General features: G+C 39.1%; 4 protein-coding genes across 4 annotated transcripts; 3 read left to right on the forward strand and 1 right to left on the reverse strand.

Moving 5' to 3' along the window:
- The first annotated feature begins 7,694 nt into the window (after positions 1 to 7,694).
- On the forward strand, positions 7,695 to 14,682 carry LOC141016203 (uncharacterized). The gene is made up of 6 exons (XM_073490440.1): positions 7,695 to 7,770; positions 9,140 to 9,420; positions 10,094 to 12,061; positions 12,160 to 12,261; positions 13,650 to 13,712; positions 14,553 to 14,682. The coding sequence occupies exons 2-6, from the start codon at positions 9,147 to 9,149 to the stop codon at positions 14,585 to 14,587; spliced, it is 2,442 nt and encodes an 813-aa protein (XP_073346541.1). The 5' UTR covers positions 7,695 to 7,770; positions 9,140 to 9,146; the 3' UTR covers positions 14,588 to 14,682.
- A 20-nt stretch (positions 14,683 to 14,702) lies between these two features.
- Positions 14,703 to 30,937, reverse strand: gad3 (glutamate decarboxylase 3). Its single transcript, XM_073490441.1, has 16 exons — positions 30,778 to 30,937; positions 29,795 to 29,902; positions 28,178 to 28,284; positions 27,399 to 27,534; positions 25,131 to 25,221; positions 23,786 to 23,898; positions 23,251 to 23,366; positions 21,775 to 21,854; positions 20,775 to 20,829; positions 18,952 to 19,068; positions 17,399 to 17,463; positions 17,079 to 17,157; positions 16,635 to 16,784; positions 16,341 to 16,448; positions 15,888 to 15,977; positions 14,703 to 15,788 (listed from the first exon to the last, which is right to left on the reverse strand). Exons 1-16 carry the CDS (start codon positions 30,797 to 30,799, stop codon positions 15,615 to 15,617), a joined length of 1,611 nt encoding a protein of 536 aa, XP_073346542.1. The 5' UTR covers positions 30,800 to 30,937; the 3' UTR covers positions 14,703 to 15,614.
- Positions 30,938 to 33,597: 2,660 nt separating this feature from the next.
- Positions 33,598 to 48,611, forward strand: exoc3 (exocyst complex component 3). The gene is made up of 16 exons (XM_073491602.1): positions 33,598 to 33,724; positions 34,846 to 35,050; positions 36,315 to 36,534; positions 36,723 to 36,895; positions 38,279 to 38,491; positions 39,518 to 39,696; positions 39,976 to 40,092; positions 41,299 to 41,416; positions 43,816 to 43,941; positions 44,655 to 44,755; positions 45,074 to 45,184; positions 45,779 to 45,920; positions 46,014 to 46,136; positions 46,347 to 46,508; positions 46,601 to 46,722; positions 48,215 to 48,611. The coding sequence occupies exons 2-16, from the start codon at positions 34,907 to 34,909 to the stop codon at positions 48,417 to 48,419; spliced, it is 2,256 nt and encodes a 751-aa protein (XP_073347703.1). The 5' UTR covers positions 33,598 to 33,724; positions 34,846 to 34,906; the 3' UTR covers positions 48,420 to 48,611.
- Positions 48,612 to 49,596: 985 nt separating this feature from the next.
- On the forward strand, positions 49,597 to 60,671 carry LOC141017464 (dnaJ homolog subfamily B member 6-like). The gene is made up of 8 exons (XM_073492190.1): positions 49,597 to 49,750; positions 53,095 to 53,201; positions 56,329 to 56,438; positions 56,628 to 56,693; positions 57,547 to 57,657; positions 57,833 to 57,979; positions 58,099 to 58,309; positions 59,752 to 60,671. The coding sequence occupies exons 2-8, from the start codon at positions 53,137 to 53,139 to the stop codon at positions 59,855 to 59,857; spliced, it is 816 nt and encodes a 271-aa protein (XP_073348291.1). The 5' UTR covers positions 49,597 to 49,750; positions 53,095 to 53,136; the 3' UTR covers positions 59,858 to 60,671.
- The last annotated feature ends 2,363 nt before the right edge of the window (positions 60,672 to 63,034 follow it).

Here is a 63,034-nt window from a genome sequence, read left to right on the forward strand (position 1 = left end):
AAAGTATTGGCATAAGGTTTATTTCACATGATTCTACAACTGTTGGTTTGGTGAGTCATGGTTGGTTTGTGCATGTCCCAGGACAGGAAGGCTCTACAGTGGGTGATTAAGACCGCCCAGAACATCATCGACACCCAGCTGACAGATATTAGTGACACCAGTGAGGTGAGATGTCTGCACAGAGCCCAAAGGATACAGAAAAACAACACCCACCCCAGCCACAGTCTGTTCACCCTGCTGCCATCTGACAAAAGATACAGAAGTATCCGCTACCATACCACCAAACTATAGAGCAGCTTCATTCCTCAGGCTGTGAGACTCCTCATTTCATCATTTACAATATATAATCGTTCTTTCTTCTGTAGCACAAAGGGACTTCAACTCACATTTTCGTTCTACACCCCGAGTGTTGTAGAATGACTATTGAATGAACCTTTGAACTTCAGGGTGTTCTGTGATGGTCTGTGTGATGTGATGGTCTGTGGGTGCTCTGGTGCTGGTAACGAGGGAGATTTGTACAGAGTTAGAGGGATCTTGAATAAGGAAGGCTATCATTTCATTTTGTAACACCATACCATAGAGTCTCCAGATCTCAACCCTATAGAGCTTTTGTCATTGACAGCTTGACTTTATGATAAATAAGAAGTGCACATCAAGCCAATCCAACCTGTGAGAGGTGCTTTAAGAAGCATGTAGTAGTAAAGTGTCTTCAGATTACCTTAACAAATTGACAGCTAGAATACCAAAGGTCTGCAAGGCTGTAACTGCTGCAAATAGGGAATTCTTTGATGAAAGCAAAGTTTGAAGTCAAGTGAATTTCAAGTAAAACATCAGCATATTCTATTTATTATTTTTTTCTATATAATTTTTTTATTTATTTTTTTAAATACCACCCTCTGTTTGAGTGGTTTAATATAATCTTATTACTATTACTATTATTATTATTATTATTATTATCATTGTTATTATTATTTCTGCATATTCTGAACTTTGAATGGGAGCAGCTGTAACATAAACAATTTCCCCTCGGGGATAATAAAGTATTTCTGATTCTGATAATAAACATTTTTTAGTAATTAATGGGATTACTTTTATTTATCTCACCACTCATCTCCATTAGTCATGTATGATTTTAGAGGTGTAAATTTTGAAAGAATATCCAAATGCAATCTTTTTTTTTGACACATTGTAATTGCTATATAATTCATGATATTTGAGGGAATGATAGTTTTATATTTTTTTCCATTTTCATTGAAAAATATGGTATTATTTCTCAACCATGTACCAATCCAAGTCCAATAAAATCCATGGATGGTATTTTGCCTTGAACAAACATTATAGCCTCCTGTAGTTTGAGTGCTGTACTGGGCCATGATGCAATTTTGAGAAATATTGTTGTTAAAATTGTTGAGTCCTGAGAACACTGACCCCACCCCCATTAAGAGGTGGAAGGAAGCTAGACTTTAGCCCATGGATAATATCCTACGAGTGAACTGCATAAAATCATAGTTCCGTCAAAGATGCCTAAAGACGGAAGACATTATCCAATGTGCTGAATGCAGTATTATGGTTGTGATTGTGACGTACCCCACCCTGAGTCCCAAGCGCTACACAATCAGCATCCAGGATTCATGGCTTCCACAAGCCTGTGCTGCCAACAGTTGTGGTGAAGAATGATGCAGAGGGGCGCTATTCCAGCCCGTCCTCATCAGAAAAACAACAATATACTGTAGGTTGACTGTGAGAGCGACTTATTATGACCCAAATTAATGTTTGTTGTTGGGTGGTGACCTCTAGTGACAAAGCCAGGTGAAAGACAAAGAGCAACTTAGTCTGGGAAGAGGACAGGGTAGACGCTTGAGGTAAGCAAGCACAGGGCTTTCATCCAGGATGAGGGTTACTTTGAGGGTGTGCTTCCCTACAAAGATGATGAGGTTACAGCATTTGTGGAAGGGATCCAAAAGAGGGCCAAGCATAAAAGTGTTTGTGTGTTTTTATTCAAATACAATGTCGTAATACTTTGTATAACTCAAGACTAATTTTAGTTAAGGTAATAACTACCATTGATTATTATTTACCAGTTACATGCAGATCAAAGTATAATACTGCAAAATTACATCAGAAACTGTTAAATTTAACATGTGAGTATGCTTACTCCTTTTATTGTACATGCCAGGAACAGGGGTTTAAGCTGAATGCAGCAAAAGAGATGACAAGTAAGAGTAAGAGCTCCAGACGTGAGCTGAAGTGGGCAGCCATAGTCCTGCGTCTATGGATCAACTCTAGTACAGAAACTAGTAGGGATGGGTCAATACCACTTTTTCATGTCCGACACAGATATACCCATAAGACAACATTGAGTATCCGCTGGTACTGATATCAATCTGATACAGCCTTTCCCCCTCTCTTAAACAGCAAAGCTATACATAATCTCTATGGATGATCTGTCTGGAAGCACTTTGCTTAACCTAGCCTTTTAAAACAAGCTTAAACTGTAGAACAAATAGTCTACTCCTCTAAAGGAAGCATCATGAATCTGTTTCGCCGCTTCTATTTATTTTGACTTCTTTACACACAGAACTTTTAGCATTTTCCCCTCAGTTCTATCGAAGAATCACCACTCACAAAGTGGCTCCGCTAATTCAGTTACAAACACCTTTTCATTTACTATAACTTCTTCACAATAAAAGCCACCATTATTTAGTCATGTAAAAGCTTTTATTATGAAGCAGCATGACAGGAACTGTTGTTTAGAAGTTACAAAAGTACTGAGAGCTGAACACACTGACTTTTTAAAACGTCTTTCTCTCAGGTTTCCTGCACAGACATGAGTTCAGTATCAATTTGCGGGAGGGACAGGGGCTTGTGATGGGTTGGCTGCAGCTGCAAGTCGTCACCGCGGCCTGGCTCGGCTTGGCCCCACTCCGGAGCAGGTCCATCGCCAGCGCAGCTTGGTTTGACTCAGACTTTTATTATTGATTATTGTTTTATTTGTTGAAGTTTCCAGTGGTGCTGCTACCTGTCAAAACACTTGCTGTGCATAAATTGCACTCAGCTGTTTTGCTTTTTTCTTCCGTTAGCTTAAAGTAATTCCACACAGCTGACAGGATGATGTGACACATGCTGCTCATATAGGATCGGCACATCCCTAGATGCTAGTACCTTCATAAAGGGTAATGGCAGGAGTTACCTTGCATGCCTGTCCTTGTGCTGGTGTGGGGGGAACCAGAGCACCCAGAGGAAACTGGTTTGATGGTTGATAAACACTGAGAGAACATGCAAAAGCCACACACAGAGGCCTCCCATCAGGAACCCAGAACCCGCTTGCTGTTACACCTTGCCACCGCTTGTCACAAAGTTGGACAAGCTGGTATGGTAGGTTTGTGCAATTAATAGTAAAATGTTGTCATATTAGCTGTTAAGGACTATAGATTTTCATAAGGAGAAATATAGGCCCCAACCAACACTAAGGGATAATACCTCACAAGGTCTCCTTTATTATTATAGTAATTAACGGACAATGTGGAGGCCAGAACTGTAAGATGTGTAGCCATTTGGTCACAACACAATTTATTTTTGTAATTTCCTGCATTTTATGATCAAAATATACACTTCAATAAAGTACTACAACTTGGCAGCGGGGTCTGCTCAGCTAAAATTAACTTGTTATATTTTTTCATTGTCCTGTACACATTTGTTTTGGCTGTTTAGGATGACATTAAGGTCTACTATAGTATAGTACTACACTATAATATTTAAAGTTTGTCTCTGAAATATGAAATAACATCACGTGTGATAACTTTTTCACCTCATACACCTTGGGTAAAGAACTACTGAAAAGGAAGCTTACCATGTTGGGGACAGTGAGGAAAAACAAACCCGAGCTTCCTGCTGAGCTTCTTGCCATGAAGAACAGGAAGGTAACATCTTCAATGTTTGCCTTCACTGACGTCTCCTATTGCCCCAAGAAAGAGAAAATGATAAAAGGCTGGACTGTGCCTTTGGTGGACTGTGGGAAAAAAGTATATGCTGTTCATGTTCTATTTATGCTGTTCATATTCTGTCAAAGTCATTTGGGTGACTATGCATCTTTGTACTATCTCACACATACATATTTGCATATATAGCACTTACAGTAGCATAGGACAACCTTTGACAATGATCAAATTGTATGTTTTTGTAAAAAAAAAATTTTTAAAAAAGAACTGATGGTGATGATGATCATCATCATAAAGACAAAATCAGATGATCAGTCCCAAATGAGCAGAATCAAATAGTGCGCAGTTCTTGACCAATGACCATTTGTCTTGCACCCCACTTCCACAGAGATTATCTGGCTGGTCAGTTTGTAACGGTGTCGTGATTACCAACCTCGCAAAAGTCAACATCTCAAAATTATATCCCAAAAATTATGTTTAAGTGCAAATATTGTGAGAGTGTATGTGTGTTGAGGAGCCATCATTGCCTGGTAGACTTTCAAAAAGAAGAGGAAAGATAAAATGATGCAGAGAGGAGGCAAGAGGACGAGCAAGTGGGACAGGAGGCAAATGTCAATACAGGGGAAGGTCTCGCACTAAGTGGAGCGTATTTCTTCTTCTCGGCATAGCTTTTTTCAGCGGCAAACTGAGCAAAGCAGAGGGGGTTGAGTGATTGCAGGGTCATGTGTGCACGCTTACTTCTGCCTCTGGGTTGGGTTGCCACAACACATATCCCCCAAGAAACTGAGACACTCATTTTAATTTATATTTCTATGAAAAAGGGATATTAACGGGAGAAATTACCAATTCGGACAACAGCAGGACAAGGGGTTAAAATAGGGAGGACATCTACAGTAACATACGTAGCACTTATATTACATTCTAGTTTTCCACTTTTTGACACATTTGAAAGTAATGAATTAGAGAGTGTTTGACATTGATTGTAGCCTACTTATACAAAGGACATTACATTAAATCTGGACACAGCGTAGGAGGCGGCACACCATTTATTCCTATGAAAGCTGCTCAGTGGCGCCAAAAAAGAGTTGAAAATACCCGCATCTTCTGTGTTGTGTGGCCCACTAGTGACTTCTGCCGACTGAGCCGGCTAACTTCCAGTTTACAACCCAGCTATGGGGATAAAATAATTTAATCCTGCAGCTCTTCTAGACTTTCCAAATTTTATTGGACCGAATGGCTCAAATTATGGCAGTGAATTTAGTGTTTACACAGGGATTCTGTCACAATGTTAGCTTATGGAAAAAAGTTTTTTGGGCCTCAGTGCATCACGTGAAGATGCAATTACACGGTTTGGCCACTATGAAAATTGACTTCAAAGCCTGGCACTCTTCCTGGGGGCTTGATCTATACCAACAGCAGTTGAGCAATTGCTTCTGCTGGGGTACGGCGACACCACCTGGACAAACCACACACAGAACTGCAGTACAACATGATACTAGAAGCGACTAGGTCTACAGCAAAATATTGTTTCCAACCTCCATATATCCATGTTTCACTCATTAGGATTACATTTATCCTGATTACTTGTGGAAACCATTCCAACATAGAGATTAAGACATCTATAATGTAACAGCAGCTGTTATTTAACATGCCTTGACACATTTCTATTAACAAAGCGGTCTAATTACAGTTACTCTACTTAAAGTGCTGAAAACTACTGTGTTACACTCTACCATGGTGTAAAACACTTTGATGCTGTTTCTGTCTTGGCTCAGGCACGGTCCAAAAGTTTAAACTAAAGTTACAATCTTTTTCCTTCTGAACATGTTTACAGTGCCAATATTGACACTTAGATAATATAACAACACAAACATACGAGGCATCATAAGACTCCTAGACTGTACTGTAAATCTCTTCTGGAAAAAAGATTTACCTAGTAGATATGGAGGCTCTCAAAGGCGAGGTGAACACACTATCTTTAACGAACTAACTAACTATGAGTTTTTCTTTTTCCTCTGGACAATATAAAATACAGTTTCTGCCGCATTAGTAACCTATTCTAAGGATGTTAAGGAATGAGAACCCAAAGTCTATAATCTAGATTCATAAAATCAATTTTACACATGAAAGATCCTGTCTCACGTGCTTAGAAAAGAAGTTGCTCTTTAGTCTGGTGGTGCAGTGTAGCACTAACCATTGTCATTTCACAGTTATTAATCTTACACAGCTGCAAGTAGATACATTACCTCAACACCATGCATTCTGAGTTTAAAAAGAAAAATAGTATTAAACATATGTTTTACTTTGCACTAAAATTGCACGTACTAACAGATCAAGAACTTGGGTACAACAAGAACACAAGGCTGCAGGGCTACAGCTTTCGTCCACAGGGTCCCAGAATCAGCAAAAATTGAATATTTCTTGTGGCCGATCAAAAGTTAAATTGATGACATAAGGGAATAGGCTATTGAAGCAGGAAACTATAGTGAATTGGGAGATGGAATGTGATTAGCAGACAGATTAGTTAATGAAATGAATTAGTAAATGCAAAGTGACATTTAAAAGCCTTTTTGAAATGAACTATTTTGAAATGTAATATTAAATTCAGAATTTACAGAATGGGTAAATAGAATTATTCATTGGCAAATGTAATGATGGTTAAATGTACAATAACTTCTGCAGCCAGGGGGTCTTTATTAAAACAAAACTAAGAATTTTTACCCAGTGCTGGAGTCACTTCGTATACCGACAGTTGGAGAGCTCAGAGATTACTTTTAAACTTTTGGGATTAAAAAGTGGATATATATATTTTTGGGTCTTTATGTTGTGTAATGTTGACTGCTGACCAGAGCCGGAGGAGAGGGGAAAATAAGTAAGAGTACCAGAGTCTCTAGTGAGTAGGCTACTGAATTCACTGGGAGTTGTCTGAATTTAACCGCACAGACACACACACTGTCTGTGTGCCATTGCTCACTAATGTTAGCTTACTGCTCGTGTCCAGTAAAGTAACTGGCTGTTTTGGGCAGATAAACTCTGATTGAACAGCACAAATAAATAAATGATCCTGCCGTCAAACTGTCACTGTTGATGTATACACCATCAAACAACCACCGCTCCTGATGAAAATCTATCTGATGTGATTCACAGATGAGGTCATGTAATGTAAAGTTTTATTCACCTTAAATTTCGTCTCGACTGCCAACTTCCCTATCCAAAAAGTAGTAATGGCGACCAAATGAAACGCGCCGTTTGCTTGAGTAAACGTGGATTTCGCTGGGTTTGTACACTGTTAGAAACATTTGGGATAATGTAAATACACAACAATATATAATAAAGGTCATTTTGTTTTTAGACATTTTCATCCAGAATTCTTACATATTATGTTTTTTAAATTATTTTTTGTTTAGTTTTAGTTTTGGTGCAATTACATTACTGCTAAATTGTTTAAATACTTCAGTGGCACTGACTCCATGGAAAGCATGTTAGATTTGATCCTAATATTGTCCTGTGATGTTGGGCCTGAACGCTGTTTAATAGGTGGAGACACAAAGCCAATAAAAGAAACTGTGCAGACAATCCAGACAAATGTCTAACATAAGACTGTTTTAGAGCAGCCAGCTGAAAGCTTTATTGTCTGACTGGAGTCTGTCTCCATCTAGAGTTCTGATGGCACACTCACATTCAGTCCTGCAGGGGGCCTCTAAACTCCACATCAGCTAATGGTGCACACACTTGTCTGATCAGCAGCTACTTAAACCCAGGTGCGCCTGCTCCTCACTTTGAATAACTTTGAGTGTTGCTCTGGTTTTTACTTATTGCAGTTCTCAACAAGGTAAAGTGACCCTACTTTTTTCTTAATACAATATCAAGCAGGAGAGATGCAGACAGAAGATTTGGATGTTTGATTTTTGGGTTGAAGGTTAATGTTTAAAATAAATCCCCCCTTTAGTGATTCAGCTCAGGACTTTTGTTGAAGTGTGTTTCGCGCTTTAATCTTATTCATCATATTGCAGTCGATTTTATGTCATTTACTGCTCCTCACATTTATATCAGTACTTCAAGAGATTAAAATTCATGTTTAGGACTCTCAATCATTTTTAAGTTTCCGTACAGCAAAGCACAGTTTGGCTGTGAAACAAAGTCAAAGGACACAGGAGTCAGAAAGTTGCATTCTTGAAATGCTGTTTAATCCCTATTCAACACTAAGCACATCAATGACTAAACTCATGGTTGGTGTGTGAACATTTCAACTGCTGCTGGAAGCAAAGCCAATTAAAATGTTTGGGTTTTTTTCATGGATGGCTGAGTAATGTCACACTTAACAATCTAAATCAGTTTCTCTATCTGCTGGTCACCTGCAGCTATTGTTTGTAATCCCCCAGTAAATTTCCTGCATGTCTGCTCTGAAAAGTTGTGTAGGCTGGTATGAGAGGTAGTTGTGGCTCCATCCCACATACACCAGCCTGCTGCCAAAAATATTAAGAGGAGCCAGTAAAAGCAAGTGTGGTTTTAACTGACGCTGAAGCTCACCAAAAACTATTTTCTCCTGTTAAACTCTATGGCTGTTTTGGGAAATTATTGAACCTTTTTGTAAGTGTATATATTCGGAAGACTTTTCTTTTTCTAAAGAATCGCATTCAACATAGAAAAGTTAGTCTGACCCAGTGACGGGTGCATGAAGTTGGCCCACATACAACAGTGAATTTCTGTCCAGCAGTTGGTGCTCATGACATGGGGCCAACTATAATCATGCAGTTTGCTGAACCCAGGCCTATGTCATGGGCACCCATATCCAAGCTACCAGATCTGAATTAAGATTTATATCTTCAATATATCTCAATCCTCATGATGGCCCTGGTCTCTTACCTGAATCAACTAAACTAATTGGGGCCACTTCACGAGCTGATATTTAATTATTTGTAGCACTATTGATCCCTGGAACACTTTAAGCTGACCTCAAATGAACATTGTAAAATCATATTTACCACATTTGTTTGGACCAGTGGAGTCCCAAGTTGATTCAAACAGCTAAATATATTCTGCAGTCAAAATGTGTATGGTATGTAATGTATTTCCTTTAGCATGTGTTGAATATGGAATGGTGATCTTGTTGTGCAGGAGTTTACCAGTATTTTTCCTCACTGTGAACACGACAGGAAGCTGGATGCTCAAATGACACTTCTTGTTCCAACTCTGCATAGGTTGAATATGGCAGCAACAGCCTCTGTTAACAGACCTCCACCAGCTCATCCAGGACCAAATGTTGGAAACCTCCCCTCTCACAGTGGCTTGCCAAATCCTGGACAACAGGATCCAGGACTGAATGGCACCAGCCAGGACCCCGGACCTCCCTTCCATCCCCAACACCACGCCCCTGTCCGGCCCGTCTTCTACGTCCCTGCTCCACCTCCACCCCCTTTCCTCCAGTACCAATGGCCCATGCCCTTCCCCTATAATCCCTTTGCTGGCTTCCCAGGCATGGGTGAGTGTTTTCTTTTGTAATTTGGAGAAATTTACTTGGATACCCAAAGTTAAAAGTAGTTTTACTACTTGTAGGGATTTTTCCTTAAAGGAACAGTTCACCCCAAAATGAAAAGACTCGTTTTAAAAAAATTAATAAATTCTTCAGTGTAACTGCTAAGCTAATAGCATTAGCGCGCAGCCTGAACGAAGTGGAAGCACAATCTTGGTGTATAGGGTGTAAATAACATCTTTTCAAAATTGGGCTCTCAGGCCTCCAAAGACTTGGATTACATCAGACGAGCCATGCTTTCCCTTGTAATGTTTTCAAGTCATCTTCTTCAGTTGTTTAGGAGAATGTTGCAATGCTGTTGTGAATCTTGACCTGACTTTCCATCAACATGGGGGTGAATGGATAATGACTGAGTTTTCATATTTTGGTGAACTTTTCCTTTTAAAGCCTATGTTACAAGGGGTAGACACGGTAACATGAACACCTGTTCAAACCTTTTGTCATCCAGTACAGTAGTCATAAAATGTCATATGTGAAACTTTTAGTTGTACACTTTGTATGACAAATCCAATACAACCTCTTGTTATATTCTAAGCTAATACTTAACTTCATTAGATTGCAAATATTTTAAAACTTCATCCATCATATCAGTTCTTTTAATGTCTTCATTTCTGCCTCTCAGGCTATGGTATGGTCATGCCCCCATTCCCTCCTCCCCCTTACATGGAGGCTCCAACTTACATTTTACCCCACCCTCACATCCAACCCGTCGACTACAGACGCTTGCTTCACCCCCAGGTCCAAGCTCCCAGCGTACCCTACCAGAACCCAAACCAGCTGCGCCGAATTCGCCTGCCTACTGTCCCCGTTTACAGAGAAACTGTAAACTCTGCGGTCCAAACGGAACCCACACAGAGAGGTGTGGGTGGTTATAGTGATGGAAGTCCACATATCAGATCAGATTCTGGCCATGGAACTGCCTCGGTTTCTCCATCCTCCTCAGGCTGCAGCTCCCAAAAACGAGGCTCTGTCGAGGTTGAGAACTATACCTTACCCACCTGTAATGCAAAAGATGTACAGGTGAATGGGACCAGCACAAATGGCACAGTCGGACATGAATTGAACAACCCTCATCTTAAAGGAATAAAGGCTGTTCAGTCACGTATCTCAGCACCTGGAGAAACACAGAAGTGCCGCCAAGACAGTGTTGGTCAGGAGAATGTTCCCCATTTCAGAAACGGTCACTGCAACATGTGGTCAGTGAGTTCTCAAGATAGTATGGTCCCTGTGTGCAGCTCTTCGCAACAAGAGGATGAGGTTGCCAAAGAGAGGCGTGCCTCGGTTCCTGACATTCTGATGAGTTGGGGAGGTGGCACGCCACAGGCAGTGGTGCTGAAAATTGCTGCCAAGGGGCTGCATCAGAAAGACCAGCAGCTGCCTTCTTATGAAACCGAAGTTGAGACTGAAAAGTCACTCTACGACAGTCCAACTGAGCCCAAGAATTGTCCAGTTGTTGCTGACAGCACTGAAGTTGGTGTTGATGCTGACAATGTCTTAAGTTCTAAGGACAGTGAAACACTTTTCAAGATCGTGAAACTGCCTTTTGCTCTTCATGATCTTCCCTCATCCAGAAGAGAAAGTGAGCCTGTGGGATCTTTTGGCTCTGTAAGGCAGTGCCTAACCTACAAAGATGAAATGCTGCATTCCCCAAAGACATCCCACATGCTCCCTGACGATGAGCAAGAAAATGGCAATGAGTCAAATCCACATGAAGTCACTACAGAGATCAATCCTTATCAAATGTCTTCAAATAGCAATCCGATGAAGAGAAGAATGAATGAGTCTGTTTGGTCTGTGGAGTCTCTCGCGCCCTTTATCCCCGCTAAGGAGTGGCTGCTGCAGAAAAGCACGTTTGAGCCTGAAATAATCATTGAGATGACAGAGGAAGCTGAAAATGGTGAACTGTCGACCCAAAGTGACAACCTTATTGTCAAGTCTAGTAAAAGGAGGCTGTCTCGCAAGTTTTCCTTTTCTGACGCTGGTGCAACAGACAGCTGGCTCATTTACAATAGCCCAGGTGAGAGTTCACCAAAGAAGCCAGAAATACAGTGTGAAATTGATGTCTATGAAGATGGGGGACCACAGCAATGCCTGAGCACAGCTCCTTCAGAAAAGGATCCCTTAGTTTCTCCAACTGCCCTGCAGAGTAAAATGATTTTATCCTTCCCCACTGAAGAGGACGTGGATGAAAATAGGTCTTCTGAACCTGAGGCTAATCGAAGCCCAAACCAGGAATCTGTAATTGTAATTGAGCAGCAGGAGAAAAGCCCTTGCTCTCCTGAGCAGGAACGTACACTCCTCTTGATCTCTGTGGCAGGAGAGAAAATCTCACCTTCAGATCAGCTGATTCTCCAAAATGGAGTGGACATGGACATGGAGGTGGATGTAGCATGTGCGAGTGAAGAAGTCAGCCAGCTGAGGAACGAGCAGCTATGTGTCCCGATGGCTGACCAGAGGATGGCCAAAGTGTCTCCGTCAAAGGGACATTTGGTGGACTCTGGCATCCAGTGTACTAATTTACAGGACTGTGAGACATGTAAGCAGCCTGCATGCCACATGGAACCAGGCACGAGACCTCTTAAAAAAACAGGTGATCTGATTTTATAATTAACAATGATGAACGCGTGCTGTGGTCTTTGCCTCCTTGAGAAAAATTGTGTTGTGCTGTAACCATTACTTCTCTCATAGATGTAAAGAGAGCAAATGGTGGTAAGGCTGAAGGATATGGCATGAATGGACATGGGCATAAAAACCAAAGGAGGAATGGCCCGTATAGGAACAGAGGTCAAGGTAAGGCGATACAGCACGGCATCATCAGGTCAGAATCTCTACTTAGTTTATTTTCAATGCATGGTCTTTCAGGTCATTTGGTCATAAACTAACTAAAAATTAATTAATAATATCCCGTATGACATTCAAAGTCATGATTTTTAAAGTATTATATTTTAAACTTCTGAAATCAATAGTACTTTAAAGGTCCACTTTGTAAGAGAGGTGATTTTCCAGTCTCATTCCCACCTTGTCAAATACTGATGCTTTGGGAGCATCAGGTCAGCCACTATCCCAGAGCGTCAGCATTTCTTACAAATTGACTTTTTTTTTTTGTCTGAAAATTGATTACAGTACTTGGCCTGTACATTTTATGGAGTAAAGAAAATGGTATGCGTTTTTCAAGGAGAAAAATCAGCATTATAACACCAAGTTTCCACATGAATTTTCATTTTAACAAATATTAAATATGTGTGCCTAAAATAATATACATTTATGTTGTGCAAAGTGAATTGCACTGGAAATGTGGAAATCAATAAGTCTAAACAGAAGAAATCACTGACGGAAAAGATCAATTAAAATCTAAAAAGATTGTCTCCAATATTCAAATATTGTGTTATAATGGATGTCATTATGGGGTACAGACAAGAAAACAGAAGAAAAACCTGTTATCTGGTATGATAAACTCGGTTTGAACTTTAATAGTGCAGTTTTTGGTGCTACCTATAATCTGCAACCTTCACATTCAACTTCCAAATGTATATAAATTCATATTAATATCATATTAACACATTTTGTTTTTTCTTACAATGCGTCTAAACAAAATACCCCATTGAACAGTTTCAGATTGCTTGGTATCCTGGATGATATTGTCAGTTTTGGGACAAAATGCTCCAAAGCAAAACAATGAATGGATGTCATATTTATTTGTAATTTTTCAATATATCAGAATTGGGAACACTCGTACATTATTGCCTGTGGCAGAAAATTTTGATTGGAACACTTTGTCCGTACTTCATGGCCAAATGCAAAGAAGTTACAAAGTTATCAGAATGACATTTTGTGACTACCTCGAATAATGCTTGAATTTTGTAGTGTCAATACATTTTCATATTTATTTGATAAATTCAATAAATGTGAAGTAAAGAGCAATATTTCTAAAATCCACAAGGGGCTTTGCTTTCTAAATATAATAACTTAGCAAAACTGAACACATTTTCTATCCAAAGACGGATTTGTAAAATGCAATAACAAAACAAATTGTTTGACCTGAACACTGACTACTTCAAACCAGTCAGAGTACAGGAAAAAAACCTAATGTTAAATTGTCTAACTGTTCTGACCCAATCACTGATTTTAAGAAACAACATTTTTAAGAACTTTTAACAGCATCATCTGTCTGTCTACAGAGAATCCAAGCGGCCAGCAGGAAGCTTACCATGGATACTACGGCAAACCTGGGAGATCAAGAGGTGAGACTCTCAGCTTTGTTCTCAGGTTGAGTGACGGTGATCAAGTGGTGCAGATTGGTTTTAAAAAGTAAGGGTACATTCAGACCAAATCTGGTGATGCGGATAAATGCCACAGGGTGGTGCAGCGGTGTGAGTGTCACTCATGGTGCGTGATGTGTTGTGAACTTTAACCCACCCCCCAATTTTCTGAGCTCCAACGTCCTTTTGTTCCCAATGAGGAGTGAGCAGCAGCCGGCGGCCCAGAGAAAAGGCACATCACCCAGCCTCTTTCTGAGCACGCCACCTTTTTTGTGTGGTCGGTCTGCATCCAAAATGGAATACCCTCTTTTAAAATGAACGGAAAGACCTGTGTTTTCACTGCACCACCTGACTTGGTCTGAATCCAGCCTAAGGCTTTCCATTCCAACTCAAAGACTTTTTGTTCTTTTTATGGAAGTTGGCTGAGCTTAGATTTTGTGCAGAGCAAACAGCACAGTTCAAACTATCAGAACTTATTTTTTTCTGGCTATAAAGGTACCAAATTTCACTACAGTACACATCATTTGTTTGAAGTAGCTGCCTGTTTGTATCCACTTTGCAGTCTGGAGTGATGGTCACATCCCAGTACTTTCCACCAGAAAGCACAAATGAAGTTTTCATGTGTAGTCTAGTGCACCTTGACTGTCGGTCACCTGATTCTAGTTTTGTGTTCATTGCTGCAAAAGTGTCTTTGGTCTAATCTGATGGCTTCATACACTTTCACAGTGACTTTTAATGAGGAAATCACTTGTTCCTACTGTTCTACTCAATACCGTGCATCATGTTTTAATGATTTAACAAATCAATTGTCTCTTGTTCCAGGTGGAAATGGAAGGAACCACCGGTATGAGCGCTGACTACATGCTACAAGACAGCCTTGTTTTAAAGAATCAATGTAATAATATAAATTAAAAATGTAATCCTATTTTTCAATAAATGTTTGTACAATGAATTAATATTCAGTGTTTTTAACCTTAAACAAATCATGGGTTTACATTTTTTCATTCAATGCACAGAAAAGAATGTACTTCAAGGTTCCCTTTTTCCTGAGAACTCAAGATGAACTCATTAGAGTATAAAACTATATTTATAGATACATTTCAAAGTACACAAACATAACAGCTATGAATGCAAGTGCTCAAAGTATCGACTAAGGAAAAAAATATACACAATCATTTTAACACAGCAGCATTATACATTGATGTCTGATTGGAAAGGTCTTCACTGCTTTACATCCTCTTCTTTCCAAACAGCGAAAGTCCCAATAAAATGATCTTCAATGTCAAAAGGGACGCTAAGACATGCAGTTAAACATTTGTTTAGATATATTTACTTGAATGAGATGACAATGAATGCAAATGATTTATAAAAAGTTCTCTACCTCTTTAAAAAAGGACCCTTTATGCCATTAAATTATCCAAAGGTATAATTTTAAAGGTTTTACATTTGTAAGAAATGGCCAGAATTCAAAGGTAACTTCAAAACTTTAGAGGGCAACATATTTGGTAACTGCAACTTATTATACTCTTTGCTGTAGTGACTAGCAGCTGTTAGCTCCACAGCTAACTGAGCTAATTGTTAGGTGGACCTGTGGGCTGATGGGAGTCTGCGGGATTTATTCCAACCAAACTAGAGGTGATTGTGAAAAGTGCGTTAACGATGAGTTGAAGTGGCAGTTAGGCTTACAGAAACAACTCTGCAACAGCACATAGACGTCTTTGACATAACGTCAACCCTGCTTGTTCACAATTTCTAAAAAAAATTCTGGTTGTATCTTACACATTGTGCCTTAAAGCAGAGGCAATAGAGCATAGCTGTAGCACAGTAAAACAATGGTCAGTGACATGAACTGGGTGGAAACCCAACAATCATTCATATCAGAGGTCACAGGTCATGGCCTAGCCTGACGATCTCATCCAGCAGGAAGTCGATGTCCTCTTGTTGTGTGGCAGGATTGGAGAACACACACCTGAAGAAATTTACTTTGGCTCCCAGAGGCTGATAACCAATCAGAACAGAGCCCTTCTCCATCATCCTGCCTTTGATCTGAGGAGCCACCTGCAAAGACGGAAGACAACCATCAAATTTAAACTTAGTCGGATGCAATGGTGCCTGCCCATTACTGGATCCAGAGGAGCCACTGACTTTTGGACTGACCTGATGAAGTCTTGTGTCTCTGTCAGGTCCCAGCGGCAGGCCTCTCAGACTGGGGGGGACGTACCAGAAACACACATTACTGTGCTCCGGCTGTGTGAGAGGTGGATGACAAATATCCCCAGTAGGAATTAATTGGTAATATCGATAGATGAGGAAAGAGAAAGAGGTGAATAAGAAAATAGAATAATAAAAACAACCAAATCAATCAAACAATAGTTCCTGGTTATATTCTGTACATGGTAACAGGTTTAATGCCAAGTTGCATCTGTCTTGGTGGCCATATGGCAGTATAAAACTAGGCAAAATTTAGATAAAAAGTGAATTTCAATGATAAAATGCTGAAGAAGTAACGGTTATACATGCTTTACATGAAATGTATCTTTGTTATAAACTACATGTCTGGATGTCTTTAAGCACTTGTGAATACTCCCTCCCTGTGAATACCATTCTTACTTTGTTTTTGTAGACCAGTTCAAAGCCTGTCCTCCTCTGCAGTTGATCATACAAATACTCAGCATTCTCTAAGCATTTGTCTACCTGAGCCCCAAAACCCTCCGAGCCCTGAGAGAGTAACAGACACAAAGACAGAGGGCGATAAAGAAAGGCAAGCAGAGATGCAATCACACAGTTTCACCAAGGTGGAGGGTTGAGACCAATTAGTGAAAGACGAGGAAGCTGTAAAAACAAAGCAGCACCAAATAATCCTAAATATGAACTCTATAAAACACTGATACTGTGCATGAATACCTTTGCCTTCCACATGAGCCAAAGTTTAAAGGCGTCCACATGTCGGCCACACTGGATGCTCTTATCCCCCGTGTCATAGCTCACATCGTAGGGCTTGTCTGTCTGGAAGAGGTACTCAGCTCCCAACTCATTACACTGCCTTAGGAGACCCTGCAGAAGAGAGAGGCATGGCCTAGTCATTCAAGATCCAGGAGGAGATTACACATGTACAACCTTTAGAGACAACATTAGGAGATAGAGTATATGGAGTGATGAATCAAACAACAATGATACTAACACAAGGATGTTTAGATTCTCTTCAGCTACCTGACCTGCTGCTGTTAAATATTTCAGCTCATTTACATCTTTGAGATTCACACGTATGGTTTCCAGGAGGACTACCTTTCAAGGTTGTCATTGTGTACTTTGTAATGTACTTTTGAAGAGTAGAGGATCATTTCTTACTCTCTTCTTGACCAGTATGGCAGAGCACTGAAGAGGGACTCCCATCATCTTATGAGGATTCCAAGTTACAGACCAGGCTCTGCAAAACAATCATTGCAAATGTAACGATTCCATTCTGACTGATGACATTAGCAACCTTAGACCCTGCTGATAACCATGCAAAAACAGCATCTGGCCATGGCCTTAAACAAGAGAGCTTTTTGTTTGCCTCTCACAACCACCAAAAGTTGCCACAGAGGCTCACAGAGTCTTTGTAGTGGTGCCCCACAGAAAAGACAAAGACTGTGTGTGAAGTGGTCAGGTTGTGTTGATGCAGTTACCGTTCAATGCCCTGTAGTTTCATCCTGTGTCTGTCTGACATCAGCAGGCCTCCACCCCACGCTGCCTGTTACCAACAAAAGTTTTCAGTGTTTAGTTAAAATGGCAGTCCAATCTGTAGATCTTAACATGTTATAGAAAACTTGTTCGGATAAATTCCCAGCATTGGATGTTTGCTTTAGTGGCTATATTTTTTTTAATTTGAATAACCCCAAACAGAAGTTTACAACGCAGGACAACCTTTGCTTAACTTTCAGATCTACATTTACTCTATAATCAACTCAAGAGCACAGGACTATGGAAGAGGATTAGGGCCAATATAGACAAATTTATTAGAGTTCTATTTTTAATTTTCAGAATTAGAGTGGCCTTAATCCTCTTCTGAGGATGGTTAACAACTTTTTTTTCCATATCAGGACTCAGTTTGATCACCTCCTCAGTCCACTTGCTTCAAACTAAAAACACTCAGCCAGAAATCTTGGTGTTTTATGTCACTCAGATTTTAAACTAGATGTACACGTAAAAAGGTTGTCCAATTGTGTTTTTATCAGCTACGTAATATTGCAAAAATCAAGTCAGATCAGTCCTTCAGTGATCTGGTGAAGGTTGTCCATGCATTTATTTCATCTCGCCTTGACTACAGTGACTCCCTGTATACATGTCTCAAAAATCCCTCCATTCACTTCAACTTATACCAAAAGCTGCAGCTCGACTTTTAGCAGGTTCCCACCTATCTTAGTATTTTTTACATTGGTTACCTGTGTCTTTTAGAATTTTAAAATGATTTGAATTACTTTTAAGGCCCTGTCTGGTTTGGCACTTCCTTATATTGCAGAGCTGCTCTCTCCCTATGGCCAAACATGTTGCCTGAAGAGATCAGGCAAGCTGAATCAGTGCCCTATTGTAAATCACATCTAAAAACACACTCATATAAAGCTGCTTGTAACATCTGATTTAGATGATTTTCGCTCTGTTTTATTATCCAGATTTTACATGTTGTTCCACTGTCTTTACTGTGTTTATATTTATATTTGGGGTTACCTGGGCAATTACTTGCCTTTATTGCGACTCTTTCTTTGTTGATATGTTGCATGTATGTAAAGAACCAGAAGGTGCTATATAAATATTATCATTATTATTATTATTATTATGTACTATATATCTGAAAAAAATCAATATGTGAAAATTAGCTCAAAACCAAAGCCTCTGGATGAGTGAGATTTTGAACTTAAAGAAGACATAATACAATTTTTAACACCTGAATATGTGTGCATCCATAACTGTTTTCAGTAGCTGTACCATTATGATTAAATAGTTCTAATTTTTCAGCGAAATATAAATATTAAAGCTCCTCTTGGTAAGATAGTAATACTGTCGCTTTGGGAGTGAAGGTTGGGTCAGCCACCATCTTAAAGTGGGGAATCAGACACAAAAATCAACAATCTTACTAACAGGAGCTTTAAGAAAAATAATGTGTGTGTGTGTGTGTGTGTGTGTGTGTGTGTGTGTGTGTGTGTGTGTGTGTGTGTGTGTGTGTGTGTGTGTGCTGCCTTACATCAACATGCATCCACAGTGAGTGTCTATGGCAGATGTCTGCGATGGCATTGAGAGGATCGAAGGCTCCGTACACCGTGGTGCCTGCTGTCGCATTCACGTAGAATGGAACCAAACCCTGAGAGAGAGAACTGAGGTTGGCCTTGTCATATGTCTGTACTGAGTTATGACTGTCTCTGAGGCAAAACATTTCAATGAAATTCAGTGATGGTTGACAAAGCAGAAAGTTAAAGGAACAGTTCACCTAAAAATGAAAATTCAGTCATTATCTACTCACACCGTTGGAAAGTCAGGTGAATTTCTGAAGTCTACAAAACATTTCTGGATTCTGGAGCTTCACAACAGTGTTGCAGCATTCTACTAAACAACTGAAGCAGATGGGGACTTGTTTTAAAAATGAAATAAAAAACAGTAAGTCTCCATGATCCAAGTCTCTGGAAGCCCGAAATCCCAAATTGTTTTGAAAAGATGCTATTTACACCCATTTTTCAGCCGAAATCTTCACTGTAGCTGCTTACCTAAAAGCATGATGTCAGTGTGAACTGACTGTGAACGTTATTGCGTCGAAGTGCATCTTATCAGTTACTTTGCATGTAATCTAGTCGTTGCATGTAATCTAGTCGTTCAGTCGTTCTATGTGTTCATAATTATTCACGCGACTAGATTACATGCAAAGTAACTGATAAGATGCACTTTGACGCGATAACGTTCACAGTCAGTTCACACTGACATCATGACGTTCATGCCACTGATGTCCAGACATTGAACATGAACAACAATGGAGGAGAGGATAATTATCAATCATTGTGGCCGTTTGCGGACACCCAGAGCTGTACACAGAGACAGGACAAACAAGGAGCTGCCGTGGAGGGAAGTGAGTGAGAAAGTCAGACTACCTGGTAAGTTTGTGAAATACGTCTCAGCAGAGCAAAGCTCTGTTCAATCTGAACTCCATTCAGAGAACAAGCATTTTAAAAGTTGTTTGCTTGTCGTCTTGCTGACAGACCTGACGAAGCATGAATTCAGGCTTTTTACAAGACAGCATTATGATGTTGTTATTTCAGCGTCCTTCTGATCCATTTATTGCAGTCAGATCACAGAGAAATCTCTTTGTTTTGGATTCATGTTGATGTGGTAAGACAGATTAATTCAGTCTACGTCTACTTGTTGGTCACAGTTACTATTTATTGATTTTAAAACACCAATTAAGAAACTGTCCCTCACCGGAGACAGATGGACAGGTGCTCCACAGCTGAGAACCCGGCATCAATCAGCTTCAGGTAGCACTGAAAGCTGTAGTCATCCAGACATAGCTCCAGACGCTGAAATTCACTGAGGTGGGTGCCACGCATTTTGCAGTTATTTTTATCGCGTCACGCAAGTAGACATGATTAAAAATTAGTAACCCCGCAATCAAACTCGCAGTAAGTAACGCAATGCAAATATTTTCTTCGTATTTCGTGAGCACCCCATTGGAAGTGAGTGTAGGAGGTCTTTTCTAATCAAACTGGGATCTTGGGGCTTCCGGAGACTTGGAATACACCAGTCAAGGTGTATGAAGACATTTTATGTCGGGTTTTTTTGGTTGTTCCATCCCCATCTACTTCAATTTTTTAGGAGAATGCTGCAATGCTGTTTTGTTGTGAAGCTCCAGAAATGTTTTCTGGACAACAAAACCTTCACCACTTGACTCAGTTTTCATTATTGGGTGAACTGTTCCTCTCAAATGTTTCTCAATTTTTATGAGAATGAATTAGTTGTTATTTTGAACAAATTTAGTTTCTTCTCAAAAACTGTACATCCTTGAATAGTTTTCATTCATACCTTTTCTCTAGCTGTAACGATGGAGGACTCGAGTTCAGCAGGAATCATTTTCCCTCTTAAAGGAGCAAAAGTATAGAAAAAGGTTCAGTAAACAGTAACTGCCTGTGCACCCCTTTTAATGCATACTGTTTATATACTACTGTATATGCACAATATATTAATAATTCTCTGAATAACTGTGTTTTAACAGCAAGATAGCACAATGTATTCTATTACTCTGGATGAATTTACTTGAAATTACCATCATTAACAGTAAACATTAGGGGTGCAGCGGTACATGTATTCCTCCCCAACCATCGGTGCATGTAGTCTTGTGAAGAATATGTCTGACTTCTACTCCAATCCAGTAATTGTCAGTAATGCGACTTAAAAGCTATTTTTCAACCACTGTTAAACAACAAAGCAGAATAAGAACAGAAAACAAAACAACAAGACAAAGAAGAAGACACCCTGATGCACTGGAGCTAGAGGAGCCGCCACTTCTTTTAAATCAGCTATGAGAGAAAGTTTGAGACGGGGCTGCTGTGTTGCCACTGCTTTACAGTTGTGTGCAAAAATGGTTGTATACTATGGGGCATTACCCAGATGTGTAAACATATACAGAAAATATTATATGACAAATATAAATATGATTACTATTAATATAGTTATTTTGAAGTGTTTAACATGCTGGTTCGACCCTTAAAGGTGCTATTTGTAAAAAAACTGACGCTTTGGGATGGCAGCCACCCAGTCATACAATTCCTAAGTGTCAGTATTTGACAAGTTGACGACTTCTCCCCGCTGTTTTTATGTAACAAGTGCAAACTTGTACCAAACTGTGACTGCTGTACCAAAGTATGCACCAAACTGTGACTTCTATGTACCACACCTAATAAACATATATGTTTTGCTAGCCTACCCGCATGGATACATTTCCCAAAACACACACAAACAGGTTAGCAAACATTTCTTTTCTCAAGCATCACATGTTTACTTAGTGAGTGACTAACTTACTCACCTTTCATCACATTTCACTATGATCACATTCTCAGTGCCCAGCCCCAGCACTGCTGCAGATTTCTTCATTGAATAGTGACTCTGAATGGGTGAAAGCACAGCTATTCATCTTCAGTGAAACTACCAACAGGTACACATTCAATTCAGTTGAAAGAAGTGGCTGCATTGTTTGGTTGTAAGAGGTAGAAGTTCCCAGGTGCACACGTCAAGTGAACACAGACAGCATCTATGCACACCACACAAGACTCAGATTGGAGTACTACTTTGAAGAGAACAATAAGCGTACCATGAAAGAGCTGTGGATAAAGTCATTGCGTAAGAAAATGCTCGGTGAACTGACTGTTAGACATCAGAGAGCACACACTATAACACATAGGTAACAATTTATGTGTGGCATTACAACCGGTTGGACCAGGAAATAAAGTCTCTGGTCCTTCCACAGTTGGGCATGTTGAAATTCTCATCGAATACAAACAACAAATGTGGAGTTTTGTGATAGCTTATAGTTCTTTTCATCAGTGAGGTATGGTTGTGTAGTTGTGCCTGTGTGTTACCTTTGATCATAGATAAGCAACTGATACAATGACATGAAAAATTGCCATTTTGAATGTTAATCACCCTACTAAAAAATAAGCCACCTCTCCTCAGGCCTGGGTGCACAGCCACTTCTAAAACATGTGAACTGTGGACTACATGACCCCAAACTGCCCCATAGCTCTCGCTGGCTGGCAGGGAGATGTGTGTCAGCCGCTAGGACATTCAACAAGGTCTCTTAGCTTTTTTATTTCTAATAAATACATAAATAAACAACTCTATTAAATGCTACATCATAGAAGTACAAGTACCGCTGGCAAGCTAGTATGTCAGTATTGGGAAACTTTCTTCTCCATTCTTGTGCCACTAGCTTGCTAACTTGGAAATTTAGTCACGTGCTATGAGTGCACAGACAGAGTGGATGCAGGCAGGCATGTAGGTAGACAGACCAGTAGCCTGTCCAATTATTTCACACAGGCCGAATTAAAGTATTGTAAGGCGGGGACAGCGCTACACCAGGGCTGGGGGTGTATAGCCCCGGTTAAGCCCCTTCAAGCATTTTAGTATTTTTAATCATAGAATAAAGAATTATGTAAAAGTTAATAACCAGCCAATCATTCTGTTACCAATCTGTTCCCAGGCTGCATGCACAGTTAGCAGGCACAGGGTGATAGCTGGAGGGTGAGGCTGAGGATAGGGAAGGCTCACTTTGACCAAGATCAGACTTGTGGAGGATAACATATATAATGTGCATAACTAAATTGTCATCAGACACCAAAAAGTATTCAACATGCCAGCAGTTCATGTGAAATACACAAAACAAAAGTCATGAAAAGCAACAATTTCACCAACCCAACAAAAAATGGATAGTTCTTTAGAGCCAGGTTAGAGTTGAATAGGCTGAGGCTAGTTTCCCAGACAGAAGTGTGTGAATTGTGATTACATGTTCTGAAGTGAAGATGGCCAGCTGAGGCAGCACTCCCATCCCTCTGGTCTTCACCTCTGGGTAGAAATGGTATCTGGCCACAAGGATGCTGTACAGGTTTGATATTGTGCCTCCTTTGGGAAACAGAATAGACAGTTTATGGACAAGTAGCAGTGGATGTGTATTGTCTGGGTTGCTGTAGCGAACAGTTTTTACAACAGTGTCCCACAACTGAGCTTTGACATCACATCTGGTTTTCAACATCAACAGTTGTTATTAGCAAGATTAAGGCAGTCAAGGTTGTTTCATTGGAATGAAGTTGATTTTTTCATTCAACCTCCACATTTCCACTTACTGAGACTTCAGACATCTCAGTTCACACCCTGAGATTAATGGTTGATGTATAGTGAGTGAAATTATTGCCACTGTTGTTTAAACAGAACTTTCCCTAGATTTCTGACGCAACATAAATGTTACATTACAACTCAACCTTGTGTATCTACAGATGTTCAGTGTAACTTAACCCATTTCTGCAGCACCTTCATAGTATTACCTGGACAGAAGATTCCGTCTCCCTCGTCATCGGACCACCCCACAATGCTTTGCATCTTCCTCAGCAGAACCTCCTCCATGAGGATAAAGACAGGAGACACTTCATATGTAAACCTGACAGAGAAACATATTGTGTTGTTATACAGTAACAACAAAGATTTCATGTTATCACTTTGCTGGCTTCTTGGAAACACCCTCTTGAACTACAGAGATGTGTTAAATCTGTTAAACAAATATATATATTTCTCTCAAAACGTTCAACAGTCGAGGATTACTATTTCAATGACTAAGATGATTACTTTGTCAACAAATAACTATTGCACATAATAAGAGCATCCCAAAATGTATGATAAGGAAGTTTAAAGAGTGCAGCACAGCTGAAGTACACTCAGTGTGAACTAAACTTTAAGGCGTTGCATGTACATGTACACATGATAAAGCGAAGCAAGCAAGTGCAACAGCAACATGAAGAACATTTGTGAAGATTTTCTTCCTTACAGTAAGGAGTGGGTAAAAAAGTGGACTAAATAATGTAAAGTCATCACTTCATGGGTCCTGTGCATCAAGCCGAACACACTGCACATAATGCAGTCAGCTTAAAACTAGACTTGGTTACATTTGTAAGAAAAGAAAAATATGAATATACACATACTGTACATCCAGGCCAAAACGGTCAGGTGTGGAGTCCAAAGTTAGCATGACATTAAACAAAAAGACGGCTCTCACACTGCAGGGCTCCTAAATATTTAATGTCCCAAAGTAGTAACGTTTCAAGCTAACTGCTGCTCTTCATCAGACTAAAGTGCCACTGGAGGACATCTTATGTGAACTTTAGAGCAGTCATATGAGCCCATGTGAATCTCTCTGATATATATGTGTATATATATATATATATATATATATATATATATATATATATATATATAAATTGCACATAGTCACTAATAGATTTTTCTATCCTTGTGTGATACCCATTGAGCCTTAAAAAATTCAGAACCAAAAAGTATATATAATACTATACTATACTATATGCTAAAATCTCATAGACATCTAAAATGTGACAAGCAGCACAACTAAACATTGCTTTTTTTAAGGGCCCACACGCCTTAAAGGCTGGAAACCACTGGTTTCATCTTTAACAATACATTGTAATTCATAAACTTGTGTTTGTCATGTAAAATCTAAATAACTATACCTGTCAAATAAATGTAGTGAAGTAAAAATTACAATATTTTCTTCTGAAATGTAGTCGATTAAAAGTAGAATGTAGGCCTAACATAAAATGGAAATACTTTATTAAAGAAAAAGTAACCCCAAACCTTTGTACTTTTGTAAATTGTACTTACATGTTAGTGTTGGCTGTAGAGGTCAACCACTCGGCAGCTGTACCAATCACATCCAGACCTGAAGACAACTGGTTGAAGAAACGTGGATGGCCTGGAAAAGCATAGGTGAAGGTCAAGTAGAAAATTAGTTGAGACAGACAGAGGGTCATTCCATACCAACTCACCTTGGGCCTCCCAGTTCATGTCATGAATTTTCTCTGAAAAAAATCAATGTAAAAACTTCTATCACATTCATGGGACCCTGCAAAATCCCATAGCTGAACTCCTAATACTTTTTTAGTTATGAATTTTTGAAGTTTGCCCTCTGAGCTAAATTTCATCATTTTTAGTTTCAGTTTCTTATTTTTCACTGGATTGAGTTGAAATTTGTCCTCAACATCCAAGAATGTTTCTTGCTGCTTGGAAACATGTGTTCATTAAAATAGATGTTGCAAACTTTTTACAGTAATCACATCAATAAAAATGGCACTTTTTTACCCAAACAAAGAATCTTTCATTTTCATTTTTAAGTATAACACCAACTCAATGAAACTTTGGAGATATCAATCTGTCCATTTAGGAAGCACAAATGATTGTGAATCAATTTCACCTGCTTTGGTGCGAATAAAAGTGGCAACATGTGCAATGGAGAGGCAAAAGCAAGACAACCCTCAAATAGGCAATGGTTTTGCATGTGGTGGTCACAGACAATTGCTCTCTTATTGTCCTTCCTGACTGATTCTTCTCTAGTTTTGTGTTCTGCTAGTGTCCTTGTCACTACTGGTAGCATGAGGTGGTACCTGCAGCCCATTCGAGTTGCACAGGTAGTCCAGCTCCTTCAGAATGGCACAGCCATACATGCGGTCACAAGATGGTTTGCTATGTCTCCCAGCACAATCTCAAGAGCACAAAGGAGATACCAGGAGACCGACCGTTACACAAGGAGAGCTGGACAGGGCCTTACACAGGTCCAATGGGCCCTGGGTTCCTCCTGGTGCAGGACAATGCCCGGCCTCATGTGGCCAGAGTTTGTAGGAAGTTCCTGGATGACTAAGACATTGATGCCAATGACTGGACCTCTCATTCCCATTACTTAACTCCAATCGAGCACCTATGGGATGCTATGTATCGTTGCATCCAACTCCTCCAAGTACCGCCACAGCCTGTCCAGGAGCTCACTGATGCCCTGATCCAGGTTTGGGAGGAGATCCCCCAGGACACCATCCACACTCATCAGGAGCATGCCCAGATGTTGTCGGGAGCGCATACAGGCACACGGTGGCCATACACACTATGAGTTGCCATGATAGAAATCACGCAAGTTGGATCAGCCTGTGATTTTAATGTTTTACTTTTGGTTTGATTTTTGATCCAATCCTCAATGGGTTGATGATTTTGGTTTCTCTTGACCGTTGTTAGGTCAAGATTTTCAACTTGAATAATTTGTTCATCAAGATCTGATGTGTGATTAAGATTCAGAAGTTATTCAGTCCAGTATAAAAAATGGAGTGCCATAGATCGTGCTGTGATTTGACTGTATATTTTCCCAAGAACGATTATTTAAGTCTCCTTGAAAGTTTTTTATCTGAAAGTGTTAATATTCATTGCAGACATATGAATGCAAAGATGTTATATTACTCCATCATTTAGTATTTTATCATTTAGTATTTCATGAACAATAATTTTAATAGTTTTCATTTTTATACTTTTCTTTGTCCACATCCAGTGGTTTTATTTCATTGCACTGTGTTGACTTCAAGGTTTTCTGTCTTTGTGTGATACCTATTGAGCCTTCAAAAATTCAGAACTTGCAAGTCCCAATGTCCTAAATGTGTATTGCCTGAATCCAGAGCAAGCCTATATCGCAGATTATTTTAATATCACAACAGATCAGGCTCAATACGGAAGTTTGACATATATAAATATATATATATATATATGATATAATAAAAATATATCTTTTCTTCTAAACTGTGTGATGATAGATCTGCAAAGTCACTGCAAGACTCAGGCACTGAGCATGTCTGGATCTCAGGACAGAAATGCACAGGACTTGAACCTATAATTCCAAAGGAAACAACTACAGGACTTCTGGTTTCTTTGGACAAACAACTCCAAGTATGATACAGAGCGCAGAAAGAAATTAAATGACTAAATGAAAAGTTATAATTTTCTTGCAATTTGTCCCCATAAAGAATATAGGTCCTTGGAACCTGTGAGTGAGCAGATATATGTCCCCACACTGTGAGTAATACATAACAGCACACACACACGCACACACACACATACCTGTACTGACACCATACTTGAGTGTGTCTCTACAGTCCACTAGTATCTGTTCCAGAGTTTCCGGTTGGTCCGGCAAGTTCAGACTGAAGCCATCCAGTCCTTCCTTTAGCTGGTGAGGATGGTGGAAGTCCAGGACCTAAAACGCAGAGAACAGTATTTTTTTTTTTACATTATGTTATTTCCTGTGTCTCATATTTACACATGTTCATAAACATTCAAAATTAAATTTCCCAATAAAACCTCTTGAGAGTTTTAACTAATTGGGTCTGTTTTTAATTTTTTTTCATCAGTATCATCATCCTCTACTGTGTCTGCTGGACAACAAATAATACCTGAATATATCATAAGCATTTACATAAAGGGACATTTAATCATAAGATGACAGCAATGATGGAATGGAACAATGTACATTTACTCAAGTACTGTGTTTTATTACAGTTTTGAGGCACTTTACTTGAGATATCCATTTTCTGTTATTTTATACTTCCACTACATTTTGGGGGGAAATATTGCTCTTTTATTTATTTATTTTTTTCATCAGCAATCGATAAAAAAGAAAAAACGCTGATTCCAATCATCAGAGAAATGCTGAATATCTGATCTGATAATCAACCAGGTGAATAATCGGTTGACCCATAGTATATAGTAAATATGTATAGTTCACTTTTACTTAGAAATGTAAGGACATTAATATTAGAAACTATAACACTAATGTACTGATTCAAGCACAGCAGTCCTGCAGTAAACTGTTAGTACTGTAGATGGGAACAGTTGAGTACCTTGGAGCTCCTCTGACTTGACTTGCAGATATAAGTGAACAGGATGTTAACCAGCTCTTGCAGAAACCCTCTGGTAATCTCCTCACCGCTTGAAGCTGGAAGCAGGTCTGTTCACATAAGTAAAGTCTATTTTATTCAAATGACAGTTATCTAACCAGGCAGAAATGCAACGCTGTTGCACAACATATACAGAGCTGGCAGAAAATAAGCCAGTGTATTTACACACACTTTTGACACATTGTTGCCAATGCATTTATTCAGTTTTGTGACACAGAATGTAATTTAGGTATCAACCCAAATCCAGCATTTTAGAATTCACTGAAGGTGAATTGAGTTTGTTTTACAGTCATCCCTTGGTTTGGCCCACAATAACAGATTTGCTAAAAACAAGAATGTCCAGAACCCCTTGAAGGAAGGGAAGGCAATTCTGGAAAAAACATAGTTGATTGTTGAGTCTCATTCACAGGTCATTACTATCAGGGGTTACTGTTACTAGAATTTACTTTGACCAAACCAGTGGTGATTGTGGAATGACAATCCAAGACTGTGATGGTGAGTTTTTTTTTTATGCCAAGTTTGAATGAGGTGTGTTTTACGATGACTTAACAAGGCATTTAAGCGCGTCTTAGTTTGGTAAAAGAGAGAAACTTGAATTCAGAAGGTGTAAGGTGTTTTTCTGTTCAGTAAGGAAAACGTATGTAAAAGTATTTCCTTTCTCAACATTTTGTCATGGGAAGTAGTGAACTCGCCGCTTTTAGATCAAAAATTGGCAAATTCATTACCCTCAAAATACAAATGTAGAAAGTTGGAGAGAGTCTGTAAACATAACTGCAGAAAACATTGTACAAAAAGAATAGTTAGACCCAATAACAAGTGGAAAGGCAACCAGATAAACTGAAACATAGATTCACAAGGCCAAACATCGTTGCTGGATTATTCACACAATAATATCATATGTTTATTATTAACACAGTATCAATATTTCATTTTTGATATATATATATATATCACAGCTCTGCTGAATATTGTGAATATCATGATATCACGACTGCCCTAATCAGTATATTACCTCTTGAGGTGCGAAGTGAAATTATGAAACAGAATTGGCCGGAGCTAGTTGGTTAGCATGCTAACTTCAGTAGACATCTGTGTTACATAGTTGCTTTGACATAACGTCAACACTTTTGTTCGTTAACATTCTGTTGATAATATTAGTTCATTATTCAAAAAAATGAAGCCACAAATTCTGACCATATCTTACAAATTGCTCCTTTCACATCAACATCATGTAGAAAATGATTTGTATGTTGAAGTAAACATGCATGTAATGCTGTGATCCTACCTTCTCACTGAAGTAACATCATGTAGAAGTAAGTAATGGGGGGCGGAGTGGCTGTGACAGACACACCATTCACCAAGTTGTTGCCATGTTGCCATTACAAGATACTGTACTAACAAATGATTTTGAAGCTTTTATTTTAAGGTAAAAAAGTTACACAGTGTTGCTTTAAAATGATCAATTTACAACTTGCTGCTGCCCATCAGTGACAGAAGCCTCCAGTCCAGACTGTGAGGAGGAGCACACATGGCATGAGCCTGGACAACCTAAGCTCTCACCTTTGCTGTAGAGGCTGCTGAAGTCACCAGGTGTTTGTCTTCCGTCTCTGACAGCTGCTGAATCCACCTGTTGTTTGTCCCTCACAGTGGATTTATCAATGATTCTGTCTGAAAGTACAAAACACACGTTTGTAAGCTAATGAGCTCCGAATGACTTGGCTAAGTCTGTGGGAACATTCATGTCTGATCTAATTGAAGTGCCTGCTGTTCGATCTTTCACTGGTTTGCTGCAGACCAACAATGAACTAAATACCACACTAGATGCTCCTTCATCTTTGCTTTAATTTGAATGTGTGGAAAGATACAGCTCTACATCTATGTGACTGACATCATGGTGCATCATCAGCTGTCTGTGTCTACTCTGCTCAGACATAATGGCTGTATTCAAACCCAACAATGGATAGGTTGGCCAAGAGAGACGAAAAAAACAGGAGAGGCACTAAACCACTCCTCAGCTGTGCAAATAAAAACACAAGTCAAGTTCTTTAGAAATCGGTTTTAGTCATTGTCTAAAACAATGACTAAAACTGCAACGATTAGGTTGGCTATCTATCTACAGCATCGCTACTACTCTATCTCTCTATCTCTCTATCAAGGGCACATCAAGGGTATTAGTGGTGAGGAAATTGATCTCTTCAGTATTTTGCATATTATTCAAATGGATAGAGGTATAATGTTTTAATGAACAACCACTAACGCTGCTTACTGTAGTACGCACTGAAGTTTAGAATGATTCCATTTGAACTGTTACTCGCAAATTACATTTTGACAAGCAAATTTTATACACTTATACGTTTTTAATACTTCTAGTATGTTGTTGAGGACATACGTCAAACAGTGGATCCCTTATGCACTGTACACTCAATCTGAATGCTTATTTCACTGCACTATGCAGTTGGATGCATCATTTCATGTTGATCACGTCACATTTAAACTTTTCTCATGTATCGTAAAGAGGGTCATCAAAATACTCAACGACTTACCTTGTAGTTGTAAGAAATCCATATCAATACAAGTCAGTGTCGAGAAAAAGATGTTTTACTGGATCCCAGTTGCTAGAATAACTGTGTAGATAAACCTGTAAATCTGATAGTTGCTCATAAGTCTGTGATTGAAATTCATCCAACCTGAGACACAGACAGTGTGGTGTCAGGCTGCAGCATTTATTAAAAAGGCTCAGCTAAAAGGAGGTGTGGTCTGCAGCCAGCTGCTGTTAGTGACTGGCATGCAAGTTCTTTTTTTATATAGCACCATTCAGACTCATAGAAATACTGATTACTGTAAGACTGTACATAAAGATTAAGTTAATAACTTAAAACACTGATTGGGTGAAACTGGATCATATTTTATGAAGAAAATATTTTCTGGTTATCCGTCTAATGTCCCCCGGCTGCTCTGCCTGAATCCTCTATAATTTATGGAATTTCTTAATGAACAGATGGCTTTACTTGTTACTAAAGTAACTGCTAACAGCAGCTAAGTGTACTGGGCTCCCAGTGAACATGGCCAGCATCGGGACTGAAACAAACTCCAAGACTAAATGCAGCCAGTTTGACGACAGGGAAACCTGTACTGAGGTGGTTTACAGAGTTAGCTGCTGTTCGACAGTTACCACATGGCTGTTTATTTACGCAGCTAACGTTAGTGGTCCTATTAGCTGGCTAACGTTAGGCCCTGGGTTGCCAGGACCCAATCCCGCCAAGGAAACCACCTTGGTACTGAGAGAGAGAGAGAGAGAGAGAGAGAGAGAGAGAGAGAGAGAGAGAGCTCATAGATGAGTGAGAAAGAGAGAGTGAGTGAGTTTAGCCTATGAACAGAAGTGTCCACAGGATATAAAACTTTCTTTGATAATAAAGCCTAGTTGCTCTAGTTCCGTAAAATAACAAAAATGTTCAAAATACAGTGTACACTTTAAACGGAAAATCCATTTTAAAATCCTACAATGTAAGACATAGTGAAACTACTGAGTGACATCACAGGAAGCTTGTGAAACACAGTAAAATAATACTGACATAACATGATTCATCAGGTTTTGCGCAAACTTGTACAAATCCATAAAGGTCAATGCATGCTCCCATTAAAGCAGAAGGGGGACACATCAAATACTAAGTATTCTGAAATTCATGGACATTTTTTTTTTTTTAAGATTCAACTTTTCGCTCAAACTGTTCAACTAATATCATTTGTAATGGAAAAAAAAGTATTATATTCAGAACAAATGCACAATGTATACACCAAACAATTGTGTTTCAGTGGAAAAGTTAGTGGTGATGTAATGACTTCTGTCTGTAAAAACTTTCCTGCTCATTGTTTGTTTCCGGCATACTCATGCCTTGTGATTTCAATGACCAATCAGATTAGAAAGTTGCATCTGATCCCAACAGAGTTGGCCGTTGGATAATTCCACAGACGTACAGTTTGACGTTGAAAGGTTAAATAAACAGTGACTCATCAGCATGAATGTTGTAAGCATTTTGTTACGTGTATAAGTCCACATTTTCAAAATTTCCATTGACGTGATGTTTCAGGGAAACGTCTAACTTGACAGCTTTTATTTTTTACTTTAATGCAACTCACATGAGGTGAGGTGAAGAGAAGGTAGTGTGGGTGATGACAACCTACTATGTTATGTCTCAGTACGTGTTTCTGTTTAAGATGCAGCATTAATGTGGAGGCAGTAAAGACGCTGAGAGAGAGAGAGAGAGAGAGAGAGAGAGAGAGAGAGAGAGAGAGAGAGAGAGAGAGATGACAAGGGCCAGGTCAGAAAGTGGACAGGAAGTCAAGAACATAAAGTTATAATGCCAAGTCAGCTACTGTTTAATTAATTGCTGTGGACTCCACAATGATTTCACATGGATAAGCCATGTATTCATATTCTGTTGTCATATGGAACCGCCTCCTATATGTATTTACATCCAAAATACTCTGTTTGCTTTACTTATTATCAGATTATATGTCATCTTCTACCTACATGCAGTATGTTTGTGCTTGATTATCAGTGCCATAAGGGAAAGATGAGGATGGAGAGAAAGAACAGAGAGAGAGCAAGAGTAGGAAGAACCAGATAAGAAAGCAGACAGATAGTGAAATTTTTTTATAATAGCAAATCAGTAACTGTTTATCTGAGAGAGGTGAAACCTTTCAGTAATATCATTTTAAATGTGTGGGAGCTGAGCGCCCCTAAAGGTCTCATTCTAGAATCGCTCCTGATTTTATGTTTGAACTGAATATCTTGATTATTCCATATACAACATGTTAAAATTAAATCCTGCCTATTTCTTTAAATATGTAATTAGGGAATGTGCTCCATATGCTGTTTTATTTTTTCTAAAATGGAGAAAGCTAATTGACTTTAAAGCCATAGTTAAGTGACTCATAATCTAAAACTTCTAAACCAACACTGTCTTTACTATTAAAAAATATCTCTTTCTTTAGGTAGTGAGGTGAATTCCTCCAGATAAAGTTCAACAGCTTTGATTGAGATATTTCAGATGGCATTTGCAAAGAAACAGGCAAACAATAAAATTCTCCCTTGCAGTGACACATTTATAGATAATCATGAATTCAATCTGTTGTCTGTTTTGATAATAACTGGGTAGAAGGCCATTGGCATCAGAGGAGTTAGCAACAGCAACAGTATTCCGTTAATGTGATGTTCAGTTTTTTGTAACTTACAAAGTCGCTAACAAGCTGCGCCACCTTATCCCCCTCCCCAAGGTGGCGGTAATGCACCAATAAGTTGGACGCCAACCGTCGTAAAACAAGAAGAAGAAGAAGAAGCGGAAGCAGCTAAAGCAGCAGCTGGTGCTGGGCGGAGCCCAAGAAGGAAGTCAGGTTGAACCACAACAACACAGATCCGTCAGAAATATTAATGTTATATTCATAGAAATGCATTTCTTCTCCTTCACGTTTATCCCTTAAGTGCCTAAGGTAAGAACGTTTGCTGGGTTCGTATAGGAGCTTGTTTCCAAAGCGGTGACAAAGTGTTAGCCCTTTGCTCTCCGTTGATAGCTTAGCTTATGCTATTCAAACTAATGAGCTGGTAGGTTTCAGTTGATTTGTAGGCTGCTAATGTTTTATTTGACATGTTAACGTATATGTCGTGGTGAATAGCTTGTCCGGCTGCTATTAACCAGCTGTCAACAACTACGCTAACATAAGGTCAGCTCGTTAGCTGCCTTTACTTCATCACACTATAACCTAGTTGCTAACGTTAACTGACTCGATACTACATTGACACTAGTGAGGCCACTTAGCGTCAGCTAACGATGTTTGACAGCTGAATTGCTCGAAGTAAATCTAACACATTTGAGTCATAGCTGTGCTTTTATGCGGCCCTGGTCACATATTGTACAGGGTTCCATTTTAACTGGAGAAAGGAGTGTCATGTGGATTTGTTGTGACAGGAATTAACGTCAGACATCCTCTTCATCTTCACAATAAACTAAATACTGAGATTTCCACATTTCTTGCAATTGCCCTGATGCTCATTACCGAAACTGCTGACTGCTGTGTGTTTGTGGGCCCTCTGTTCTGTCAGCTCACCGCTAAGTGGCTCAACAGCACTGTTGTAAACCACTGAAATGCGGAATCTAATGCTCAGCCACTGATGTGAATGTACCTATCTTTTTTCTCTTTTTTAAAAAATCGAAAACAGCTTTCTGATATGGATTGTTGTCGTGCCACACTGATTCAGTAGAAAGAACTGTAACCTTGTAACACCTACTGTTGCAAGCTGATAGCAAACTGAAATTGTCAGAGTAAAGTTAATATTTTGTATTTGCTTTAAATATGCACCACATCATTTTTTTTGTTCTTATTGGTTTGACAGTCCCAATTCAAGAGAGAGAAAGAAATATTTTGAACTAATGTCCTTTTCAGTCATCAATGCATCAAGAATTGCTTGTGTGTCACCATGTAAAAGTACATTTGAACAAAAAGTTATGTCTCAACATTCACCAGAATATTTCTGTATGTGTTGGATGAGCAGGAGGTTTACAAGTGCAAAATCATTCAGCTCAGAGACAGACTTGTGTATTTTTTTCTTTCAGCTCAAGAGTGTTTGCATAAAGCCTTTGGAGACGCCTGGTACTTATACGACAGAGCAACATTATGGAGGAGACGAGTCGGGAGGCGGTTGCCACGGCAGTGCAGCGTGTGGCAGGGATGCTGCAGCGATCGGACCAGCTGGACAAAGTGGAGCAGTACAGAAGAAGAGAGGCCCGCAAAAAGGCCTCTGTAGAGGCTAGGCTGAAGGTGATGTGTTAGCAGACATTACAGTATAGCTCAGTTCAAACTCTGTCAGTTTACACATCTATTCTCTTACTGTTCTATTCAGCAACAACTGTAAAGTGTCAGAAACATCCATTTAAAGAAGTCCAAACCCCAAAGATAATCAATTTAATGATAAAAGAAATGCAGCTATTCTTCACCAATCATCAGAAGCTATTTTTGTTTGATAAATGATCTGTAATGATTATCATCAGTAAAAATAAAAAATGTAACATGGGGTATGACTAAGGGGAAAACAATTCCATGGATCGATTTAGACACTACATGCACGATCACATGTAATAAGCACGGTGCGCCCTGCTCACCGGCACAGCTGATGGTGTATACAGGAGCGTCTCGTAACATCGAGGCTGAACAGTTTCTGTGTCATCCAAATATAACTGAATGTATATAAATAAATACATATATTGAAAAAAGGGAGATGTAACAATTTCCAAAATTCATAACTTCTTTCTATCTAACGGCTGGCTGCACACAAGGGGGGCATGCAGCTGCATTAATTAATTTAATCTGATGATTCACTTTCTATAAATATGTTGGAGAGCTTCTGCAAATGCATTGGTAAAGTTGATTTCTGAATTGTTTTTTATCTTTATTATTATAAAATGTTCACAATTATTTTATAAATGTTACTTTAACAGCTGCAAGAAATAACCTAACAGGAAGTCATAGTCTTTAACTCACTGTGGTTCAGGATTTTCTTTCACGAATGAAAAACCACAAAGGCCCCCCACCCCCCTCTTATTTTTAAATTTTTTAATCTTACAAATCACACCCTGTGTATAACGATACTTATATGAGCTTTTCCTCTGGCTCTTGCAGTTGTAATGTTTTTAATGATTAGCAATTTGTCATGCTGATTGGTGATTGGTGATCCACTCAATTTCACTTCTGTTCCCCTTAAATCCTTCAGATATTCAGGTTCTATGCACAAATCTGTGTATGTTTACTCTGATGGGAAACACTTTTAAATGTTAAAACAGTATGTTTTTGTTTTGGACTAGACCCCAAATCTGGCTTGAATTTGAGACTACAGGAATTTGTTTAACACATTTATTTTTTTCTTGGTGTCACAGTGTAATTGTCCTTTCATCAGATGGGAATCACTGGATTCCCTATATGTCAGCCTTTGGTGCAAATTAATTTCATTTGTAAACATCTGTTATTGTTTGGGTGGAGATCCCTACCTTATAATATCTGTCCCTTGATGGGACCTGATTTCCTCCAGGCAGCCATCCAGTCCCAGCTGGATGGCGTTCGCACTGGACTGACCCAGCTGCACAGTGCCCTGCTGGATGTCAAAGACATCCAGAGCTCACTGGCTGATGTGAGTAAGGACTGGAGGCAGAGCATCAACACCATCGAGAACCTGAAAGATGTAAAGGATGCAGTAGTCCAACACAGTCAGCTGGCCTCCGCTGTGGAAAACCTTAAAAACATTTTCTCTGGTAAGATCAGTTGGAAGATGTACTGTCACTACAGCAACAGACAGGTTTTAGACAGCAAGCTGTCCATTAAGTTAAACTCAGTCTTATCTTATGGGAAGGAAAAGCTCTGACTGTTTTGACTGTATTTCACATGAGGCTTTCTCCTGCTTACTCTTGCTCTCGGTGCTCTCTCTCGGTGTGTCTTATAGTACCAGAGATTGTGTCAGATACGCAGCAGCTGATCGAGCAGGCAGAGCTGCTGCAGGCTCACAGGAAGCTGATGGAGCTGGAGTGTTCCCGTGATGATCTCATGTATGAGCAGTACCGCATGGACAGCAAGAACACAAGTGACATGAACCTCATCTCCATCTACTTTGAAGATGTAAGTTTGAGTGATGAAGAGTTGTGACATCAACATCTTTTGGGATGAACCAAACTGACCTTTATCTTAGCCCAGAAACACATTCTGATTCACACACCTAAACTCCGGGTATTGTCCGATGAGTTCACTGATCTGACACCACTGCTGTTAATGTCTTATTTCATTTCAAGTATGTTTTCGGCTTGTGGAAATTTACCAAATAGTGTCATCTATACCTCAACAGCAGAGAGAACCAGACCTTTATTTGGAACAAAGTTATGTAAGATACAGGCCTATTCTTCATTTCTCATCTTCCCTCTAATAATAATAATAATAATAATAATAATAATTAATAATAATAACAATAATAATAATAATATAATAATAATGTAACATTTCCTGTCTTCTCTGTGTGTTGTTACTCTGATAAACTATAATCAGTGAATATTCCCACAGCACTTTGTATTTTTACATATATATCATATTGTATCAGTGAAACAAGGTAGTAATGTCAAAAAGCACTCAATCCCCAGTCAATTCTGTTTTTGCACATTTGGAATCACTGTTAAGCTACCGTCAACAATTCAACAATTGTTTCATATTTCCAGTCTTTCAGTGGCTCTTTGGGAATAATCTGACTTTTAATATGAAACCATTGTGCAGAGAAGTGCAGAAGTTTCTTTGATGATAACTAAACAAAGTAGACATGATTAGTTAGTAAGTGAATGAAAGCTGTGTTAGTGTTTTCAGCAGAGTGGTGAATATGGCATGACATACACCTTAAGCTTACAGGTGCTTCCCTCATCACTTCTTCTGGCACAGGATGTAATATTGCTCCAGAAGGTTTATGAAATTGCATAGTTACGATGAATTCACCTTGGTTAATGTTTTTCTCATTTGTGTGACTGTGGTACATTATGAGCAGCTTATTTGTGGTTTGACACCATTTCTCTTTTTGTGCCTCACAAAACACATTTTTAGCCATAACTCAAGTATTTATTTGGTAATGATGACAAAAAAATCACACAAATGTCTATTAGGATAAATGATGAAATTATGACATTTTATATTCAAAAATCATAATGTTCTACAAAAACACTTTTTGGCCATTATTCAATGCCATAACTCAGGAACAGAAGGGGAGATTATGGCCATATTTCACATTAGGTTGGATACTGAATTGGTGACACTAACATAATATACTAATAAAAACAGTTTGAACCAATCTCCTCCTTTTGAGAATATCAATTTGTTGGTAAATAATGAGTCTCATTGTTATTTATCTTTTACCTCTCTGGCGGACAATACAGATATATTCTATCAAAGACCATTTTAGTTATTATGTAACCACAAAAGTCATAGCTTTGAGGCAGTAATTTTCAACCTCTTCTTTTTCCCTTCCAGGTTCAGGGGTTGTCTGATGAGCTGGCTAAACAGTTGTGGATGGTACTGCAGAGATCCATGTTAACGGTCCGTCGTGACCCCACCATGCTGGTGTCTGTGGTTCGTATCATTGAGCGGGAAGAGAAGATAGATCGGCGAATGGTCGACCGTAAGAAGCAGAGTGGATTCATCCCACCTGGGCGACCCAAACGGTGGAAGGACAAGATGTTCGAGGTAAGAGGAGTGATGAAGGTGCAGAGTAATACTCTGAAATACTTAGAGAGAGGAAGCACATAGGGCTAACTTCAGGCACACTCGCACTGAGCTCAAGGATGTTGTTAAAAAGGGCGTTTCCACCTTCACTGGGTCTTCCTCTTGGCCTGGAAAGAGTCAAACTGAGTGAATGATTACTTATATAGTAGTCAGGGGGCAGAACTGCACAAGCACAGCACAGGAAAAATATGTGAAAATAAAATTCATAATCACAGTAGTAGTTATATCATCAAGTAAACAAAACTCATCAGTATATCAAACGATAAGAGAATGAAATCAGTAATACAGAAAAAGGTCTGAAATAACTGCCACTGTGATTCATGTTTTACCTGTGCTGGTCTTGTGTGGTTCTGCCCCCTGACCACCATATAAGGAGTGACTGCAGTTCTCTCAGTTTGACTCTCTTTCCAGTCACGCCCAGTGGAAGACCCAGTGAAGGTGGAAACCGGCCGGTGTTTTTTTTCCTTTATGATTTTTACTCTCGTATGTCTTAATTAACTGAAGGCTTTTTAACGACATCCTTTTCATAAATATATAAAGTGTGCCTGAAGTAAGTCTATGTGTTTCCTCTCTCTAAGTTGATCAGATTACCTTCAAGAGCACCTCGCATTCACCTGCAGTTTACTTATTCACACCTGAGAGCATCTGATGTTGTGTCCTCTTGCTAATACATGTATCTGATTGTTCTTGCTGGTATTTTATCGTTGTGAAGCTGTGAAACTGTGATTTCTCCTCAGACTGTAGTCAGACCGTCGAAATCTGTAATGATTGCATCACTAATGAAATTGTCAGCACTTAAATGCTGAAATGTAATGACATTTTGCGGGACATTATAGAATTCATGGTGAGATTTAATTTGATGTGCTGTGGAACAGACAAACTTTTAGTTGCCCTTATCTCAGTAGGAGGTGGTCTGGCCAACCACACAGACTCAGCCCCTGAACTCATCAGCGTTTTCTCAGCGTCTTTGATCTGCTTCTGTTGTAGGTGTTGGAGGCCACAGTGAGCACCCGCATTGAAGGCACCCAATCAGTGACGAGAGAGGCTGATAAAATGTGGCTGGTTCGTCTTCTAGAAATAACCAGAAAATATGTTCTGGATGACCTCATTGTTGTCAAGAACCTCATGGTGCAGTGCTTCCCCCCACACTACAACACTTTCAACAGGTAACACAAATCTGGCTGTCAAACACAAGATTGAGTTTTTTGGCCCCCTTATTGTCTTTCCTTATTCAAGCACCTCTGTTGTACTGTACATGTGTACAGCTGAATGTTGGATATGAAAGCCACATTCTCATTGTCAAGTCTCAAAGTGTGCCACCAGAACAATGTATTCAAGTCTTGTGAACTTTTATATTATCAACTGATGAGAATCTGTTTAATCCCACTATAATTTAACACATTCAGACAAGTGTTTGCTTCCATCTATGTGTGTGTGTTTTTCAGGTTTTTCGGTCTCTACCACACTGCTGTGTCCAGTCGTGTCAAAGAACTGGCCTCTGAGGACTTGGAGGCTAATGAGATTGTATCCCTGCTAACCTGGGTCCTCAACACATATAAGAGGTACACACAGAAACAAGCTCTGTCTGTTATATTGTGTTTACTGTGGGACGTTTATCATTTGAAAGATGGACACAAGCTGTTGATGGTAATTTGGGCTTGCTCTGACGATGGGGTTGTGTGTACAGTATGTAGCCTGTTTTGCAGCAGCCAAAATGAATTAGGTGAATCTCACTTAAACAAGCTTATTTTCCATGTCACCGCCCCCTCAATCATTTGTGATGATGAGACCGTGTAGTCATTTCTTTTGTGCTGTCTCAACGTTGACCTCTGTAGGGTATTAGAGAAACCCTTTAAACCCTCGTAATAGTGACACATTAATCGAAATTAATTCTCATTTTCAAAGTAATTTGTTATAAGGGTTGGGCAGTATCCAATTTTTGATACCGTTAAACTACCCCCAAGTTTTTCACGGTATACGGTATTACCACCAGCTGATTGCTAATCACATTGTTGGGCTTTTAGGGAGCTGCAGTATTTTGAGCTGCATCTCTTGGATAAAAGGTGCTATACAAATAAGAAAGGCTTGTAATATTATTATTATTATTATTATTATTATTATTATTATTATTATTATTATTATTTTCACACAAGGACAAAACTATGATACATGTTCTGCAGCATCAGCAGTGATGCTGCAGAATGAGTGCTTCTACATATTCTTTTGGGCAGGTTCTTTATTTGACAAATTACATTATTTACAAAAGTCATCACTTTTATAGCATCTTCAAACACACATACAGTAATGCTGCAGGACACACACTTATTATATACATCTGCACTGTTCCCTGTTTTTCTGGGGCGTTCATTATGGCGAACGGGACACACAAGGAGAAAAAACAGAAAGGCAACTCACCTCCTGGCAATGTGAAAAGAGTCTGTTTCCTCATTTTAGCAGGTTTACTCATGTTTTTAAAAAACCTGCATGTACACGCTAATTTTGGTGTGAAAGAGGTATAACAAACAGCTACTTTAACACGTTGTTAAACTGACAACTCAGATTGTATTTGCCATCCACACTACCATTCCATCTGGCATTACCACAGTAGCCCCATTAAGAAATGTTTTTAGTTTGATTTACCTGCTGCATGTGGAGTCTAAACTGCAGTCTGCTGCTTATGTTGTGGCAAAACTTGTTCAGATGCAATTAGGGCTGCCACTAATGATTTTTTAATTGTTGATTAACCTGTCAATTATTTTCTCTTTCAGCGTGGAGATGATGGGCCATCCAGAGCTCCTTTCAGAGTGTGACATCAACCAACTGGAATCTTTGCTGCCTCAGGATGTGGTGGACGACCTGCTCAGCAAATATGTCAAGACCTTTACAGTGAGCAAACTAACAGGAACACTAATGGATGCCGCATTCAATTTAACTAGCCTGTAGTCTTGATACACATTACACCTGCCTTAATTTCATTTGGACCAGCTGGGGGAATCCCCACATAATCAATTGTGGGCACCTGCTCCTCCTGCTCCAGCCAGTCACAGTAACTTAGGGAAATGCTTATTTTAACCATTATGTTTTCAAGGTTAGGAATATGCTTGAATGGTACACTCCAGGTTCACTTTGCCTTCTGTGAGGAGGAAACTGAATTTCTCTAGATAGACAGTGAAGAACACATTAATGGCATCTGTCTACAAGGCTCAGAAACAGGATTTTTCCTCCAATTTTCTGTTCATATTGAGTTGAGATGCTTCAGTAGGACCACACTGCAGTGCCACGTCAAGGTAAAAGAGAAGAGAAAGAGAAAAAAACCAAAAAAATAATAATAATAATCCACTGATTTCCTACCATCTGCACTGTGTGCATATCTCAATCACCCTGACAAGCTCAACAAGACTGATCCTTGACACGCAAAGTTCATTTAACAATGAACAATTGAATGTTCAATTACAAGATTCAACTAGGAGAGTAGAGCCTCCCAGTTCATGTCAGGGATTGTCTTTTAAAAAATCATGTTGAAACGTCTATGTAGATCATGGACCGTGTGAAATCCTACACCTGTATTCCAAATACTCTTTAAGTTATGAATTTTTTAAGTTTGGCCCTCTGAGCTAAATTTCATCAGCATTTTTGTGATTCTTTGTGTGTGTATTCTAAACCTCACCATTAGCTTATTTTTCACTGGATTGGGTTGAAATTAATAACAGGAAGTCATAGGCAATCATAATTTATTTCATCATTAAGCAGTTTAATGTGACAGTGAGCTCATGGAGCACAAACTGTCACAAAACAGCCTATGGAGAAGTTGAAGTTTGGCAGAGTTGTTGATGTCAGAAATGAGTTCAGAGAGTTTAAAATTGTGAAATAATATATGTGTATTGAGCTTAAGGAACTAAGATGAAGATTTTGACCAGGCATACAGAACAGGATGACATCTGGTATGCAATGAATTTCAAGATGTCACAAATCTACCGAACCCAATGAAAAACAGGCTCAACAGGTATCAGACAGATAGAAAACCTTGAAGTCAACACAGTACAAATATCTACTGATGATATAAAAACACTGAATGTAATCTTACAGCCAATTAAAAGTATTTTAAAAAATAGCTAATTAAAAAGCATATACAATGAAGGAGTTTTTTTTATATAAATGCAATGGATATCAACACTATCACAAAGTAAAGTTTCAAGGATATTAGAATAATCCTTCCTGGGAAAATCTACAGTCACATAACCCAGAAAGTAGGTTTTTCAGCTCTGAAGCTGTATTTAGCTGTGGCACTCAGTTTTTTATGCAGGACCAAATAACTTCTAGATGTGAGGCTATATTACTGTGAACTATATTAATACGACACAGAACCAAAATTTGGTTGCAAGAAAATTAAAACTAGTGGAGATATGAATTTTTGAAAATGACGGATTATTCATTCTGGTAAAAAGAATACTTTTTGTACTAATTTGATTACTGTAACCATTCAGCAACAACTATTTAAATGATTGAATGTCGCCAAGTTTCCTCGGGGTCTCTTGGATGTTCAGGACAAACTTCAGCCCAATCCAGTGAAAAATAAGCGACTGAGGTTTACAATACACACAAAGAATCACAAAAATGAAAAATTCATAACTTAAAAAGTATTTGAAGTACAGCTGTAGGTGACATGAATTTAATAGACATTTCAACATGATTTTTCTTTTCAAGAAAATCCCTGATCCCTGTTTTTTTGGGGGGGGGGTTTTCAGTTCAGTGCTACACTAAACTCTGATCAGTCTATATTGTGTGTTTTACCCGCAGCCTCAGACACAAGTTTCAACACCTTTCTTCATCATCTGTGATTGAAAACATCAGATACCCACACAGTCAGAGAAAGTTAAACTGATCCTGCTCATAGTTAAGTTACAAAATCCCAGTGATGCACCATGGAGCATTTCTCCTGCTGGCTGCTGACAGCGCTGTCAGAGCAGGGCCGGCTTAAGTCATTTTGGTGCCCTGGGTGAGATTAGGACTTGGTGCCCACAAATTGCAGCTTCTCTCATCATATTAATACTCTATAATACTATATTTATTAGGCATTAGTGGATAGATATAAACCTCCTCTCCCAGCCTTGCACCTTCCTCTGCACAGGGCTGCTACATGTCAAATAAGTATAAGAAACATGCCATCAGAAAAAATGTGCCAAACTGTTAATATGACTAAAAGTTAACCAAGTTACAGTGGCAGAGAAACAATGCTTTTTCTAAGTGTGGAGCCGGACTCTCTGCTTGACTTTCCGTGTCTTCAGTCTAATATAACAGGCTGGCTGCGGAAGGCCCTGGAAACTGACAAGAAGGACTGGCAGAAAGAAACGGAGCCTGAGGCTGACCAAGACGGATACTACCAGACCACACTGCCTGCCATCGTCTTTCAGGTAACACATACACGCACAGCCACTTATGGCTGATGAAATATTCCACCTGACCCTGAATAGGAATAAGCAGATAAAGAGAATAAAGAGTGGGCTGGAGGTGCAGCTTTCAGGAAGGACACCTGACCACATTCAGAGGCTTTTTCCTGAAGGTGTGCCAGAATTAAAGAATGATGTGCCTAATTAAAGTGTACAGCCTTTTTACCAGATTTGGCACTTAGCTCTCACCAGATTGTCTCATCAGATCAGACAATTATTTTCCCAGCCTACTGTGTATGTTGTGTTCAGGAGTTGGTGGAGACCAAACCAAAACTAAAAGGAAAATAGATATTGGACTGACATCTATTAGGTGGCCAGAGAAACAACTCTAAATGTGTGATAATGTTGCTCTGTGTCTGCTGGTTGTGTAAATAGTCATGTTCCTTACATGTGGCCATGTAGGCTTTACAGCTGAAACAATGAATGTAATGTAATGAATGTAATGGTACAGAATATGGTCTGAGCTCATGTAAATAAGCTACAGTATTTGGGTATTTCAATTTGAATACTTTTGCATACATTTAGCCTTTGTGACTTCTGGTATACTGAAATAAGTGAAGGGTTGTGGATACTTCCCAAAGCCACTGTATGATTGCTTCCTGATGCTAATAATGAAAACAATTTATTGGAGACCACAGTACTCATCTCACTTGTTTATCTGACTGTGTCTTCACCAGATGTTTGAGCAGAACCTGCAAGTTGCAGCACAAATTGATGGGGATTTCCGAGAACAAGTTCTGAAGCTGTGCCTCAAACAGATGAACACATTCCTTATCAGGTAACTTTTTTATACTTTCTGACTTTCTGACTTTCTTTTTGATATGATAAAAGTCTCTTGAACCTATCCTTTAGATCTGTGGGATCATTTCAGCTCGTATACCACAAGTCAATGAAGAAGGATCTCAGAATCTTTTTGAATTTAACAAAATAATAATAAAACCTGGGTACAATCATACCATGAGTTCTGATGTCCAAAATTAGAAGAGTTCCCCTTTTATATATGGGTTATATGCATATAGAAACCAAGAGAACAAACTACTGCAATATTTCTAACAATCACTGTGTAAACCTAACAAATGTGTGTTGTTGTGTATAGGTACAGAGAGGAGGCAATGGTCTACAAAGAAGAGCACCTGAGAGACAGACAGCTTCCTCAGTGTTATGTACAGTACATGATAGCCATCATTAACAACTGCCAGACATTCAAGTAAGATTTGATTTTTTACACCAACTAATGTTCACATTTTCTGTAAATGATGACTCTGACAGCAGAATGGTAAATGACTGTAGTGGCCTCAGAGTGCTGCTGCTTGTCAATAAATGACATCCTCGTAATCCAGAGCTGAGAGGACAACTGCTTCAACAACACTTGTTGTACAGGTCATTTGTTTGTCTAGCAAAGACAAACTATTGTTGCAGTTTACTAGCAAAGATATCTGCGGAATTTTACACTCACACACAAACGAGGAAATGTCATTGATTTAAATGGTGAACCTGACAGGGCCCTGAATAGATGCCTGCGATACACCTTAAGTTACTGACAGAAATTCAGATTTGACCATTCCTACCTTCACACACTGATATCAGTTTGATAAATGGCTACCAAACCAGCCAATTTCTGTAAAAACAATGATTTGTCAACTGTATCAGAGGCTTATAAATATGGAGGCACAATTTTTCATTATGTAAGAACATTCAATGTGAAAAGCACTAAAGACATAAAATAGTGCAGAAGTTATTTATTATTGAACACTTCTGGGTTCTGTATTCAAATTGATGACTCATCCAATGCATTCCTCAGAGAGTCCATCAACAGTCTGAAGAGGAAGTACTCTCAGTCGTCAGAGCCCACTGACAGTGATGCTGCCATAGAGAGGACACTCAATGAGGTGGCCAAGGAGGGATGTCAGTTCCTATTGGACGAAGTCTTCCTCGACCTTGAAGTAAGAAGGGCCCTAATTGGACTGAACTATATTTACTCTGTGTTGAAGTTCCAATGCATTTAAACGCTTTGACTTTGACATTTTATTGAGCAGCATCACCTGAATGAGCTGCTGACCAGGAAGTGGCTGATCGGCTCTCACGCTGTGGACACCATCTGTGTGACAGTGGAGGACTATTTCAATGACTTCAACAAGATCAAGAAGCCCTTCAATCAGGTAGGATGAAAGCAGAACACCATAATCGTAGCAGGGTGTCACCAAAAATCCTTAATTAGTTTGTATGAAAGCTAAGGGAAATGTTGGTCATGGGGTCTGATTTTAAGTTTCACATTCTCTCAGTTCCATAGCTGTGGGGGAGCTATGAGCCCTGTGGGTGCCAGAGACTGTTAATATGACCTGATAACATGTTGGCTGTGGTGTGTGCAGGAGATGACCAGCGAGGCCTTACGCAGGGTGGTGGTGGAGTACATTAAAGCAGTAATGCAGAAGAGGATCACCTTTAAAAACGCTGATGAGAGGAGGGAGGGAGCAGAGAGGATGATCAAAGAGGCTGATCAGTTCAAGTTCCTCTTCAGGAAACTGGCTGCTGTGAGTTCACATATGATTGCATCTCTATACTACAGAAAAACCCTCCTGAGGTTGGACGGGCACAGCTAACTTTGGTTGCTTGTTACGTGTAGGGTGAAGACACAGACCGGCTCTGTGGTGCCATCGCTGCCATTGCTGAGGTGTTCAAGCTGACTGACCCCACGCTGCTGTTTCTGGAGGTCACCACTCTGGTGTCCAAATATCCTGACATCAGGTACACACACACATTGACAGCCGTTTTACCTGGCAGCAGTAACTAATATCTTCTGTGTTGACTCTTATTAATCATAATGTATCATCCTTTATATTATCATCAACACCTGTTCTCACTCACAAAATAAAATCTCTTTTGGTTTGGCACTAAACACATTGACCTGAGGCTCACTCACACTAGGCCACTGCAGTAGTCAATGTTACTGTTGGCACACTAACTTTTTTCACTAGTAGTACTGGTGCTTCTTTCTGAACATCTTGAGCACAAGCACAAAGTGTAAGAGCACCATCTAAATTGTCATACAATATATTTTTTCTGTCCTATCCGTATAACATATATAAAATAAGTATACGTATAAAATCCTTGGTAATTATCAGACCATTTACAAAAATAACAATGTTCTGTTGTATTTTAAAGGAAAACATCACAAAGTACAGTGGAGCTTTAAGAGGAACTCATTTTGTGTGACTTTTTATAGGGGAGCACCTACTAAAGCCAGATGTTCTGAAAAACCATCAATTGATAATTTAGTATATACTGTGTTTAAATGGTGTTAAAACTAAAGTGTTTTCCCCTTTCGTACTTGGATATATAAAGCCCTATTCGCATGGGACTAGTATTACCTGGGGACCTCTAATAATTTGTGATAATTGCAGAGGTCATGTCCATAATTTGTAAAGATTTTACCCTAAATTTCCCACCATATTTTGCTCAACACAGTGGTCATGTGATAATATGAGGGGTCTTTGATTTGGGCCGTATTTGAATTAACATCTGTTTTCTGTCAGACAGCAGAAGAGGATTTGCTTTGTTTGTTATCAGTTCATTATTACATGTAATAATCCACTTTTAGATTCCTTGTGATATGGACTCTATCACACAAGAACATGAAGGTGTTTCACAGGAATTGTCTCACTGAATCCAAGTAATATCAGAGATAGACAGACCGCAGGAGGGAGTTCAGAGGTTAACTGCTATTACCATGTATATCGAGGAAGGGGATCAGATGTTCGTCATAATTTTTTTTTTTTTTTTGTGGAATTATTTTAATTATTGCTGTGGTGGCCATTGAAAAACATTTCCAGCGGAAACGCTACCGTTGGTGTTTCACATGATATAAGATGATTATATGACTTTTGAAAATTATTGAACAAGATGCTGAGCAGGCACAGGGTTTTTGAGGTAAAAAACACTAAGCAGTGTTATTTTCTTCACCACAGAGTTTATTTAAAGTGTTGATTACTGTGGTGTATGTTTGTTAGCTTGTTAGCGGCTGTCAGTTGGTCTTGACACTTGCAACAGCTGCCTCATTTGAAGATGAACTTCAACATTACTGTAGCGTGTGTTAGCTTTGAATTGTCCATTGAAAGTATTTTGCATGAGTTTCTACATGAATGTTACAATGTGGGTGATCGGGAGGCAATTGCACAGCATGTTGATGCCACATTGGCTAAGTGTTGCTGAGGTTTGTTATCCTTTGTGCTCTCCATAGAGAGGAGCACATCCAGGCGTTGCTGGCAGTACGCGGTGATGCCAGCAGGGAAATGCGCCAGATGATCATCGGGACTCTCAGTGAGAACAAAGTCTCCTACTCTGGTGTGACACAGCCCATCTTCAAAGATATCACTGTGCCCACCATGACCATGACCACCATGACCACCATGACCTCCATGGCTACTGCAAAGCTGCTCAAATAAAGCCAATCACTATGACACTGTTTCCACCTTCAGCACCTTCAGAAATGAACATATTCAGACCCTCGATTTAATTTTAATTGTTCAGTGCAGCTTGCTATGTTTCACTGTCCCTGCCCTTTATTTACTGTTTGTATTGTCATTCTGATCACATGTCAACTTCCACATAATAATAAAATTATAGTTGTAAAAACAGACTGTTGTATGACTACGAATAAGTGATTGACGCATCACAGCATTTAGGCCTCTGCTTTTTCTTCACCTCTTCTCTTCTTCGTCTTTTTACTTTTTTCTCCTCATCCAGCTGCTTTTCCTCCACTACTGTACTTTGAATTGTGTGCAGAGATCACAGTTCCACAGAATTCTTCTTTATCTGTAGACGTCTGAGAAAGAAAAATCTGAAGTCTGTCTTATTTCTCAGGAAACATACGCTTAAACTTAGAATTCTGAAGGAGAAAAAGTCAGAACTCACAGCGGCTCTAATCTTCTTCCATATCTTCTGTAATAAGCAGCACACAGTACTAAGAGCAGCTCAGAATTTGGGATGAGTTATGCTGGTTACACTTTTACTTATTTACAGAGTCAGATCGGTGAACAGACTACAGGATAAATTAAAGCAGTGCCGTGAAATCAATCTACTGTACATTGAAATGTGTTGACATTTTTAAAATGTAATTTAATGTTATTTTGGTCAGCTTTATTTAATTCTGTAATAACAATTAACATAATCAACTATATTGGTCAAATATGTGGCTACCTACAAATAATGAACTAGTTGCTCTCAATGTACTTGCATATAGAACAGTTTACAAGAATACAGCTAAAAACAAATATACAAAATAAGCAGAGAAATATGTACACACAAGTAGTTCAAAAAATAGGTCTTTAGATAAATATATATTTAAAAAAGCAACAATGGCCAACAACATATAATGTCTGTATGCAAGTCATGTGTTTTATAGATTGTAAACAAATACTGTGACTTTGTTCGAGAGTTTCACTCTTAATCACTGTCTTGAAAGAGAGAAATAATTAGAATGGTGCTGAAAGGTGAAAGTTATTTAATGATGGTAAACTACACCATGTGGCCTAGTTACTGCTTCTTTGGCCACAGTCTACTGTGTCCAGCTGGTGGCGGTAATGAGCCTGTAAACTGTAATCACCGCCAATAAACAAAAAGAAGAAGAAATCCGAAACAGGACGTTGCGTCTAATCTGAATCTGCAGCCTGCTGAACATGAATAAACCTGTTTAGTTTACTTCACCGCCTGAAAAACAGACAGTCTGTTTTTCTTAAACATCTGCTGAGATCACGGACATCTGGACCTGAATTGGGTAAGCGCTAACGGGGCTAATGATGTATGTGCTTCTGGTCAGAGCTAAGCTAACGCTCTAACCAGCTTATGTTAGGTTCGCTAAGGTGAGCAGCTAACAGCAGCTACCGCCATGAACAAAACCACTTCAGTGACAATATATTCTTCATTGGGAATTGTTGGACATACAATATCTTAAATTTCTGCTGCTAATAATTCCCGTTTACGCTGCCGTTCCTTGTTCATTAATTTGAGCCAGGTAGCAGGAGCCATTCAGGGTCACAGAGAGATAAACAAGCTAGCGTCACCCATAAAGCTGAAGCAGTGTGTAAGGAGGTCAGGTTTAAATGGTTAGCGTTTAAGACATGCAGCTGTCATACAGTTTAATTGTAGTCTTGCATGTCTTAAAGCTAATGCTACTCCTATAGTGATTAAAAGGTATGAAATCAGTACACAGACATAGCTAGTTCAGTTGCAGGTGTTGAGGTTCAATGCCTAGCAAGCTTATGGAGCATCAGTATAAACAATAGCTTGCTGGCTCGTCGTGGCTGTACTCAGAAAGACAAGATAATAGTAGATTTTCCTTAAGGAAAAGCGCGCAATTGATGTAAGCATTGATGAGTCTGCTGCCAGTGTTTGAAAAAGATTCACAATATCAAATAAAATGATCATAAAAATTCATGTATTGTACAAAGAAGTATCCACTGCTATAGCACTAGACTACAGAGCACCTCTTTCCTCAGGTGAGACTCAATTCATCCTCAGCAGTCGACCATTAATAGTTTTTTATAGCTTATTATTTATTCATCTATTTAAATATTCTTTGTTTTGTGAATGAGCATATAGAGACTACAACTTGAATTTCATTGTACAAACCCTGTGTTGTATAATGACAAATAAATGTACCTTGGTTGTGATATTCAGTAAATACAGAGGACGTTGATGCTCCATAGAATGTAAATCACTACAAAATTCATAATAATCCATAACTGTATATGTATGTCATCATGGAGTTATGCACATCTCATGTGTGTGTAATATTGAGTGTATTGAAATTTGAATAGATTTTTTACTGTATAGAATATTGACTGACATAAATACCATGCATGGCTATGGGATTGCTTTTATAATTGATGACTACAAAAGTAACACTGTTACTAACGAGAAAATGTGTGTGAATGTTGACAGCTGAACTGAATTTGAAAGTATTTCTGGAATGTAAGAATGAACTCGTGACAAATCTCAAAATACAATGCACTGTTCTCCTGAAAAAACATGGAAGCTGAAATGCAGTATCTAAGGAAGTTAGGAGCTAAAATGCATTGCTAAAAAAGCAGGAAGCTAATCTGTAACATTGTCAAAGTTTTTCACTTCTGTTCCAATAATTTGTTGAAAAGCTTAATATTCTTAAAAAGGATGATGGGTAATTCAGCACTAAAACTAATAAGAAAAGTCATGGTACCATCTGCAGAGAATTCCATATGATTTTAGACTGCGTCATCAAACTGACATGCTGGTTTTTGAATATCTTCATTGTCTACTTTTGTCTTCCTTTTAGTTTCTGCTTCAGGCCAGTTCAGACTGAGTCAGTGCAACAGAGGCTCTGTTATACTTGCAGCTGCAAAGGACCCTTTGTTAAACCCATAACCATGTGCATTTCTCTTGGTACACATTAAAATCCAACAATGTAGACTCAAGTAGGCATTGTTAAGCTATAAAAGATCACACATCAAAATTGTTAATTGTTGTTTTAAATTTATAATTTAAAACTTTTGTCAGTTCCAGTCATGTTTTTTTCTTGAAAACTTAGATAGAGACAATTACACCCATGGGACTTTGAAAAATCAGATAGCCTCACCAGTTTCTTTTTTTTCCACTTGATTGGTTTGAAATTTATCCTAAGCATCCAAATCCTAAGAAACAATAAGGAAACTTGGCAACATGTATTCATTTAATAGTTGTTGCTGAATGTTTACAGTCATCCAAATAAAAACAGTATCTCATTAATTAGTACAAAAATAGTTTGACAATGTGAAATGATGTATGTGACCAAGAAAATAAGATTAACATTTTGTCCACCGAGAACAAATTGACATCATCTAATATGCAACCAACCAAGCAAGCTTGGTCATTCCATCCCAACTCAGGAGGGCCTCCCAGTTCATGGATTTTCTTGAAAAAAAAGAATGTCAATACTTCTACTTAATTCATGGGACCTCACAAAACCCCAAAACTGTGGTCCAAATACTTTTTAAGTTATGAATTTTTGAAGTTTGGACCTCTGAGCTAAATTTCAGATTTTTTGTGAGTCTTTGTATGTGTATTCTAAACCTCACCAATCGCTCTTTTTCACTGGGTGGGTTGAAAGGTATCAGACAGATAAAACACCTTGAAGTCAACACAGTACAAACATCTACCTATGAAATAAAACAACTGAATGTAATATTAGAGCCAATGACAAGTAAAAAAAAATGAATACAAAAAATGTTCTATATATGAACAAATATCAACGCTTTCACATACTACTGTTTATAATGTTTTTAATAGAAATTAAAATAATCTTCTTGTGAAAGTCTACATTTCAACATGAATTTTTTCAAGAATATCCATGCCATGAACTGGGAAATAATCTTAATTTTGGGTGAGTTGGCATGGAATAACCCAGCCGTGACTTGCAAATTTCATGAACCTTGTGAAAAACAGGCTTAATAGGTATCACATAGATAGAAAACCTTTTTACCACAAACCCCAAATCATTTTTACTCGAATAAATATCTTTCATTTTCAAAAATGATCTCCAATAGCTTTCACTTAGTTGCAACCAAATGTTGATTCTGTGTAGTGTTAATATAGTTCTATCACATTTAGAAGTAATTTGGTCCTGCATAACAAACAGACTGCCACAGATCTTGCTTGATATAGCTTCAGAGCTGAAAAAACCTTTTGCTAAAACAACAATTATTTTAACTCTCCTTAAACGTGTTAAAAAATAAAATTAAAAAATAAATAAAATAAAGATGTTATATTACTCTTTCATCATTTAATAATTGTTGATAATAGAAAATTCTTTGTGCTTTTCACTGGCTGTACTATTGCACACAGTAGTGTATACCTAGTTTTCTATCTTTGTGCGATACCTTTTGGGAGTGTTTTTCATTGGGTTTAAGGAAATGTGTAAGTTACAGCGTAATGGCTTGGTTTGTTGCTTAGTGGGGGGCTACGTGAGTTGGTATAGAATGACCCTGTTAAATGCAGGGCACTGATCAGAGTTGCTCATAGTACTACAACCACATCTGTGCCGTGTTCCTGTTCATTTAAAGCTGCTGTATGTGTAACATTAATCAGCAGCTCTCATTGTTCTTTCAGGTTCATCAAGCTTGCTGAAGCTTCCCCCTTCATCCACTCATCATGGTAGAGTACTACCAGGTGTTAGGAGTCCGGAGAGATGCGTCTGCAGATGACATAAAGAAAGCGTGAGTTGACAGAGGTTTGAAGTTGCATATCTGAGCTGTGATGCTCTGAGACAGTTCAGCAGACCTCTGCCCAGCGGTGCAGTCACCTTGTTGACTTCCAAAGGCTCTGGCTGCCAGCCATACAGTTAATTAATTACTCTGTCTATGCTGGTCACCTTTCTATAGAGCCTCATTTACAACAAAACTACAGAGTGAGCTCAAACTAACAGACTAATCAATCTGCAGCTCAAGGTTTAAGAGTGTGACGGGAAACATTTGTAAGGTCAGGACAAGTTAACAGAGCATGTGAAGGTAGTGCTGAGTTGAAACCGTGTCCTGTGCTCTGTGTCTTTAAACTGCTCACGCTGAGTTTCCCTCTCATGCAAACTGCACTGTATTGGAGTGGAGTTGATCTTCAGACACCATTAATGGGCAATTTGGCTTGTGATCCCATATGTTATTACTTCTTCAAAGTCAAATTGAACTTCTTTTCTCCATTTTCTTTTCTCCATCAGTTCTAACTGCCCTCAATAGTTGAAATGGCAACATCCTCCTGAAACCCTATAAGCCAAAAAATCAGCTCTGTTGCTCCAAACATGTTTTAAATCTGTTCCTGTGCTCTCAGATCATGATTTGCAGAAGGATTAAAGCTGTTTTGTGCTCATTAGACAGTTTTATCAGTCATCTTTGATACTACATCTCACTTGTGAATTATGTTCTTATTATAAAATAATGAATATTATACAAGACCTCCACAGATTGTTTTTTTCCTTTTTATGCCCCTTTTTTCTCATTGTCGTCCCTCATCAATCTTCACTTAATTTTGTAACCCACAGACCTTGTTACTAGCAGTTTTGTTATTTGTTTTTTACTGAACTACACTTTCCAGCCATATCACCATGCGGGATGTGGACTTTAATGGCGTCCTCCTTAGCTTAGCTGTGCCATTAGCTGGTTCACTGGTGGTTATGGCCGCAGCTATTGATTATGTTAGTAATCAAATTTTCTACAGAATAAAATAGATAAATAATCACAGAAGGCATTCAGTGTTGGATTTATCACTCTGGATTTATTTGGCAAAGTCTCCAAAACCACACTGCAGTTCAAGGCCGGATTACAAAACTGCTGATGGGGATATTCTCACACTGGAGGCCTCATTAGCACAACGGTCTGTAACGAGCAGCTTCCCAAAAATATTTAGTGTGTCATATATGACACTGATGATGAAGAGGTCCGGTGGAAACGCGTTACTTGACAGAGTAAATGTAATCATTTTACCAAAATTCCGATGTGATAATATTCTCTTTTACTGCTAAAAGCAGTACATTTCTGTAACGTGGCACTTTTACCCCCAACACTGTCAGGCACAGGGGATGAGTGGGTAAGAGGTTGTATTGTAAAATAAAAGCTTGGGGCAGCTCATTTAAAAGAAAACAAGACTGTGGACTAATTCTTCTTTGGGACTGTGAACTTTTTTCAAAATTATGAACTTGAGCCTGACCAATACTTGACTTTTGGGGCCAATATCAATATATCAGCTGATATTCTTATATACATGGCATATTGACAGAAACACAACTTTTGTGCTTGTTATCCTGCAAATGTGGGTATCAAACTTTGTTGGACAAAATTCCATCATTGCACTGAAATGGTAAATGTCACAGGGAATTTAATAATTATAAATTACCCCAGGCATCTTTTTCTGCATCACGTTCTGATAAAACCACAAAAAGTTATATCGGCACACATAGGACAACATATGCCAGTATATCTGTGGTAGGCCGTTATTGTCAGATGATATCGGTTGGATTCTAATATGAACTACGAATGTGAAATAGTTAATTTTAATCTGTGTCAACTGACCTTTAAACTTGTTCTTGTGAAGTGGGAACTTGCACAACACTGAGTTTAATTCCGTAGAAAGAAAATAGTTCCTCTATAAAACAGATCACAACATGGTCTGTGGATTATCTTAAGTAACCAGGTCATGATTTCTGCAAAGAGGCATTGCTAAAGAGTTTTTCAAATGCACCACAAGCCGGGTGCCATCTAGTTCCATTATATTGGAGAGAAGGCAGAAGGCAGACATCTCTACGGCCGATATCTCCTAAAATTGGCAACTCACCCCAGAATAATCCAGTGGAGGAAAAGTGTGTTTTTGATTTTAGGATGTACTATCCCTTTTAACCGTAACAACTTTCAATATTTTAGTTAACTTATCATTGGCATTGCAATTGCAAAGTACAGCGAGGTATAAGGACCAGCTGTAACAAAAAGCTGAACAGCCGTTATCTGGGCTGTTCTGGTTGATTTGGTGACACCTGTGGTTTGTTGTGGTAACAGCGAGTCTTTTCAATTTCAGAGTTCTGTTGGAAATGATGTGTATAAACTATTAATGGCAGCAAACACATCCTGAGGAATTACTTTGCAGCTCTGTATCTCACTATGATTGACCACTTGCTATTTAAAACTCATCCATTGACAAAAAATGCACAAAATTTCCTGTTGTGTGTTCTTGATTTTCTCTTTTTTAGTGAACAAGACTGCTAACAAAGTGATGTTTATCTGTGACAAATGCATTTTGTTCCCTCTGGCTGCTTCACAGTAAAAGCCATCCTATGGTTCTGCAATTGAACTGTGTTCATGTGAAGCAGCAGAAGAAATACTGGGTTTCCATTAATTGTAACTTAAATGCCTGTAAACACCTGTAGAGAATGTTTGGAGAGTTTTGGGGGGGTAACAGTTGAAGAGTAAATGGTATTGAAAATTTGGTTTGATATAATGAAATTCTTCTTTGAAAGATTCTAACTGAAATTGTTTTCGTTTCCATTTATATAATAGTTGAATTACAATGTTTGCCACCATACATCAACAGTATTAAACATCAGATAATGTAAATACTTCAAGCGGCAGTAGAAGGTGAGAGCATTGTAATTGGGAGCATCTGAACAATTGAGCATTAATGACCAAATGTCCATAAGAATGCACAGGATGGGAGAGGGAACACTGCTGGTTGTTTTTTGTCCTTCTCTTAACAGTCACCAGTACCATGACATGATTGGCTAGATAAAGTTCCTAAGCACCGTATTGTATTGTTTTCAGGTGAGTCTTATTAAGCAGCCATCATCTGTCCTCTGTCCTCATGTAGGTACAGAAAGCTGGCCCTGAGGTGGCACCCTGATAAAAACCCAGAGAACAAGGAGGAGGCTGAGAAGAAGTTCAAGGAGCTGTCAGAGGCTTATGAAGTCCTGTCTGATGGTTTGTATCATGCTAATAAACAACCAGTACCACTGAAACACTGATACCAACAACACAGGGTGTGAGGGGAGCGGAGGAGTTCAAATGAAATACACTCTTTCCTCATAAGTGGTGCTTCTGTTTGTGACCAGTTAGTTGTATTCTCATTGTTTTTATTCTAAATTGAGTTGTCTCACTTTCCTCTTCCAGTCAACAAGAGGAGCATATATGATCGCTATGGCAAAGAGGGACTGACAGGGAACAATGCAGGAAGAGGTAAGTCCTCCTGTGAGAAAAGTTCAAAATGTACCAGTAACTGAAACTTTTGTGTGTCAACAACTGTTTTTCATGTTTGAAGTTAAGAGAACATATGGGTCCAAAAGTTTGAGACCACATTTATAATATTGTCTTGTAAACCTAAAAATAATAAGAGGGTAAGTGAAAGTGTCAGAAGTCACAGTTCTTCAGAAGTGACTCATGGTTAGACTAAAGGGTTTTGAGGAACCCTTTAGTATGACATGACATGACCTGTAACGGTCATGTCATAGACTTTCCTCCACAGTCACCTGACCTCACCCCCATTGAACGTTTGAACAGACTTTTGGAACCAACTGTATGTAAAACACCAAACAGTTGTGTTTTATTGGAAATAGTCAGTGATGATGTAATGGCTTCTGTCCCTAAAAATGATTTCACTGCTCATTGTTTGTTCCGGTTCCTCTGAGCCTCCCACTGTTACTCTTAGAGTCATTAAGTGCCCTTTTCAACTTCCCACTGGGATTAGCAAAGTAGCAAATCAAGCCAAAGCATAATGCTGGCTTAGTATAAGCTTTAAAAATGATTTCAGTGACTAGGAGTACAGTTTGAAATGGATGCCAAATACATCAGATGTGGTTCCAGTGACCCATCAGATTAGGGGGTGTGCATCCAGTCCCAACAGAGTTGACTGTTGGGTAATTCAGCAGAAGCGTAGTTTGATGTTGAATGTAACAGATGGAGATGGCCCAGCAGGTGAAAATAAACAGTGACTCAAACCTGAATTTTGTATATGCATTTTGTTATTGGTTTGCTTTTGGTTTTTGGATGATTTACACAGTTTACATCTGTTTTCATTGTTATGATGTTTCAGGGGGCCACTTTCACAATGGAGATCACTTCCACGAACAATTCACATTCCGCAACCCAGATGATGTCTTCAGGGAATTCTTTGGTGGCAGAGACCCATTTGCAGACTTTTTCGGTAAGTCATAACATTTCAGTGTAAAGTAGGGATGTCACCAAGTGTGCCACTGCTTTAGTTTTTCCCCAAATGCAGAATTGACAACTTTCAGCCTAATAGTCTTCCTCATTTCCTGCTCCAGTTTTCATTCATTTTAATACTCTCACTTCTGTTGTATTCCGTCCTGTTCTCTCAGGTGCAGATCCATTTAGTGATGATCCATTTTTCGGCAGTGGCCGGCGGCACCAAAGTCGGTCCAATCGCAACCGAACAGGTGGCTCGTTCTACGGGGGCTTCGTTGGTTTTCCTCCCTTTGGTGCAGGCTTCTCACCTTTTGACCCCGGTTAGCAGTGCAACAATGAATAAAGAAACATGTTCCAATGTAAACCACACCAGCTGAACAATAGTCCACACTGTCACCTGATTAAATGAGACTAACTCTTTCTGTACTCTTTATCTCAGGCTTTGGTTCTTTTGGCTCCATGAGCGCCATGGGTCAGATGGGTCACATGGGTCACATGACAACTATGGGCAGTCTAGGAGGTGGAGGCTTCACCTCTTTCTCTTCCACCTCCTTCGGGGGGGGAGGAGGTGGAGGAGGGGGCATGGGCAACTTCCGCTCTGTGTCCACTTCCACCAAGATCGTCAACGGCAGAAAGATCACTACTAAAAGGTAAATTCTGATCAGTTTGGATATCACAGTGACTGGCATGTGCCCGTAGAAACTAATGAACTGCACTAAGGCTTTAGACTCTGTCACATCTTCTACACATTGCAGCGTTTACGTGGAATGAATCCAAACCATACTGGAAACTTGCTTATTTATTTTTAAAAAAGAAAGTTGCTCTGTGCAGACCCTGCTCACACTACAGTAAGTCACAGTTCATCCTCTGTTCTTTCATTTAACTAATATTTTACATAAGGGTGAACTTGTTAGATTTTGAATGTCAAAGGTTAAGGTCACTGTGAAGAAATTCTGGAGAACTGATCTCCTCATTTCTAAGGAATGTTCAGGAGACTGGGGTATTACACTGAAACATTTATTGAAGCTCAATCAAAGAGAATAGGCAGAAACTTGACAGGTGAGGACACTGTGTAGGGCCGGACCAATTCTCCACTGCCTTGTTATATCCTTCAAGCTCAGCAACGTGGGAGACAGTTAGTCTGCTCACAGCAGAGAGGTCGAAGGCCATCCTATGAGTTTACATAAACATCAGCCTTGGTTTGTCAAATCTGTTTTTTAGACATATCTACAGCTGCTTTGAACTGCTAAGTTTGCAAAGACCATGAGAGATATAAACTCATAGCTCAGGCTTCACTATGCCCTCATCCATACCTTATCGGGCCTAAGGTGTATTCAGGGTACATACAGCATCTTATCTTGTGTAAGGCCCAGAGTGTTCTGGGCCTTAGATTTTTCTCCCACAGCAGATGAAAACGAGGTAGATCACTGAAGGCAAAAGAACGAAAACTAAGTTAGATCTCTTAGTTAAGTACACAGAAAAACACGAGAAAACTCTTACAGAGATGAGCACTAGCAGGGGCCATGTACCACCCAGTACTGACAAAATCACCTGGCAGCAGGTAGAGTGGAGACCAGAGCTTTTCAGCAGGCGCTGATTGCCAATCTGCTGCAGGTGTGTGTGTGTCAGCAGCTCCGGTGAGGAGAAACCCCGCCCAGCCTCTCAGTGCACCTCTGAAAGCACAACAGGCAAAGAAACAAAAAACAGCACAGAAAAGGACTGACTGACACCCTTGTCCAACTAATAAAAGGTCACTTTGATGAGGAGATGTATTGGGGGTCTGGGTGAGTTACACAAGCGGTAATTGTGTGAAAGTATACAGCTGTTCTCCAGCAGTGACAGCACATTCTCTGCGGACCAGGTGATAATTCAAGCCTTTTGTCAATTTTTGTAACAGTCCTCACATGTTTAAATACAGCCATAATGCAACATTTGCACAATGGAGACCTCTGTCTGGATAATCAAAAGCATCTCTTTAACGGATGAATGAAGCCAACGATGTGTCTCATTCAGCTGAGAGCTCTGTATCTTCTTTGTCATAATCCCTCTCCTCTTCCTCACCCTCTCCTCCTTGTGGTTCTTTCTTCACCAGAATTGTGGAGAATGGTCAGGAGCGGGTGGAGGTGGAGGAGGACGGGCAGCTGCGGTCACTAACCATTAACGGTAAGGAGCAGTTGCTGCGACTGGAACACAAGTGAAGATGGAAGCATCCTCCGCTGGAGAAGTGTTACCTCAGCACAAACATACCAACAAACTTGAGCTTGAAACAGAAGGAAAAAAAGCAACAAAACAATGTAATAATAGTGCTCTACTGTTGTTTGGATGTACATACTTAGGTTGTGTTTATTCCCCCTCATGTCATCTCCCTGCCGACTCTCATTTGTTAACCGCCCATTCAAATTCGAGGATTTGGATGCAGACTTTTCTATGCATTTTGTTAATGTATTTCTGAATTGGAGCTGTCCTTATATTTTGGCTCAGGGTGGTGTTATTGTTTCAGTGTTTGGGACCACAGTATTGTTCTGATGTATATGACCAGACCCCCCCCCCCCCTCCCCGGTACTTTCTGTATGCACTTCATTGTGTGTCAGTCTGTGTGCAGACAACACACTCTGTGTTCAGGAAACAAAGCATGACTTTGCTTTTTGATCTGAAAAGAAAAAGTGTTGAATTTGATTTTTAAAAAAGTGTGTAGGAGTAACTGAAGCATTTTCTTCCTCTCTGTTTACTGCTTGTCTAACCTCTTCTTCTTCGTCGTCATAATTATTTTTTATTAAAAAATACAATGCTGGTAGGATGAGTTATGCAATTTTATATGTTCTAATACCAATGTGTTTTTTGTTTATTTAATAATGCATGTACACCCATTGATGTTGAGTCTTAATGTTAAAGCTGCATTATGATGCACAATATTGGAAGGCATTCTATAAATGATATATGGATATAGAAGGGATTTTGTGTACTTTGTAAACCAGTAAATCTGAGTTTCATCCTGTTTTCAGGATACTGAAATCTTGGCTGGTCTTTGCCTGCTCTGTTGGTTTGCTGTGAGGTAGATAAACAATTTCTGTTCCAACCGTCAAGTATCATGAGCATCATCATAGGGACTAACCCAAGTGTCTGTGCTCACATTTAGATTTCACTTTGTTTGATTTCTTAGAAATGTGTCAGTTAAATTATAAATAATAAAGACCAACACTGTTTAACATACAAAACAGGAGAATTGTGGCCACCTATGAAAAATTCTGACTTAAAGAAAGAAAGATCTACATTCTGAGAAAAAAAAAAAGTCAGAATTATGAGTTTAAACTCAAGTATGAGGGAAAAAGTCAGAAAAGCACATTTCAGGCTTAAAGCTCTCAACCTTAAAGTTCAACCTGCCAAATATTCAGTTGTATTATTGAGTATTCAACCTGCAGACATCTTGGAATACAGTCGGAGCTTGTCAGCTCAAAGCATACTTCTCTGAGTTCACATCCAAGGTGGGAGGCTCAAATGTTGTACACATACCAGTGTTCCAGGATGCAAGTCACACAGGAAGACAAATTGTTACCACTTACCTGCTTCCTGATTGATCACCAACTGAAAAGATGATGGACAATGAAAAACTACATCGTTATTGGGCCATATATCAAGGTAAAGCAACATAAGTGATAACTCATCAGCTTCCTTAAGACAACAGCTAACATTAGCACTCAACCACTTCCTAGCTAACATCACTGTTTGTAAGGAAATGTGTAAATGAATTCTAAAATATCAACACATTCTGGTAACATTTGTGGAAGTGAAACACACTGGATGCAATTAAACTAATGTTAACTTGGAAGTTGTTGAATGCTTACTTTAGCAAATGAGTTATCAAATATGTATTTTTACCTTGATATTCGGCCTAATTCTATGCTCAGCTATTCACACACACCGATGGAACCGCCATTGGGGAAAATTCTGGGTTCAGTATCTTGCTCAAGGATACTATATCATGCAGCCAGGGTATCTGGGGATCAAACCCCCTCACCTAATGGAACAGTTCATTCTACCTCCTGCCCTAAACCCTCCTGCTCTTTTTTTCACATTAAAGCACATTCATTAAAACATCAAAACCATGTTTAGTGGGTCGCCCTAGAGGTTTAAGAGTCTGACTATCACCTTGGTTGGAATCTGGTTGGGGTCCTCTGTCCCTAATCTCTCCCTCCTCATTTCATGCCAGATCTGTGTTGTTTAATCTTTAATAATATATAATGAGGGAGAGAATGATGATGTGTTGACTTATCAATGATAGTTTGTCCTCTGCTAGCAGAAACATTTTTGAGAGCTCAGTTACATTATGAGCTACAGTAGCTCTGACTTGGCTAGCGATTGTTCCACTGCTTGGCACTGTGTGAATTCATCCACTTAGTCTGGATGGAGAGTGAAACACACAGGGTGCATTAATTAATTGGGTCATCATGATGAATCATGAAGAATCGGAACAGGTCCCTCCACAGCAAAGATGTGTTTACTCAAAATTACACAAACATCATTTCACAGTCAATACAGCCAGCTGAATAACTGTCAGCCAACAGTATGACTGGTCTATCCAACATGCTGGCTGAAGAGGGGTGGTAGAGCAACAGTTCTTCTTCTCCATGGATTATTATCTGTTTCTTGTCTACTCCTAGCTCAACTTGATCACTCTTATATTTAACCAACTGAAAGTTTGAGTTTGATTTGTATGGGTGTGGAGGCAGGTGTGAAGCCCTTTACAATACACAGGTAACCTGAGGCTAAGGTCAACTCATTTGCTGCTGAGGGCCCTGCAACCTAATATCCCCTTGGGGATTAATAAAGTTATCTCTCTCTCTCTCTAATCTACACGCAACACTTAAGTTCATTGCCATGACCATTTTCACTTCTGTAAATATTATCATAGAAATATTGAACTAAAGTTGGCTGGTCAGAATACAGTTTTATACAGAAGAGGATAAGGGCCACTGTGGAGAACTGTGGAGTTCTCATTCTCATTATTCTGAGAAAAATGTCATAATTCTGGCTTTAATCTCAAAAGTCAAAATTCCTCAGAACCTTTTTTCTGAGAAATAAAGGCCGAATTCTGAAAAAAGAAAAACATGTCAGGAGTCAAATACATTTTTCAGAGTGGCCTCTTTCATAGTTTTATGACCTTCTCCCTACTGCCAAAATTAACACTCTGGTGATACAGTTTGACTTATTTTTTTTAATTAATTAATTTATTGAAGAGTGGAGGGCTCTACATTACAAAAAATAAATACAACTATTCTAAAAGTGATGTTGTCTTCAGCCTTTAAAAAACCCATTATTAACACTGTTTATGTAATAAAGATTGGGGTTTCAGAGCTTCCTCTGAAAGCTTAAATGTG

This window comes from Pagrus major, chromosome 21 (assembly GCF_040436345.1).
Source record: "Pagrus major chromosome 21, Pma_NU_1.0".
NCBI classification, from domain to species: domain Eukaryota; kingdom Metazoa; phylum Chordata; class Actinopteri; order Spariformes; family Sparidae; genus Pagrus; species Pagrus major.

Excerpts from the sequence above, each read along its gene's own strand:
- LOC141016203 (XM_073490440.1), top strand. The coding sequence starts at position 9,147 with ATGGCAGCAACAGCCTCTGTTAACAGACCTCCACCAGCTCATCCAGGA. Across the intron at positions 9,421-10,093 it reads TGCTGGCTTCCCAGGCATGG|GCTATGGTATGGTCATGCCC; the intron begins GTGAGTGTTTTC and ends TCTGCCTCTCAG. Across the intron at positions 12,062-12,159 it reads GAGACCTCTTAAAAAAACAG|ATGTAAAGAGAGCAAATGGT; the intron begins GTGATCTGATTT and ends CTTCTCTCATAG.
- gad3 (XM_073490441.1), bottom strand. The coding sequence starts at position 30,799 with ATGGATTTCTTACAACTACAAG. Across the intron at positions 25,222-27,398 it reads CAAGTATGGTGTCAGTACAG|GCCATCCACGTTTCTTCAAC; the intron begins GTATGTGTGTGT and ends ATGCTTTTCCAG. Across the intron at positions 23,899-25,130 it reads TCTACAGCCAACACTAACAT|GTTTACATATGAAGTGTCTC; the intron begins GTAAGTACAATT and ends TTTCTCTGTCAG.
- exoc3 (XM_073491602.1), top strand. The coding sequence starts at position 34,907 with ATGGAGGAGACGAGTCGGGAGGCGGTTGCCACGGCAGTGCAGCGTGTG. Across the intron at positions 36,535-36,722 it reads CCTTAAAAACATTTTCTCTG|TACCAGAGATTGTGTCAGAT; the intron begins GTAAGATCAGTT and ends TGTGTCTTATAG. Across the intron at positions 44,756-45,073 it reads ATGAACACATTCCTTATCAG|GTACAGAGAGGAGGCAATGG; the intron begins GTAACTTTTTTA and ends TGTTGTGTATAG.
- LOC141017464 (XM_073492190.1), top strand. The coding sequence starts at position 53,137 with ATGGTAGAGTACTACCAGGTGTTAGGAGTCCGGAGAGATGCGTCTGCA. Across the intron at positions 53,202-56,328 it reads GCAGATGACATAAAGAAAGC|GTACAGAAAGCTGGCCCTGA; the intron begins GTGAGTTGACAG and ends GTCCTCATGTAG. Across the intron at positions 56,694-57,546 it reads AGGGAACAATGCAGGAAGAG|GGGGCCACTTTCACAATGGA; the intron begins GTAAGTCCTCCT and ends ATGATGTTTCAG.